We start from the raw sequence: 72,089 nt of genomic DNA on the forward strand, positions 1-72,089 counted from the left end.
TGACAGCATTCGGAATCAATGGTTGTGAAGAGGAAAGTTGCTCTTTAGATGGTTGTGAAGAGGAAATTTGCTCTATAGAAGAAGATTCATCATCACACAAGAATGGAAAAGCTTGAAGCAAAGATTTAGTATCATCAGAATCATCCATGGACCATGTACCGCCCATAAGCTTTTCATTGAAAATAGCATCACGATTCACAAGCACTTTCTTGGAGGACGGGTCATAGAATTTGTAGCCTTTGGAAGTGTCAGAATACCCAATAAAAATAACTTTAAGGCCAGGAGCATCAAGCTTTGCTCGTGTTTCTTTAGGAACATGAATGTAAGCAATACATCCAAAGGTTCGAAAATGAGATACAAAAGGAATTTCACCTGTCCATGCTGTGATGGGTATCTTACCAGAAGGAGCAGTAGTAGGAATATGATTCTGAACAAAGACTACTGTCAAGAGAGCTTCACTCCAGAAGACACGAGATAACCCAGAATGAATCAGCATACATCGTATAGCATTGATAATAGTGCGATTCTTACGTTCAGCAACACCGTTCTGTTGAGGTGAATATGGAATTGTATGTTCATGATGAATACCATGGTCCGTACAATAACTCTCAAACTCACGAGACACATATTCTCCACCATTATCGCTGTGAAGTTTCTTGAGGCGACGTCCAGTTTGAAGTTCGGCAGCCTTGTGAAATTGCTTAAAAACAGATAACGCCTCAGATTTTTGTTGAAGCAAGAAAACAACTGTATACCGTGAGTAATCATCAATAAACGTAATGAAATAACGATGTTGTGTTCTCGATGGAGGCAAAGGTCCACAAATGTCGGTATGAACAAGATCCAACAAATCATGAGAATGAACTGAATTCGAGAGAGGAAAGGGTTTACGATTGTGTTTGCCAAGAGCACAAAACTCACAGATTCCCATATGAGGATGAGCTTTAAGATCCATTCCGCGTACAAGACCTTGACGATGAAGATTAAGAAGCTTTGAGAAATCAGCATGAATAAACCGATGATGCCATATCTTGCAATCATGATCCCCTGGAGCAGTGACAACATTTGCTACAGCATCATTAAGAGAGAGCTCAAACAAATTGCCATTACGAGAAGCAATTGCAATAATCTGTCCATCTTTCTCAATGCGGCATTTGGTGTGGTCGAATCCAACAAACAAACCAAGATCAATAAGTCTTGCAACTGAAAGAAGATTACATTGAAGTTCTGGGACATGTAAAACCCCTCGTAAAACTCGAGTTGAAGAAGATAAGGTGCCAAGATATAAATCTCCAATTCCCTTGACTTGGCAAGTTGTATCATCAGCAAGATAAACAACACGCTTAACAGGTAAAGAATGATAGTTATGTAGCCACTTAGATTCATATGTCATATTTCCTGTAGCACCAGAATCAATAATGAAAAGTGAACCATCACGTACATGAAGTATTTTGTCTGGGGGAACTGAACATAAAACACAACTTGTTTCAGGCATAACATTATCATGATGCTCGGCTGCATATGCTCGATTTCGATCTACATCAAATCGACGCTTAAAGCACATGGAAGAGGGATGATCAGATTTTCCACAATAATCACAAGAAGAAGAATCTCTAGATAAACGTGGTTGTTTTGTGGTAATGTTGTGTTCTTCATCATATTGACGTGCCCAACAGTCATCTTCAGTATGACCATTCCTATTGCAGTAAGAACAATGCTTGTTAGGAAATTTGAGACGAGAGAAACTACCACCACGACGACCACCTCTACGGTTGCCTCGTTGAAAAGAACGCCTTCGCACATTAAAGGCCCGTTCCACAACTGTTGTGACTCAGGCTCCTCTTGTTGTGAAAACATAACTGCATCATGACCAACGCTACGTCGTTGTTGATGTTGAGAATACTCAATCAAAGATATGCAAGTTTGGTCAAAATCAAGACCGTCCTTGTTAGAAAGAATGGTAACAATGTTGTCATAAGACGGATCCTTTATTGTATCAAGAAGAATTGTAATAAGCTGCTTTCGTGGAACAGGATCACCCGCAGCAGCAAGTTGATTAATAATAGATTTGAAAGAATCAATATGTCCCGTCATAGCAGTACCAACTTCATACTGCAACTTTGAAAGCAAACCTCTAAAATAAAGTGTTTCTGTAACAGACTTTTTCTGAAAATTTGCTATAAGATACTCCCATACGTCATGGGAAGTAGGAAAGTCATACACATCAAGCATGAGAGAATCACTAAGAGTAGAAAGAATATACCGACGAGCTGCTTTATCACGCCTCTGCCAATCCATATAAGCAAGACGCCATGCATCAAAAACAGGGCCTTCCGTGATAAGAACGTTGTCAGAATTCGGAATAATAGGCTGAGAGACGGACATAGAGAATTGCCAATAATCTGAGAGCTCATCGCCTTCAAGAATTAACAGCATCTTTGCTTTCCAACCGGGAAACCCTTGACCTTGAAAAGAAGGAATAGAATGTTGGCCAGAAGGAAAACCATTGACGAGAACAGTCATAGCCATATCTATCTGTGAGAAGACGTATAAGATAAAATCACAAAATCTGCACACCATAGACAAGGACGACTGCAAGAGGTAAGAGACGTCAATAAGAAAAGAGTCCTCAAAATAGCGAGACGTGGGACGCAAGATTCATTGGTAGACGCTGGATGAAAAAGCTAGATTGGTCGCTTTGCTAAAAATAGCAAAATCTGAGACGTGGGACGCAAGATTCATTGGTAGACGCTTGACGAAAAAGCTAGATTTGGCGGTTTGCTAAAAACGCTTCACGAAGAAGCTAGATTTGGGCGGGTTGCTAAAAACGCTTGACGAAGACGAAACCTGTGTGCTCACAAAGACACTTGATGAAGACGAAACCTGTGTGCTCACACAAAGAACCTGTTTTGCTGTTTTACAGATGCAGTTTGCCTGAACTGTCATAACTTTTGACTCACAACTCCGTTTGACAAACTTTTTTGATAGGATTCACCAGCACAATACAATCTATGGTTTTGGTTTTAAGGACGCGATTAAGAAACAACTCTAATTACAACAAGTTAAGCTATAAAATCATGTAGACAACACATAATCAAAGAACAATCTTGTAAGACATGAAATTATAATCATGAATTTAACAAGAAGACATAGATGCTTCCCTCATAGATGCTCTGATACCATGTTGAAATGTAGAGAGAAAGAGACGAGACAAGAGACACATCATGTACACTCCCAAAGACTGATTCATATTGAGGACAAGATACATATATATAGGTGAGACCAAGTTAGGTAGAGTGAGCCATATATAGAGCTCCAACAAATAGATGATTACAACTTATCAGCATAAAATCACCAGAAATTACATTAAATCAAGGGTAACCAATTTGTACGGGATGGTTGGAGCATCAAACCAACTCCGAATTCCAATCTGAAGTTATAAGGATCTGTATCAGATACCTAATGGTTAATTTGAACCCTCAATTGTACCAAAATATAGTGATTAGCATTGATTAATCATTGATTAGCAAATTAATCCACTATTTTGTGTGCAAAAAACAGAGTATGTGCGGGGAGTCCAGATCTAGTGCCTTAGACTTTAAATGAGCTCAAATGCTTTTAAAGCCATCAATAGCAATGAGTCTAGTAGAGGATTAAGCCAAGAAACACAAGATTTGACCAAATATTGAAAGCTTAGTCTCTGTTTTATCAAAGTCACCTGTAGATTTGATGAAGAGCTTGGATCTCACTGTAGACTTGATGAAATTGAATTTTGTCTTCACCAGCTTGTAGAGCATGCTTGAAAACACCTTGGGCTAAGAGGAATTAGAGAACTTTGATTTGTGGAAGCTGCAATGTCCATTTTCCAAAAAACAAAATGCGCTTGCAATTCGGGCTACCGCGTCGGCGATTTACGTTGAGAATCTTCAATTGCTTTGAGTTACTTGTAGCCCCTTGAGTGTAGTTTAAGTACCTAAAAGGGCTTGGCCTAATTTGAAGTGTGAAAGGAGAATGAACTCCTGCACTTGCTGGGGGTAAAGAGGCTAGTTGAAAAAAGAGGAAAATTTATAATTTTCTACTAATCCTAATTAGCAAAATCATTAGCAAGATAATGAGCTCATAAAATGATGGATTCTAGGCATGGCTCTGATACCATATTGAAATTTGAGCATTGTGATGAGCTATGGTGGATCAAACACTAGAATCAACATCATTAACAAAGTGATTTGCAAATAATTAAGATGTAATTAGTGGATACTTAACAAATAGATTAATGTAGGCATGGATACTCAAAAACTAGCAAATTCTCATTAGGGAAATGCCTCAATTTATAGAGTTTCATCAAGCATCTAAACCCACTGATTTCTCCTTGATTCACTCCACCTCTTTTCCCTCATTCTCTCCACCTCTTCAATTTTTCCCAGAATATCTCCACTGTTCGCAGAATATCTTCACACTTCCTAAATCTTCTCATGCTGCCCTTTATTCTCTCCCAGTAGATTCTTCTCACCTTTTCACAGGTTCTTTCACATTTACACATCCTCTTTTATAGCCTCTAACCAAGGGCTTGTTCCCGCACACACCCTATTTACCTGTATTTTCAACAGATTAGTCCCTCCCTGCCGGCGATTCGACCGAGAGAAACTAAGACTGTCTTGAGAGCGGGAGAAAGCCTCATGCTACCATGCATCAGTGATCCTCAGTGTCAGGAAAAATCGCTCCCAAGCTGCAAGCTCTATGCCGTGCACAGTAACATGACTGCCTCCCACCCTATCGGCTGGGTCCTCAAGCATGTTGAAGTCTCCCCTGACACACCAATGTGCGACCTTTGGCAATGCATCCGTAACCTCTAGAACTCTGCTCTGGCATTAGCATGGTGACGTTGAGCATGCCAAAGAGCTCATCATGCATCCTCAGAATGACATACTTTGCTCCACCAGGCACAATGATCCCGCGATCCACAATGGCCTGCCGCCTTACATCCGCAATGACCATACATACTCCTCCCTGCCCACCCAAGGGGCCAAAACCTACTGACCAAAAGGTTTCCCATCTACTAGGCATCACCGAACCGTATCTCCGGATCATGCTCTCACCCAAATGGTGCTCCTGCATCATCAAAATATCAATACTGTCCCCAACCAGGCATCTCTGAAGCTCTTGCCTCAAGCAACCATGATAAGGCCCTGTACATTCCATGAGATGATCCTCATGGATGGCCTGCTCAGGTGGAGGCTATCTCAGACGTACGGTGGGCCTTCGCTAGTGGCTTGGATGGAGAATAGTCCCCATCCGAGCGGTTGCGAATCTTCCCACTCGGTGTGCTGCAAGAATCTCGGACCACGCGCCAGTGGGCTGTGTCCCATGGCGATTGCCTCCCACTCCGACAAAGCAACCTCGTGTATGCAAACCACCAAATGGCGAATCTCGGAGGCATCCACACTCTCGAGATCAAAGAAAAATGAGCCAATTCCCATAGTCGGCCTATCACGTCTGTCACCCTCCAAATCGCTCACATGGTGAGAAAACTCAACCGCCTGAGTCTTCAAAGTGCTAAGAGCAAGATCCATAGTCCAGTCCTGGTCGCTAGGGCCATAGAGAGGGAATGAGAAGGCCACCGCTGAATCAAGTGCCTCCTCCCCTCGGGCCGGAGGTATCACTACATGAACTCTGATGGGTGCTGGCTCATGGGGGCCCTCCGCTCCAAAAATTCGTGTGAAGGAATATTCAAAAGCCTCTGAGCGCTATCTAGTGTCGAGACAACTCAGCCGACTGCAGATAGAGGATATCCATGAAGCCCGAATTGGCATGGTAAGTCTCCTCTGCGGTGCTTGAGCAAGGTCGATGCTCAGTGTCTGCCGGCGGACTACAGGTGAGTGCTAGGGAACTGCCAGGGCCTCCCGGGCGGGGAGCTGAGGCGAGCGGGGAGGAGGAGGGGGGGAGAAGGGGTTGGAGAAGGAGCCGCTGCCAAAACGAGAGCGGGGATGGGAGGGAGGCAAAGGTGGAAGCAAGGCAGGAGGGGGGGATGGGGGTATTACACTTCTGCTAGCTCAGGGGGGGCTTGGGCATTATAGATCTAGTTGATCAAAGTAGAGCCTTATTGGGGAAGCTTATTGTTTGGGGGCTGCTTCCAGGCGCTCAACCTTGGAAACAGCTTCTTTTGCAGAGCGGCTGTAGACTCGGGCGCCCCCAGCAGGGGGCACTTGGGCACCAGAGATACGATGGATCTTCATAGAGATGAGGAGGACAGGCCTCAGTAGAGGATGGGAGGACAGATTTGCCTTGAGCATCCTGCGAGCTTGGGAGTTGCTCAGACCGGGACTCTCTCAGAGACCTCCTTCTTGTCATGAGGAGCGGGCCAGATAGCCGCTCATCTGGAGCCTAGCGGTTTGCACAGAGCAGGGTCATATGCTGGGTTCTTCGTCTCATCTAGCCTCGGGACCATCATTGGGTGACAGACCCAGCACGTAGTTTTGGAGACTCACAGGCCTTCTGCAGCCTGCCAGAGGAGATCCAAGTGGAGAGGCTGAGTCACTTCAGAGGGGGGCTGATTATGAGGGACGACATTCAGGAGGCACTCACAGAGGAGTGGTTCACGCCTCTCGAGCTAGTGGCCCCACGGTGGATGGGAGCCTTTACGCAGTTGGAGAGCCTGATTGCTGTCCGAGCTTGCATTGAGGATGGTAGATGCCTCTACTATGAGGTCTAGGATGAGGGTAGACTTGAGAGAGTGGAGGTGGAGTCGCCTTTGGTTTTGCAGAGTGCATTTTTCAGAGGATATGGGTAGTGGCCGCCGCTTCTCGGAAGTGGCATATTGACCCAGACCCTACAGATGTGGACTGTGATGGTGCATATGGGCATATGTAGCAGTGCGCCCCTTGGCCCGCCGGCTCCAATGGGATCCTGGCAAGTACGAGTGGCATGATCCTTATGCATCCCCCGAGGCCACAGAGATCACCTTTTTCAAGTATACTGTTCAGTTGGGGCGACATATTTTGACGGGACGAGGAGGATGGTCTCTCCAGCTGCATCGGAGCATTGGCAGCTCTACAGGGACTCTCATAGGAGTTCCTGGAGGATTTTTGGACCAAGCTCTGGGCTAGTCGACAGGCATGCAGGATCTCGACTTTCCAGTGGTGGCTGGTCACCCACAGGGGCTCTGCAGTTTGGCACCTGGCTTGTCTACAACGGTTTTCCAGCGGCCTACATCCCCGATGCGGCCACCCTATGGAGACATAGAGACATTGCCTATGGGACTGTTCTTAGGCGCAACAGATTTGGCTGCGCGGCGGATGCTGTGCATTCTAGCCTCCCTCTCTCTAGAGGGTATGTATACGTGGGGTGCCGCTGCTTGGTCAACTTCGTCAGGGCCTGCTATGGGCTATGAGAGGGAGCAGGATAGCCAGGCCATCAGATTCATTAGGGGCCAGCCTCGCCTGGTTCCTTCATCGAATTTCTCATCCGTTGCCTGGACACACGAGAGAGATCTACGATGGGAGCTCCTCAGCAGCCTCACCATTAGCACTATAGGCCACGTGTTTGGATTTCCCCCCCTCCTATTGTATGATATAGCCCCTCAGTTCTTTGTAGTATTGATATTTGTACTTTTCTACACCTAGGGAGAGTCTCCCTAGCTGCCTTGCTTGGATCTCTTCTCTGTTTTCTATTTCTTAGTGGTGCAACCTCGAGGTTGTAGGTTGCATTATTATGGTTGAGCACTTATTATTGTTGGTTCCCCCTATGATTTATGGTCTTCTTATTCATGACACCTTTGACAATAATCTCTGATCTATGGTATTTTTGTTGAAAGCTGAATCTCTTGTTGATAGCAACCTCTGCTCTTTAGTATAGTATTGTTTTTAAGGTCTTCTGCTTTTGTAGAATAATTTCTAGTTGATGGCACCTTTGACATGACACTTACTCTGATGATTTATTATCCTCTTATTAAAATATTCTCATCGTTGATGGTGTCCTTCATAGCATCTCCAATATGATGATTTTATGATTTGTATTAATCTAGGGTTTTGGTGTCCTTATGGTAGTCTAATGCTACATAGGATCCTCATCACGTATATCTAGGGTTTATTTTATCTCTGTTGCCAATTATTTCTTCTCTTTGGACGATATTTTTACTCTATCCTACATGCTCGTATCTCTACATAAAAACATCCAATTTATCTTTTCTTGCATAAGATGAGATTGTAAATTAATAATATAGTTTTATTTTGATCTACCTAGGCTTTGGGATGCAATGAGTAAATTTGTCAAATTTCCATAAACAAGCATCCATGTGTGCTTGTTGGTGCTTGTTGTATCCCTTATTCCACTCTCTTTCCACTGGAGTTATATATACCTAGGCTTTGGGATGAAATGTGTGCATTTGTCAATTTTCCATAAACAGACATCCATGTGTGTTTCTTGGCACTTCTTATATCCCTTATCTCACTCTCCTCCCACTAGAATTATATCTATTCTATGCTCCTTATCTTTAGAGAATTCTATGCTTGTGTTGATGCTTGTTGCATCTCTTCTATCCTCCCACTAAAATTTTATTTATTCTATGCTCCTTATCTTTACAAGATTCACTCTTCATTGTATACACTAATTTGAAATAATCTTGTAACTTTATAGCTTTAAATATTTCATGTTGTAAGGACATCGCAAGTTAATAAAAGAAATGTGCCATTTACAAATCTCCCACACACACTTGGTTTGCATCCTTACAAGAATCTTAAATTCTTTCAACCAAAGAGACAAGTGTAAGTCCATATACTCTTATTATAATAATTAATGAATAGATGATGAGAAATAAGATCATGTGTGTGCGTGTGTGAGTTTTCATGCTTTATTGATATAGCAAGCAAATAATACATGGGCGCATACCATCCCACATGGTTTGTGCATATCACACAAGAAGCTTAAATTTTTTCACCTAAAGAAATAAGCATGGCATGCACTTAAAAGCTAAAAGGGATCCCGTGTGCACTTAGTACTTCATGATTAAATTGATGAGTTGATAAAAAATTTATTCATAATTTTTTTCTCAATAAACAAGGAAAACTCTGAGGTTACTTTTTGAAATATTCTCTTATGACACTCTTTTCAGTATCAAGTTTATGTTAACAAGTTCACATGAATAAGCTTTACTATTTTATTAAAATAATTTGTCTCAAATATTTCTAGAGGATCTAGTTTACAAAGAGTTTGAAAATCGAAACACGAGCATTTTGACATCAATGCATAGAACAACTCTTTTCTCGATATAAAATATTTTTCATTATCAAAATTCTGTGTACAATTTCTTATAGGAAGGTCAAGTGACAAAGTATGCTCATATGAATGCTACCTTCTAGTCTTTTTCTCACCTTTCAACTTGAGGCTGGCTTGATTATAAAATGTTGCTTTCTTGTATCTTCCTCGCTTTTTGATGAAATATAGCCTAAAAATATTGAATTATTCTTAATATCTAGAACTACCGAAAACACCTTAGCCATTGTCATGCAAAAGTGATCTCCATTTAATTAATGTGCAAAGTGACATTTGAACCTCATTACCCGAATGCTTACTACTTCCTCACTTGTATATAAATAAATAAGATCTAACATAAGTGCAAAGAACCATGACTATTAAATCTTTTTAAATATCGATGGGGGGAAGGGTATGGTGCATACACACTTTGACATACTTTGGCATGGAACAAGCGATCATGTTCAAGAAGAGACAAGGGCCAAATTTTAATGTGCTACATGTTTAGATGATTGGATTTATGGCCTTCAGTGTACCTGTGTTCCTTATGTTTGGATTATGTTCTTGGATTAAGGGGGGTGCACATATATTTTGTGTGTACTAAGCTCTACCTTAAGTAGAAGCAAGGTGGACTGAATGAAGGCCCCTGAGTTAAAATAAGGTGTAGAGAAGAAATCTTATAAGGCTAGAGAGTATATCGATTTTTAGGAGCAACTGACTTAAAAAAACAAGGTGGACGAAATGAAAAGACATGAGTTAAAACAAGGTGCAGTAGAGAAGCAAAGCTTATTTGGTGATAGATTTTGTCTCTTTTGAGCCACCTATGGATGGATTTGTGATTAGGATGTGGTGTAAGAGCATAAAAAAACCAAGTTAGGATGACAAGATGAAGAATGAACACTTTAATCATGTAGATGTCCACTCAATCAATGATCCTATTGATATTTGTTGTGGGGTCAGGGTACTCCATTTATTTTAGCATTCTAATGGCTCTATCAATGGCTGTTGTCTAGTGGATCTTGCTAGTTGAATGGGCAATTAAAACATTTATTTTGCTACTCTCTAATGGGGGATACTGAGATTTCATCTTCTTCTAAGACTCCTTGAGATCAGGTTAATTCGTGTGGGGTTAATGGGGGGTGGTCATGTTGTGAAGTTAAGGCCTTAGTGAGTCCATTTAGGACATCCCCTAAAGATGTAATTCGTGGGGGTTCTTTGGGAGAAAAAAGAAAGATGAAGGCATTGGAGAGGTAGGAGCTCTAATCTTGGGTAGATTGGTAGCTAAGTGGCAACGTTGGAAGCCCTGGCACCGTAGAAAGAACACATGGAACAACAACCCAATCTTACACACTAACACATGAACTCAATAAGAAAAAGGAAAGTAAGTTATAGTATAGGAGAGAAGAGAAGAAGAGCACTCTATTATCTTGTTTATAAAAATCTTGAGTGGTGAGAGTTAACATACCGCCCTTGTTGATGTAGATTCCATCATGAGAATATGTAAATGACAATGCATCAAGTTTGGATGCTAGATGCATGTCAGCATTAGCAATGTCAGAGGTGTTGTTAGCTCTACAAGGCAACATGGTATAACCAATAAGGTGTTCTTGTGGAAAATAATTGAAACTTAAGTATAATGAAAACACTCAATCAAGCAGTGAGAAAATTTTATTGTGATAGATAGTTAAATTGTTCTATTTAAGACAAGGATAATATTAAGTTTGGTCTTAATTTGATCTAAAACAAGATAGAGCAAAGAACATGCCTTGGGTTATGATCCTAGTCTCTATACACTGTCACTTTTGTGAAACCATCTCTAGCTAGTATCTAGCCTCAAAAATGAAACTTCTAAGTGAAATATTTCAAGATTATGCATTTGTATTTATTTTAGTTTTTTAAAAATAAGAAATTATAACTCTTAATTCTAAGATAAAAATGTAAGAGTAGTGCATCTTCATAATTCTTCATCTTCTCTTGAGACTTCTTGATATTTTCTTTTCATGTTTGCGAAAGAGATTACATGCTTTCCACTTCATTCCTTGCATTGGGATTCACATTATCATTTTTGTATGCTACGATTGGCACATGTACCATGTACCCATACATAGCCTCAAAGGGCGACATTCCAATGCTCACATGGTAAGTGCTATTGTAGGTAAACTCAACCAATCATGCGAAGACTTTTGTGTCTCATAAGAATAATGCCTCAAGTAAGTCTCAAGCCATTTATTAACCCTCTCGGTTTGATCACCATCGGTCTCCCGGTGATAGGCCGTACCTACAACAGATTGAGTACCCATGCTCTCAAACAATGTACGTAAAAATGTGGCCATGAATTTAACATCCCAGTCACTCACTATTTGTTGCGGCATACCATGCATCCAAAACACATATTCCATGAATTGATGTGCAACCATAGATGGCAAGTATCTCAGTCTTGTAGGCACAAAATTGGCAATTTTAGTCAACCAATCAACCATAACATAAATGTTGTTCCACCCTTTCTTGGTGGTAGGAAGACCAATGAAAACATTCATTGCAATGTGAGTCCATTTACCCTCCAGAATGGTAAAAGCTGAAGTAAACCACCGAGATGTTTTGTGGGATCCTTATTAAGTTGACATGGCATACATTTGGGAACATACTCCTTCTTCACATCACTCCAAAGGCCTTTCCAATGGAATCTCTTCTTAATGGCATCATAATTTTTGAACAATCCCAAGTATTCCACCATGGGAAAAGCATGAATCTCATCCAATACCTTCTTCTTGAAAGCTGAACAAGGCACAAGATACACCTTCTCCTTGAACTAAAGGAGTCCATTTTGCAATCAACAAATGAATTAAGTCTTCACAAGTACTAAGATATAATTTATGCATCGTTTTTAAAGTCTCCTCATGCAACAAGTACTCCTCTTGGATGTATTCAATGCAATCTTTAGTCACTTCCATGATGGAAAACAATGTATGCCTCCACATCGTTGAGAGTGAATTAGCCACCACACTATCCTTCCCCTTCGTAGTATAAGTAATTTTAAAATCATAATTTTGAAGGGTTGCTAACCACCACCTTTGCTTGAGTGAGAGATTTGGTTGAGAAAGAAAGTACTTGAGAACACTATGGTCACTTCACACATAAAACTTGCTTCCATGGAGATAGTGATGTCATTTCTCGATCGCATGTAATAGCACTCATTTCTTGATCATAAACATGCATCTTGTTCTCTTTATCATTAAGTTTGTGGCTTTCAAAATAGATCACCCCATGGTCTTGATACAACACGACACCAATACCTCTTCCACAAGCATCCGCTCTAATAGCAAAAGGCTTGGTGAAATCTAGGCATAACAAAATTGGGGTGGAAGTAAGCATTCTCTTCAACTCCTCAAAACATTTATTGGTTGTTGCATCCCAAATGAATACCCCGTTCTTCAACTTATCGGTCAATGGAGTAGTTTAAATACTCAAAAAACAATGGACATCTTGGGCTTGATGTTGGTAAGGGGTATCTTGATGTTATGGACATGATTCTCATTGGGATAGTCATGGGTGTGTGATATTGAAGAGTTGGAGTTATTGTGGTTGTGTTTATTATAATCAAAACTTTGTAAAGCCATACTCTATTCTAAGGTGTGAGTGTTATGTGTGGGGTGTGGGTGAATGAACTCTTTCAAGATAGTACCCATTGGCATCACATTAAGGGGGTTTCACGTTATTAAGTCTAAGTTCAATTTCAAGGATAGGAGGTTGAAAATAAGTTAGATTTATATCTCAGTGAACACAATCAAATTGTAATAATCCCAGGGTTATATGATATATTAAGTGTGGAGGGGTAGAAAAAGATTAACACCAAGATTCTCTCACTTGTTCTAGAATCCTAGCTACAAGACATATCCACTGAAGGCTTCCCACTCAATATTGTAGGTTCTTTCCGCCCGCGCAGCAGCAGTGAGTATGAGTGGTTTATTTTACTCCAACTTCCAGCAAGGTTGACTAATGTTCGTATTGCTTGAGATCTTCCACGCTAGGTCATAGATGCAAAGATTGTGGAGGAGGAGAAGGTTGATATGAATTAACTTTGATTGGATATCTTGTATTTCTTTGTAAAGAAAAAATATTTATCTTCATTGTGGTTGTACCCAACAATGGTTCATTGTAGAAAGACAAGTTTCCTTTCCATATATTAATAGGGTTTATCTTCTTTGGGATGAATATGGTGATACATTGGTTGTCTATCATTCTCGTGAGGTTTTTTTTGTGAGAATAAAAGTAGTGGTTTTCCTATTCCTTTTAAGTTTGTCAGTGTGGCTGCTTGTCAGTTAGGTGTGCACCTACCCAAAATCCAACATTTTACCATATCCACTTTTTTGGGATACCTAAACATTGTGAAACATTCTTAGGAAAGTTATGTTGGGTTATCTTGTGTTGGTCATGCTTGTTTTGGGGTTTAGCAAAGAGTCTTGGGGTGTTCCTTTTATATCTTCTAAGGGTGCTTGTGTTAGTCATGCTTGTTTTGGGGTTTAGTAAAGAGTCTTAGGGTGTTCTTTTTATATCTTCTAAGGGTTGAGAGTTGATAGAGAGGAGCTATAGAGGCAAGACTTGATTGATGCTCGTTGTTGAGAGGCTGGGAAAAGAAGAAATGCCTCTATAGCTACCTACCCAACAGCCTTGGAAGACACAACAAACACAAGGGGCACCACCACAGCACGATGTTGGAAACAAAAATCTCTCAAAACACCACATAGAGATACCTCAAAAACCCTGTATTCCACAAGATAATGAAAACTTGCACACTTATCCACAAATAATGCAAAAAAGAAGATCCCTCTTTTACAAATCAGCTGGCTCCACTCGGTTTCCTTCACTCCCTTCGGCCATGGCTCTCCTTTTACAGCACCTTCACAATCCAAAGCTTCTAAAAAGAAAAACTTTCAAACTCTCCTCTTCGCTGCCAGCTTGCTGTCCTGTATGTTCAGCAGCCGTCGCCTCTGCTCTCCTTGCTTCCTAACCCGAGGCTCTCTCTCTCTCTCTTCACCTTTACTCTGCTCAACGACCCAAGAAACTTTTCTCTCTGTTCACAAGGCGGCTATATCCCTTCACACTTGCTGCTGTACTCCCGCCAGGCACAAACCAAAAGCCTCCTGGTACATCACACGACGACTACTACAATGCTCTCTTCAGCAGCTGCTCTGGCCAACTCATATAAATCACCTGTGCATGAGAGGCGGCTCTCTCACCGACTCGTCGCTCGTCTACCCTTGCTCTTCTCTTATTGCATGGTGACTATATCACCCACTCACTGCAGCTGCCGTACAATCACCTTGACGATCCTTACTTACTCGGCCAGCCTTCTCACCAGGCGGCCAACTTCTGTGCATTCTCCCAGTTGATATCAAATCTGCTGCATGGTACCAGCTACTCCTCTGGCTTTTTCTTTGCTGCTCCCCCAAGCGACTCCTTTGTCTTGTCGATGCCAACAACAGCACATCCCCTTTTTCCAGCCGGTCTCGCCCGCCAAGCCACTCTGTAGACGCTGCGCTCCAGGCTCTACTTCTCCCTTCTTCGTCTGCCTTCTCACACTGTCAAGAGAAGCCTCCCCCTCTTCTACACTTCAGCCCGTTAGCCCGACCACCTATCCTCACCTTTCGCCAGTCAGCTGCGCTCCCAGCTTTTCCTTACCAGCCCGTCGCCTCACGACGTTGCCAAGGCCACCTTCCTTCTGTTTGTAGCTCCCAGCTCTTTCCCACAGGCGGCGCCTTCCCTTTAGCTCTTCGCTTCAGCAGGGGGGCGACCCCCTCCTGGACAAGGCGACAACTTCCTTTTTGCCTGCACGCTCTCCAGCACCTCTTCAAAGGCTGCACCCCTGTGTGTGTGCGGCTGCACCTCTTCAAAGGCTGCACCCCTATGTGTGTGCGGCTGCGCCAACCTGTCAGCGCCCGAGAAGCCCCCATCCTCAACACGACGGCCACCTAACAAAAGCACCTCACCCGTGCCTCCTCTCGCTGCAGCTGTCTGTCTTTTTTACGGGCCACTTCTCGCCCCCTCCAGAAACTCCAAAGGCGGCTTTTAGTTGACGTATCCTGGCTGCAGCTCCTTGCCAGCTCACCTCTTTCCAGAAGAACCCGCTAGCTACCCTATTTGGTATTTTCTCCATCAAAAATTCTAGTGCCACCTCCTTCCTACTTTTCATACAAGTGGCCACCCCTCAAGTCTTCCTTTTCACACTAATTTAAAGGCAACATTGGCCCCTTCAATATTCAATTGCCCTCCAGGTTTTTCACACCATCAAATACAACTTTTCGAGTGCCCACTTATACTTGGGATGTCCACACATTCAGAGCTGCCAAACAAACAGCGTATACCACCTACAGCTGACCACACTCCGAAAAAACTTGTACAAAGCTTACAGCCAATCCGTCCACCCTGTACATCTGCCAAGACATTCAAAAGCCAAGTCTTCACACATGCCATACATCCCATATGTACACAAGCCCAAAACGCCTTTCAAAAAAACACCTAACATACTTTGCCAACCCCCCGTCTACTAGAGCATTCATGCTCAGCAGCAAAAAGATAAATTCCAATAACTATCCAGGATCAAAAAGAAATCTTGGTTCATCTACCTTCCAATCCGTCAAGCATTTTCCTTTGTCAAATAACCATTGATATATTCTGTTATGGTCTTCCACTTTCAGCAACCCCCTGGGCTCTTCATATATGGCTTCATCAATATATACTGCATTTCCTTCTCCATACCAGCTCACATAGTCTTGTGATGGAAACAACCACTCCTCACCTCTACTCCCTTCTGACACATTTGATTATCACTCATAATCATATACTGATTTAACAAACACTTGATCTTTAACTCCCACCTCATGGTCATCCAATTTGCAACCTGTAGTATCATTGGCTTCCAACCCTTCCTCTGGACAAACTGCCAGATCAAGACTATAGCCAAACCACTCATCCATATGCTGAGCATCAACATGTGGTGTGTCCACCATAAACCCATTTCCCTTCAGCCCATCAACATCAAACACAGCAACTTCATGCATTGTAGACTCATCATTGTCACTTCCCTGTAGTTTCTCCAGCTTCAAGACCATTGGTGATCCTTCAAGATTCTCCACATCTTGCACAGGCATCCCTTCCAAGTCTAAGCTCCCTAAACTCCCAGGCAAAGCATCTTGGTTCCCTCTACCAACAACAATAGCCTCACATGCATTCTCACTACTGACAACCGACTCATTCTCTTGGGCATGACAAGGAACACACACCTTATGATCAGCATCCGCACATGCAAAATCCATCACGTCATCATCCAGAATAGCATCTAACTCATCATCAGTCACACCACCACTCCCTTCTTGCACAATTGGTATGCAAGCATTTGTTACCTTCTCTAAGGAAACCAATTCCAACAGATCATCCAGTGCATTATCAAGAACACAGTCCAGCTCATCATCCAAAGAGCATTCCAAATCACTTTCCACAACAGCATCGGCATATGATTGCAATGACTCGTAGCACCTCTCTTGTGAAATGAGTAACTATCACGAGGTTCTGTAGAGTAAACTTACACTGAGGAGGAGCTACATGCAATGCTTCAAACCATGGAATTCTAGGACTACATGAGAGGCTTATTACAAGGAGGGAGCATCTGTAATGCTCCTTGCATACCAATGTAATTCTCCTTGCATTATAGGCTTGAGGACATGTAAGACTAGAACTTTGATTCTCCAACCAACCATATACCAAATGGACCCTAAACTCATTGCTATTTAGGCCTAAGTGATGCATGACCTTCCAACTTCATCCCCTTGACCTTTCAAGTGGCTAGGCATGGCCTTTTCAAACTTTATATAGCGAGTACTCGTTATTGATGGAAAAAAAAATTCAATGATTTTTTGCACCTATTGACCATTCTTTAAGTGATTCCTTTGAACCACTATCTTTTTTAAGTGACATCTTTTTACCACTAGTAGCAATTACATTTTTGTCACTCTCTATTTGAGACTTATGTTTTTTAATCAAGTTATTCTAAACTACTGAAGCTAGGGTCATTAGCACATTTTCCTTTTAAGTGAGCCAGAAACTCACTTTCTAATTGAGTAAAACTCAACTCATTTATTATGGGTACTCGACTTAGAGCGTCTGCCCACAATATTAAATTTTCCTTTTCTATATCTGATTTGAAAATCAAACTCTTGTAGGATTTCAGTCCATCTACTTTTCCTACCTCTTTTGACTCCCTTTGAGTACTTAAACATTTAAGGCTTTCATGGTAAAAAAATACTTCAAATTTGGCACCATAGAAATAATGATGCCACTTTTTAGGACCATGTACTACTGTAAATACTTCTTTTTCATAAGATAACTAGTTACTTTGAGCTTTGCTCAACTTTTTACTTTCAAATAATTTAGATTTTTTTAAGAAGATCATTTATTTTTCCTAAATAATCAAAATACTTTTCTAAGGTGCTCACTATGTTCTTGTTCATTTTCACTAAATACTAATACATCATGAGTAAAAACCACCACAAATTTTTCTAAATAAGTCTGAAGTATCGTGTTCATCATGGTCATAGAAGTAGCGGGAGCATTATCTAGACTAAAAGGCATAACAAAAAACTTAAAGCACCAAAAATATATCCTAAATGCTATACATATTCAATTCTAATTCTTACTTGATGATATCCAAACCTTAAATCTATCTTACTAAAATTTTAGCATCTTTGAGTTGATCAAACAACTCATCTATCATAGGAATAGGATTTTTATTGTGATTGCATTTAATCCACAATATTTATTATGATTGCATTTATTTTTTATTATGATTGCATCTAATCCATAATATTTTATTGTGATTGCATTTATTATTTATTGTGATTGCATTTATTTTTTATTACGATTGCATCTAATCCATAATAATCTATGAAAATATTTTATATTCTGATTGCATCTAATCCACAATGATCCATGCATTTATTTTTTATCGTGATTTCATTTAATCCACAATAATCTATGCATAAGAACATATATCCATCTTTTTTCTTCACCTATAATATTGATGAAGTTTAGAGAGACTTACTTGGCCTAATAAAGCCGTGTTCTAAATATTCAGCCAATTGTTTTTTCAACTTCTTGTCTTTCTATCTAACTTACTCTATAAGGTTGCTTACTAATTGGCTTTGAATCCTTTAAAACTTCTATGGGATAATTTATCCCTCTATCCGGAGGTAAACATTTTGGCAATGTTTCTGAAAAAACATCTTTAAATTCTTATAATAAATTGTTCAAATAAGAATTGTCTACTTCAAAAGTACTTGAATCAATCTTTCCACAATGGTTTTTAAATTGAGGCATTGCATAACATAAAAATAATTGTTCTACTTCATTATCTTGATGATGAAGGTTTTGGAGCTCAATATTACATATCAAAGGAGAAGATGGTACATTGTGCTCTCCTTGTAATATAATAAAATTTCTTTTATGCTTAAATGTAAGTGTATTATGCAAATAGCTTCTCAAAAGTGTTTTTCCCAATGAAAATAATTCAAGTGTGCAATGTTTTTACTTTAGGCTTATCATTACCATTCCCAATAAGTTCTTGTCCTTGTGTTGGGACTTAGGGCAATTTCTTCTATCATGCTCTCTCAAGATATTACTTTTTTATAAACTTACTATAGGATTAGATTTTTGTTTTTTTGCAAGTTCTTCCTTAAAAAAAACCTTTCTTTTTTAACAGCCAAAAACTTCTTTATGAGGTTTATATGAAAAGTTTTTATCATTTTCTTTACGTTTACTATTACCCATGGTATTCTCAATTTGTTTTTCCAAATTTTAAAACCTTATCGAAGTTTTTGAACTCTTTGGAGGAGCGAACATCCTTCTTGAACTCCCTTTTTAGGCGTGTAATGAATCCCCTTATTTTTTTGAAAATTGTCTATTCCCTTACGCTAGAAGAAAATTTCTCTATAGCAAGCTCTATATATAGGGAGATTTCAATTCTTATTTACTATAGAACAGCTATCCCACTCCTTCCAATTTTGGTCTTCTTCCTTTTTAGGAAGATATTCCTTTAAGAATAATTCTTTGAATTAATCCCATGAATCCGGTACTTTTCTTTAGCTTCTGCTAAACTCACTCACCACTTATAAGATCTTTGTTTTAAGGATAGGCTAGCTTCAATGGGGTAGTTATGATCAGACACATTTCTTAATAGATTCAAATCTTGCCATTTTTATAGAAAAATATGGACCGTATCTTTATTTATCTCCTTTTCTCTAGTAAACATGGGTGTCTTTAAGTCTTTGAATATTATATCTCCTTTTCTCCAGTAAACGTGGGTGTCTTTAAATCTTTGAGTATTATATCTTAGTCTTTACTTTTGGGACCCTCTTCAACTATGGTTTCATTCAATCTTTTTTCTAGAGTTTTTTCCTTTCCCTCATCAATTTTAATTTTAGATATTTCTTTTACTTCCAATCCTTCCCCTCCAATCAAGGAGCTAAGAAGACACATCATTTTCTCAAGTTTATTTTCTATATTAGAGTTTTCTTCTTTTATTTCCTTCATTTCTACAAAACTTCTTACAAAACAAAAAAATGTAGCACAAAGACCTTACTTAATTGGGTAATTATGAATTATCCCAAATTATGTGAAGAACAATTCCGTTGATTTCTCCTTGTTGATATTTGCTTCAAAGATCTTTCAAGGTTGTCTTGTACTCTACTTTATCCTTGTAGAACTCCAAAGTATGCCCAATTTACTAGGCAAGAGGTATGCCCAATTTATTAAGCAAGAGGTATGCCCAATTTATTACGCTGGAGGTATTCTATATGTAGAAGATTTGAGAAGTATAGGGATTAGCTTATGAAAATTAATAGAAAAGAGAATAAGGAGTAGAGATTAGAGGTAGCAATGAGTAGCTCAATGGAAACATGAAAGAGAAATAACTTAGCTCTGAGACTAATGTAATGCTATACCAATGTAATTCTCCTTACATGATAAGCTTGAGGACTTGTAAGATTAGAAACTTGATTCTTCACCCAACCATATCCCACATGAGCCCTAAAGTCATGGTTATATAGTCCTAATAAGCGATGTGCACATGACCTTCCAACTTCAGCCCCTCGACCTTTTAGTGGTGGATATGCATGACCTTTTCATTAACTGATGCCCCTTAAACTACCCCTAGAAGGGGGAACCTACTTCTATGGCCCTTGGGACTCCATTGTGCACCATTTACCTCCCTTTTACTCTAACTTTAATTCCTATTACCATTGATTTAGGTATTTCCCAATTGAAATCCCCTGAACCTTATTTATAAAACTTTTACATATAAATAATCTTTCCTAGTCCTACTTTTTAAGTGTTTTATATGATTCTCATGATAGCCTCCGAGGGGCAATATTAGATGCTGGTGTAAACAAAAACATGGAAAATGTCCCAATGCCACTTGACCCAAGGGTATATTTGAATTGATGTACTGGAGCCGCAAGAGGCTGATGCAGGAGGAGGATAGACAGGATGGCATACAAAGAACCACCAAGGGGGAGAGTAACCCCTCCTATGGTTGTCAAAATGCCCATAGATCTATTAAGGATGGTTAAAGAAATAGGAAAGGGGGTTTCTAGGGAGCTGGGTACTTCATTGGCACCACAAAGAGCAACACCAATTAGGCCCAACCATGTGGCAAGATTAATGTCAAAGTTTTGAAGTGATGTGGCAATTCCTTACAACATCTCAAAATGTTTGAATCGGTGTGCACATGTGGACCGATGAGTGGCCAGTAAAAAATATTTTCTGTTTTTCCCTATATTAGAAGGAAAAGCATATCAATGGTATCAAGATAATTGCGTAAGCCAGAAGATATGATTAACTTGCATGACTTAAGAGTGTTTGTACCCAGTTTTGCACAAAAGAGGCAAAGACAAGTGGAGCCCTATTCCTCAATTATATATCAAGTAAGAGGAGCATATGATTAACTTGCATGACTTAAGAGTGTTTGTACCCAGTTTTGCACAAAGGAGGCAAAGACAAGTGGAGCCCTATTCCTCAATTATATATCAAGTAAGAGGAGCATGAGTTGATGCTTGACTACATCTGTCATCTAAAGAACTTAAACTCTAGGTGTAAACCTAGGGAAAGGTTGATAGATGAGCAATTGCTACCATGCACAAAGAGGAGTTAGGGGTAATACTAAAATGCATAATTACTTGCTATTGGCCAAACCAACATTGCTTGATGATTGTTGCAAGCTAGACATCAATGTTTGAGGATAACATGCTTGAGTAACTACAACTCAATGATACCAAATTTGTTACTACAGTAACTCTGTCACATGCATGCAGGACTCAATAAGAATGACCACCTCATAGAGACATAGAAGGGATATGACTCTAGATGAGTTAAACACTACACTCCTAGATAAGACAAAGTTAAAGAAGGTAAAGTCGACTCCCACAAACAAACATTTATACCCTTGATAAAAGGGCTGGTGTGGTGTGTCATATGTCAGCAAAATCATATGACCCCTTAGTGTTCTAAGACCTCTCTCATTGATATATTGCATGCATTATATGCAAATTGGGAACTATGATGCAAGTATGAGTTGGTACTAGTACCCACGTTTTAATGCAATAGATGAAAGTACCTTAAGTGCCTCAGTTTCCTTCCACATGGCAATAGTTAGTTTTACTTGCATGTCTTTAGTGAAGGGCTTGCACACCAGGGGTAAACCTTTCAAACCTACACAACCTAACAAGGGGAATGTATGAGTACTTAAATTACCTATACCACTTCCTATTCTATCACCACAACCACCACTATCACCTTGCATACTGCTTGAGTCAATAGAATAATTATTGAGGAGGTTCCAAAGTAAGGAGAATATGTACAAGAGCCTTGTAGGGGGGTGGGGTGGGGGGGGCTTAAGTGGTGAGTAATTGGGACCCAATGTAGTGTCATATCTCATCTTCTTTCTCTCTATAGTTCTCTCTTAAAATAAGTTTATTACATGAACTCATGGGTTTAAAGAAGGTTTTGGTGCATGTTACAATAATTGACTAATTGCATTCTACACAAAAAGTATAGCGAGATGAAAACAAAACTACTTGGATTGATATTTTAGCTCATGCCATTTATTTATTTACCCAGATTAATCAATATTTTCTTTGTGCATGCATTTCTAGTTAAGTAGGAACATGACAATTGATAATCTAGGGCATCTAAGTAGTTCCTTAGTCTAGTGGGTCTAATTTCATAGCTATATGTGCCTAACTATCACTCACAAGTCTTCTAGTCTTCCTTATGATTTTTGTAGCCATAATAATTATACCCCATAGGGATACATTGATAGTGATTAAGATTTATGCTGAGAAGTAGATTTTAAATTATATAGGTGAAAATTTCCTAATGCATGTGCAAATCACCACATGTAAGCTAAATCCTGTGCATGCACATGCAAACACACACACACAAACACAAGAAAACACTTTATAGATGATTGCATATTTTAAAAAGAGAAAAGAAATTACCTCTAAATTTGGTTGGGAGATTGGCATTAAACTACCATCTTCATTAAATGTCAAAGTTCCCTGCATGTTTGAAACATTAATATACTTAATATATATGTAATATAAAAATTTAAATAAATTTTAACACCTTTTTATATATGTTTTTGGTCATTGAATCAACGAATAACAAAATCACTTATGATGAATATTTTTTATAATAAAAAAAAATCTATTAGGCACTTACAAATTGAAATGTCTCATGTGGAATTGCAATACTATTATTTGTCAAGGTTATTGGTTCATCCTAAGACCTTTGAGAGATGAACACATGTGAGAACGATCATAAAAAAACCTTAAATTAAAGTTAAAAAAAGCCTAGCAAAGATTAACTTCACAATAGGTTTCATCTTACTTTTATTTTTTGTTTAAGTTATTGAGCACCCACTATATGGTATGTGACATGGGACAAGGTTGTTTGTAATAGCCAAGATAGCCATGAAAAGTTGACAAAGGTATAATTTACAAGAAGACTAACAAGTGTTGATATACATGGCTTAGTGAAGGTACAAAGATATGCTTAGTCCATGTAGTAATAAGTAATAAAAATGGCCTTCAAATTTCATATAAGTGATTGTTGAGAAGCTCGTAGGTGAGCTAGCTAGCATGTCAGTAAGGTGAGAAGCTTGCTGGCATGTCAATAAGTTGTTTACACATGCTTAATATTATGAGATGCAAAACTAAGGAAGCTAAAATATGCAGTTTCATGAAGACCAAAGTATAGCCAGAAACATAAAAGCTAGGATAAGAAATCTAAAAAGTGTTGGATTTTTCTCTTGGAGAGGTGAACCTTAATCCAACTAAGCTAGGGTTACCGTGCATACCCGCAGCACCAAGGTCCATACCCACTCTGCAAGTATGCACGATATTTTAGTAGGAGCACCACAGTCGTCGCAAGGTATGTACAACATTTTAGTAGGGCCACGTGTATAAAATGCAGTAGTGTCTTTAGCTAGCTAAGCGTGCAAAAATACATGTTTATAAGATAAAGTGTGATTTATGGTCTTTTTCTTAATCTCTAAATGTTTCTCACTTCTCAACCCCTCTCAATCTTGAGAATTATTCAATTGAATTGCTTGTTAATGCAATTGAAGCTCTCTAATGGATTTTAGTGATTAAACACATAAAGTTTTCATTTATGTTTAAGTTAAAATGTTTTTTTTAAAGCATATCTCTCTCCCCCAAAGAATGGTCATTCCTATGACCTATTCTATATTCGATTAATTCTTCTCATGGAGAAAATATCTATTCACAAATCAAACTCTAGGCTTGTGAAGCTAGAGATTTAAGAAAATGGTTTTTATACTTATATGCTTAAAAAATATGGTAATATTATGGGATAAATCCGTAAAGTGGATTTAATGCTAAAAGATAGTTATACTATCATATTTATTTTACTATGTCTTATTCTTTCATAAAAAATAAAAATTACCAGTAATAGCAATGGAGCTATGGTAAATTTTTTAAGAAATTGATGCATCTTCATTAAATGTCAAAGTTCCCTGCATGTTTGAAACATTAATATACTTAATATATATGTAATATAAAAATTTAAATAAATTTTAACACCTTTTTATATATGTTTTTGGTCATTGAATCAACGAATAACAAAATCACTTATGATGAATATTTTTTATAATAAAAAAAAATCTGTTAGGCACTTACAAATTGAAATGTCTCATGTGGAATTGCAATATTGTTATTTGTCAAGGTTATTGGTTCATCCTAAGACCTTTGAGAGATGAACACATGTGAGAACGATCATAAAAAAACCTTAAATTAAAGTTAAAAAAAGCCTAGCAAAGATTAACTTCACAATAGGTTTCATCTTACTTTTATTTTTTGTTTAAGTTATTGAGCACCCACTATATGGTATGTGACATGGGACTAGGTTGTTTGTAATAGCCAAGATAGCCATGAAAAGTTGACAAAGGTATAATTTACAAGAAGACTAACAAGTGTTGATATACATGGCTTAGTGAAGGTACAAAGATATGCTTAGTCCATGTAGTAATAAGTAATAAAAATGGCCTTCAAATTTCATATAAGTGATTGTTGAGAAGCTCGTAGGTGAGCTAGCTAGCATGTCAGTAAGGTGAGAAGCTTGCTGGCATGTCAATAAGTTGTTTACACATGCTTAATATTATGAGATGCAAAACTAAGGAAGCTAAAATATGCAGTTTCATGAAGACCAAAGTATAGCCAGAAACATAAAAGCTAGGATAAGAAATCTAAAAAGTGTTGGATTTTTCTCTTGGAGAGGTGAACCTTAATCCAACTAAGCTAGGGTTACCGTGCATACCCGCAGCACCAAGGTCCATACCCACTCTGCAAGTATGCACGATATTTTAGTAGGAGCACCACAGTCGTCGCAAGGTATGTACAACATTTTAGTAGGGCCACGTGTATAAAATGCAGTAGTGTCTTTAGCTAGCTAAGCGTGCAAAAATACATGTTTATAAGATAGTGTGATTTATGGTCTTTTTCTTAATCTCTAAATGTTTCTCACTTCTCAACCCCTCTCAATCTTGAGAATTATTCAATTGAATTGCTTGTTAATGCAATTGAAGCTCTCTAATGGATTTTAGTGATTAAACACATAAAGTTTTCATTTATGTTTAAGTTAAAATGTTTTTTTTAAAGCATATCTCTCTCCCCCAAAGAATGGTCATTCCTATGACCTATTCTATATTCGATTAATTCTTCTCATGGAGAAAATATCTATTCACAAATCAAACTCTAGGCTTGTGAAGCTAGAGATTTAAGAAAATGGTTTTTATACTTATATGCTTAAAAAATATGGTAATATTATGGGATAAATCCGTAAAGTGGATTTAATGCTAAAAGATAGTTATACTATCATATTTATTTTACTATGTCTTATTCTTTCATAAAAAATAAAAATTACCAGTAATAGCAATGGAGCTATGGTAAATTTTTTAAGAAATTGATGCATCTTCATTAAATGTCAAAGTTCCCTGCATGTTTGAAACATTAATATACTTAATATATATGTAATATAAAAATTTAAATAAATTTTAACACCTTTTTATATATGTTTTTGGTCATTGAATCAACGAATAACAAAATCACTTATGATGAATATTTTTTATAATAAAAAAAAATCTGTTAGGCACTTACAAATTGAAATGTCTCATGTGGAATTGCAATATTGTTATTTGTCAAGGTTATTGGTTCATCCTAAGACCTTTGAGAGATGAACACATGTGAGAACGATCATAAAAAAACCTTAAATTAAAGTTAAAAAAAGCCTAGCAAAGATTAACTTCACAATAGGTTTCATCTTACTTTTATTTTTTGTTTAAGTTATTGAGCACCCACTATATGGTATGTGACATGGGACTAGGTTGTTTGTAATAGCCAAGATAGCCATGAAAAGTTGACAAAGGTATAATTTACAAGAAGACTAACAAGTGTTGATATACATGGCTTAGTGAAGGTACAAAGATATGCTTAGTCCATGTAGTAATAAGTAATAAAAATGGCCTTCAAATTTCATATAAGTGATTGTTGAGAAGCTCTTAGGTGAGCTAGCTAGCATGTCAGTAAGGTGAGAAGCTTGCTGGCATGTCAATAAGTTGTTTACACATGCTTAATATTATGAGATGCAAAACTAAGGAAGCTAAAATATGCAGTTTCATGAAGACCAAAGTATAGCCAGAAACATAAAAGCTAGGATAAGAAATCTAAAAAGTGTTGGATTTTTCTCTTGGAGAGGTGAACCTTAATCCAACTAAGCTAGGGTTACCGTGCATACCTGCAGCACCAAGGTCCATACCCACTCTGCAAGTATGCACGATATTTTAGTAGGAGCACCACAGTCGTCGCAAGGTATGTACAACATTTTAGTAGGGCCACGTGTATAAAATGCAGCAGTGTCTTTAGCTAGCTAAGCGTGCAAAAATACATGTTTATAAGATAAAGTGTGATTTATGGTCTTTTTCTTAATCTCTAAATGTTTCTCACTTATCAACCCCTCTCAATCTTGAGAATTATTCAATTGAATTGCTTGTTAATGCAATTGAAGCTCTCTAATGGATTTTAGTGATTAAACACATAAAGTTTTCATTTATGTTTAAGTTAGAATGTTTTTTTTAAAGCATATCTCTCTCCCCCAAAGAATGGTCATTCCTATGACCTATTCTATATTCGATTAATTCTTCTCATGGAGAAAATATCTATTCACAAATCAAACTCTAGGCTTGTGAAGCTAGAGATTTAAGAAAATGGTTTTTATACTTATATGCTTAAAAAATATGGTAATATTATGGGATAAATCCGTAAAGTGGATTTAATGCTAAAAGATAGTTATACTATCATATTTATTTTACTATGTCTTATTCTTTCATAAAAAATAAAAATTACCAGTAATAGCAATGGAGCTATGGTAAAATTTTTAAGAAATTGATGTCTAGTCAATGAAAGGTCAAGGGGATAAAGTTGGAAGGTAATGCACTACTCAGGCCTACATAACCATGAGGTAAGAGACTCTTTTGGATATGGTTGGGTGGAGAATCAAGGTTCTAGTCCTACAAGTCCTCAAGCTTATAACATAAGGAGAATCACACTTTAGGTTCAAAATAGTATTCACACCCCTCTCTCCAATTCCCGATTCCTTATTGCCCTCCTACTTCCACCATGACACCCTAACTAATAACATCTTTTTATAAAAACACAACATTCAAAACTTCCAAATCAATCTAGTAATAACACAGAAGTCATAAAACTTCCTTATGTCCAATGATGGATTTACAATCCTAAGGACTCTATCCAATTGTGGTTCATCCATGTATAATCCCTCCTTAACTTTAGACAGAATAGCTTCCAATATTACTTCTATGATGGATTTACAATCCTAAGGACTCTATCCAATTGTGGTTCATCCATGTATAATCCCTCCTTAACTTTAGACAGAATAGCTTCCAATATTACTTCCTCAAACACCTTTTATTTAAAAACTTTTGATGTAGTTACCGGCATGCCTAGGTAGCTATCGGCATGCCTAGGTAGCTACCGGCATGCATTGGAAACTATCGGCATAAAGCTTATGCATATGGCCTTAGGTATATGGCCATCTCTTGAGAGAAGTATAGCTCTCTAAAGGGTATCCATAGAGCATGGAGAAAACAAAAAACCCTAATCTAAAAACCTAAACTTATAAACCCTATAACATGTAAAAGCATAAGAGAAGAAACATACAAGAAAGACATCTCTTACCTTGTGAGGCTTGTGAGGTCATCTCTTCAGAGAAGTATAGCTCTCTAAAGGGTATCCATAGAGCATGGAAAAAACAAAAAACCCTAATCTAAAAACCTAAACTTATAAACCCTATAACATGTAAAAGCATAAGAGAAGAAACATACAAGAAAGACATCTCTTACCTTGTGAGGCTTGTATGCATTGAAAACCTAGAAAATCAAACCAAAACAAGGAAAAATAAGTATTAATAAAAAACCTAATCTTAAAAGCCCTAAAACTCTAAAACCCTATAAACATGTAAAAGCATGAAAGAAGAAACACACAAGAAAGAGATCTCTTGTGAGAGGCTTGTATGAGTTGAAAACCTACAAAATTAAACAAAGTCAAAGAAAAAACAATATGAAGAAAATTCAAGATTTCTTACCATATGAAGATTTAATGGAAAGTTGTTAATAAGGGAAAAAGAAGAAGGGAAAGTACTCATAAGGTTAAGCTTAAAATAAGAAGGGAAAAAGAAGAAAATAAAAACTTAAAAGAAGTAGCAGCAACAAAAGAAGTGATAAAAAGCGGGATATTTTTATAGTATAGTAGTGTTCTTTTGTTGCTATACACGCTATTGGGCAGCAAAATTCCATTTACTGAGTAGCGATACTTCGCTACTAGGAAGCAACATTTCATTGCAAAAAGCGTTGCTCAACATCGTGAAAATCCTTGATATTTTTCTTCCGAAAATGCTACTAAAAAATGTTGGTGTGCTCTCGATGTATTATAGTGCCAGATGTAGTAAAGCCTTCAAATCGACAAAAAAGGTGAACATAGCAACCACATGGAAATGTATGTGCAAAACCTCACAACGTTAATTAATTAACATGTGAAGGAAATCGTTGAAGTTTGTATCAAAACTTACCCGAGCACTCTCTGTGGCCTAGCTAATCATGCATAGTCCACATTCGCATAGTTGTAACTCTTTTCCCATGTCATGAACCTGAATGCCATCCCAAATGGTTTGAATCTCCTTTGCCAATGGGGCCAAGTATACATCCATGTTCTTTAATTTGTGCTTCCCAGGTACTATCAATGATAGTACTTGGGAAGCACAAATCAATGATAGTATACATCCATGTTCTTTAATTTGTGCTTCCCAGGTACTATCAATGATAGTAAGAGTTGTCCCTTCTTTATTGCCAGCCATGGTGGAAGGTTATAGTTTAGAAGGTGAATAGCCCATGTGCTCCATGATGAACTTCGTAGAACAAATGGATTAACACCATCCATTTCTAGCCCTAGACGAATATTATAAGGCTTTTGCTTAAAAATAGGCCACTTCTCCTCAATGTGTCTCCATGCGAGCGAATCAGGGACACACATGACATTATTCATGGATCTAGTAGACAGATGCCATGCCAGTGTTTGGAGGCTCCATGTTGTAAGTGTATTAGGGTGCCACGTTGTCATTGTTTGGCATCTCCACTGCATTGGGATGTTTTTAATTTGTGCTAATGGGGGTCTCTTATCTAGGGAAGACCAAAATTTTTGATCCATGTAATCTTAAATGTCGAGCGCGGCAAACCAAAAGGCAAAGAATCAAATTAAAAGTTTGTGAAAAATTATAAGAACCAATAATTGCGCCAGTATTAGTTGTGGTATACTCGTCGGTATAGTCATCAGAAATTATTTGAATTATTACCAATGTTTATATGATACCTATAATGACGTAAATGCCGACGCTCGAAAAAATTATAGAACGCTACTACATTCTTCTTCCTTGAAGTTTTGGATTAGATTTAGAGGTGAAGACTCCCTACTCCCTTCTTTTTTTTAATGTTTCCCCCTTGTTGCCATGGATTTACCAATTTGTGTGTGTGTGTGTGTGCGCGCGCGTTTGTATGTGTTTGTTTTTTTTTGTAGGTTTTTTTTCTTATTCTCCTTCTCTCACTACTTAAGATAATGGTGTCAAAAGCAAGGGCATTTTTTCTTTTGCCTTCCCCAGCTCTATTATGGTCTAATTCACGCTTCTGGTTTGCTTGTGTTGTGTGTATTTGTAGGTCAAGTTCTTTACACAATCTCTTCACTTCGAGATATGGACCGTAAACCCTTGTTGCTTATGTTTTTTTTTTCTCCTTTTTTTACTTGTATATAAGAGGTCCCGAGATGGGGAGTTGGGTAGATAAAGCTTGTGTAGAGGCTTTTTTCTTTATATAGAGTTTATGCATAAATCTCATGCATAGAGCTTATGAATAAAGCTCATGAATAGAGCATATGCATAGAGCTTGCATAGGCTTCTTGCAAGATCTATGCATTAGCTCCATGCAAGCTTATAAGAAGCCTATGCATAGAGCTTTCATATGCTTCTTTCAAAACTCTATGCATAAGCTTCAAGCTTGCATGAAGCATATGCATAGAGCTTGCATAGGCTTCTTACAATGACTATACATAGGCTTCTTGCAAGCTTGGATGAAGCTTATGCATAGACCTTGCATAGGCTTCTTGCGATCTCTATGCATAGTCTTCTTACAAGCTTGCATGGACCTTATGCATAGATCTTGCATAGGATTCTCAAGCTCTATTCATGGCCTTTCAAGCTCTTGCTTGGGTTCACCTCTATGCATAGCCTTGCAAGCTCTTGCTTAAGTTTACCTCTATGCAAGCCTCCTATATGCAAGCACTATGAAATCTTAGGCTTACCTCTATAAAATCTCTATGAATGCTTCTTGCATTATGCTAGATGTATAGGGATTAATGCATTCATGCTTCTTGCATTAAGCTCTATGCATAGAACATAACGAATGCATAGAGCTTGATGCATACATGCTTCTTGCATCTATATCTATGCACGCTTCTTGCTTCTAGATCTATGAATGCTTCTTGTATATATCTTAATGCATGCATGCTTCTTGCATCTAGCTCTTGTTGAACCAACGTGAGAGAGAGAGAGAGAGACACGTCATATGCATCCCCAAAGGTGTGTGGAATACACACAATAGATGAGTATATATAGAGGAGATCTTGGGACTATATATAGAGACATTCTATATATAGCCAACACCCCCGCTCAAAGAAGGGTCTCTAACTATGGATGAAAAAACCCTTGGGGGCTCAAGGGAAAAACCCACAGCTCTATATACACCTACCGCTATATTAAATTAATTTATAGTTACAAAGTATTATTCAAAGGAGCTACATCACTCCCATATATACAATATCCATGAAGGAGCTACATCACTCCCATATATACAATAGCCATGAAGGAGCTACATCACTCCCATATATACTTCATCACTCTTATGTGTACAATAGCCATGAAGGCTTTGAAGGTCATCCATCTTCATGTTGTCTTGATCCATTCATGTAGGTTGGGTGCGAGTCTATCTTCGTGACGATGCCAAATAATATTTTTGTAGTCTCTTCTCTAAATTGAAGCTCAACAATATCCAAATACAATCCTGATCCATAAACCTTGTAATATGGAAGAAGTCTCCATAACAAATGGAAAACCATAATTTTGTTATAGAAATATGAGATGTACATGAAAAGATGTACATAAAGAAATAGACATAAAGGTATCTATTATATGGTTGCTTACGAATATAGTCCATCCGCAAGGACATGCATGGCAATGTCAACTTGTGGAAGATCATCCAATCAATGGCAAATGAACTAGATTTGGTAAGAGAATTTGGTTACTTGGAGAAGTTGTCTTGGAAGATTGACCTGTCAATAAACACTAAAATAGAAAATGACACTAGTTAGTAAGGATATCATGGAAAGCTATAATCATATCTTTGCCATGGGAAAAATCTATGACATAAGATCAAACCTCCAATATTATGAGTAAAGATAATGAGACAACTATAACTTGGATCAAACCTCCAAGATGACATGATATGAAAGTAAACCTCATAAGATGACAGGACGAGAAATCAAACCTCTGACATGAAACAACAATTAGGATGTAGACACCTCTAACAGAACGAAAAAGCAAACCTCTGACATGACGTACTTGAAAGTAAACCTCATAAGATGATAGGACGAGAAATCAAACGTGTGACATTCACAATCAAGATAGTAAACCTCATAAGATGACGGAACGAGAAATCAAACCTTTGACATCCGTAGGCAGTATATAGCCACGATGACATGATGTGAACATAAACCTCATAAGCTGATAGGACGAGAAATCAAACCTCTCGGGAAATATGCTCGACAGAATTTCTTATTAGTTGCCATAGATTGAATTCCAAGACTTGACCACCATTATAGCCATTTAGACCTGCATGGTTGTATTGTCAACCACAAAAGACATTGATAGACTTAAATAAAACTAGTCAATCTGATGAGCCAAAGCCAAGGAACGGTGCATCCAATGACCATGGCATCATGGTAACAATCCATGGAAACGTAGTCAACCATCATTCACGAAACATGTAACCATCATCATGGAACAACACCATGGCATAATGGATAAAATCCATGGAAACACAATCAACCAATATAGATTAGCCAAATGAGCCAACATCAACGAAACATGTAGCTTGGAATGACCAACATCAACAAAACATGTAGCTTGGAATGACCAACATCAACAAAACATATAGCTTGGAATGACCAACATCAACGAAACATATAACCATCATCATGGAACAACGATCCATGGAAACATAGTCAGCCATCATCGATGAAACATGTAACCATCATCACGGAACAACACCATGGCATCATGGATTGTAGTGAGTGAATTACATCAATGCAATGAACACATATACATATATCGATAAAAAGTGTAACCATCACCACCATGGCATCATACCAAGACACCAAAATTACAAACTCAATAGTCAACAGCTCTATCCATGCTTCTTGTATCTAGCTCTATGTATAGAGATTAATGCACACATAGAGCTCTATGCATCTAGCTCTATGCATAGATGTTAAAGATTTCATTAAGCTCTATGCATCTAGCTCTATGCATAGAGATTACTACATGCATTAAGCTATATGCATAAAGCTTAATGAATGCATTCAAGCTCTATGCATAAAGCTTAATGAATGCATTCAAGCTCTATGCATCTATCTCTATGCAAGCATGATAGATACATTTTAAAAAACTGTAACTTTATGTATGTGTGTAGGATCATGGCTGATACTCTGGGAGGTTACAACCCCTTTTGGACATGTTATAGCACACATCTGCCATGCCTACACCACAGGCTCTTAGCCTACAATAGTTCTTTGAGTTCATCTCATAGTCTTCCCTCCTCTAGTAGAGAACCATGGCATTGTAAAATTTACAGCAATGTCATGAGCTATGGTGGATCAAATGCTAGAATCAAAATGATTAGAAAAGAGATTAGATGATAATTAAGATATGATTAGTGAGCACTTATTTGATAGCTTAATGTAGGCATGGATAATCAAAAACCGACAAATTCTCATTAGGCCAATGCCTCAATTTATAGAGTTTACATCCAAGCATATAATCCCACTTAGCTCTCCTTGATTCACTCCACCTCTTTTGCTTGATTCTCTCCACCTCTTCCCAGAATATCTCCACACCTCCTAAATCTCATCATGCTACCCTTTATTCTCTCCCAGTAGATACTTCTCACCTTTTCACAGCTTCTCTCACATTTACAGATTCTCTTTTACAGCCTCTTGCTTAGGGCTTGTTCCCACACACACCCTTTTCACTTGTATATTTCAATACCTCCCCTCAAGTGAATACTCTTAGCACACCTAGACACTATACCAAGTTTATCTCTTACTTCATAGTCGGTGACCAGTGCCTCAAGTCCCTAAACTCATAGTCCTTAACACTCTCTCTCTCTCTATGTGTCCAAGGCTACTACAAGTGCCCCCGTGACCTTGACTAAAGTGCTCACACATACATCTACCACATGGCCTACATCATCGGTGGCTCAGAGGTGGTTTTACTTTGTTGGGGCAGGTTACATTGGGTTGTAGGGTTTCTCTCTCTCTCTCTCTCTGAGGAAAGATGATCTGACTCCACTTCCTTTAGGAGCCTCCACGAAGTTTGCCGATGTCATTCCTTCTCCACTGCGTTTGCTGTAGCAGTCTCTTACCATGTGTCTTGGCTTTCCACAGTTATGGCAAGTGAAGGTCCTTCCTCCTATTCTGCCTCTTCCTTGTCCTCATCTTTGAGAGAATCCTCCTCGGGTGAAGAATGCTTTTTCTTCTCTTGTTGTTGAGTCTAGCCATTTCTTCTCTTTGACTCTAATCTCTTGCTCTAATAGAGCTCCTTCTATCTCGTGCAGCTTCAATTTAGGTACATTCTTTAATGTTGCTACAATGTTTTCATATTCACTTTTTTCCACACTCTTCAGAAGCACTGCTACTGCCTCATCATCTTCTACCTTTTTGCCAATAGCTGACAGTTTTTTACTTAATGCTTTTATATTTGTTCAAGTGTGTGATTAAAGGTTCACTTTCCTTCATATCGAGTTTGTAGAATCACATTAGCAAATTTATCTTTGAATTTTTTGCTTGAGTGGCAAATAAATTATTAAGTTTATCCCATGCATCTTTTGCCCATTGTATCCCTGTGATGTGATGAATGATTTCATCATTTAAACTGAGTGCGATAAGTCATAATGCTTTCTCATTCCTGCTCTTCCACTCATTTTTCCCTCTCACCTCTAGGCATTCATCTCTTCCCTCGACTAGCCCCCATAGATTTTTTCTCATGAGCAGATACATGGTTTTTGTTTGCCATGTGTAAAACTGCTCCCCATTAAATTTGCCCCCAATTAGTCTAGCTGCATTGGTGGTGGTTTGGTGAGGACGAGTGGCGAATGACCTATGTCGAGTATAGAGACACGCGTGATAGGTACAACCAATAGGGGGCAACCGCACGGGCTTGAATGGAGAGTGTTGGCTCTTCATACCTTGGTAGTGGAGGATACGAGTCCTTTCACAAGTGTTTGTAGGTTGTTTTTTAAATCTCTTTTATTCATTGTCTATAATGTGCATTGATTGCATGCCCTAAACCTTGTGTTGGTTGGTTGATGTAGAGGAGCATGGTAGGTTATCCTCCATTTTTGCAGGAGGAGAGATATGGCTACAAGTTTGGCACACAAATGCTTCTTGAGCACTTGGAGTCCAAGGGTACGCATATCAATTGGGAAGTGGCAGTATTTGGCAAGCATCCTACTATTGCTTGAATGCACCTGCTCACTTGTACTGACATGTTTGCATTGAATACTAATTTCTTCTTATGTATGCATTGATATAGGATATGCCTCAACCCTCACCTCGCACAGCAAGATGAGTAGTGTGGTGCTAGCCTTGAGTCTACATAAGATTTGTACACATGATTTTTGGCATGTTATTAGCCATGATTTGGATCAACACATTTATATAAATGATATTACTTTTTTACACATATTTTAGGTTGCTATTTTGGCACGTACATATGATGGTCTAGCATATACAAAGTGTTGTTATCCATGCCTTGGATTAACACTGGCATGTAATTATAAATAATTTAATCATCTTTTCGAATTAATACAAAATGTAGGTTTTCTCTCAGTTCTGAGTACAATTGGACAAGTACTCTTACCAACAGGCAGAATGGTGTAGCCAGTCTGCAATCTGCAAGAAGCAGCAACTGCACCATTCTACCCAAAACAAATTCCTACATAGGACACCAATATTTGCATTGGTATGCCTGCCAGTATCAACGATGAAACTATACTTTTATCCACACGTATATGAATGCTGATACTGATGCTAATAACAATTCTTATGTACTGGGAGGGGGTATACCAGCACACATACCGGCATTCATGCTATTTACCATGCCTTCTTCAGGCACCGAGAAATCATCATTCCCTTGTAGTGTTTGTGTAATTCTTGGGTGCAGTTTAACCACACTCATCAGCTCATACATTTGCATACAATGGCATTTCATATTTATGATCCGAGGTACTTGCATACACTTTGTCTATCCTTTATTAAATAGCATCATCTTACCTATTTAAAGTTGATTATAATTGTTGTGTGTTGGAGCTTATGACAATAGCCACATGGGAAATAAAAGATGAATATGTAGAGATAAAAAATTGTTTTGACAAATATTCAATGCTACTATGCAGCAATGTGGTTACCCACAAGTCTACAGATTTCCATGGTTTTATCATAGATGAGGCAAGAGCTAATTGGAATGTAGTTAAAACTATTTTTAATGGGGGCCCAAAGAATATAATGGATAATCGAGAGTGATCTTGTTTGTTCCATTGGAAATAAAGCTTACACCAACACATAAAGAAGTATGTTAAGATTGAATATAGAAATAAACACCTTGCTATTTGTGAAAGGTGGTGGAGATTGTGTATGACTAAGGAAGAGGTGGGCAAAAAAGTCAACAAATATGAGCATGGTGGCGAGAAGACCATGTACATGAAAACAATATCCCATGAATGGATATAAGGCTGAGTTGGTGGGATGGTGCAGCAACAAATATAAATCAAGTGGAGGATGCGAATGATGTGATACAAAATTGAACTCAAGCTGCTCTATAAGAAGAGCTCATTTGTGACAAAAGAGATAGCATGTTCTCTACATAGTGCGCATTTGATATGTCCTACATTACAAAGAAGATTGGAATAGTCCACTTAGACCACCGATGATATGACCACCTTGGTTACAATTTAGGTCTCATTCATGCGGATCAAGATTTTCATGTGCATTAACACCTCTATGTGTGTTGCTGTAGTGTTGGGCATATGTGCTAGCTGTAGTTGTTCAACAGAATGAGCCAATAAGCAATGCATCAGAGATAGCTCAGCAACTCAAGCAAGAGACAACAAGCAATAGACTAAAGGATCTAGTCCCAATAGATTGTTGTTTCCATGGATATTGTCCATACTCTCAAGCACTAAGACTAATGTGGCTAAGCCTTAGCATTGTATTCACTCAACCCTGTGACTTCTACATGCAAAACAGGAGGAAGTTTGAATGCCATCATCGAGCTTCAGCACAGCCAGGCCATCATAAACCTCTTAACCTTCTTGTGTGAGCACTTGATCCACTGTGGAGAGTAACTGCTTTGTCCAACTTAGTGCATTTTTCATACTCAAAATCGACCTCTCATACAACTGCGGTTGGTGTAAATGTTGTGTTTCTAGCTATTCTGACATTCGTGTAAATGATGGCAACGAGGTAAACACGTGGTAAGCTTTAGATAGACCAACATATCAAATTGTGAGAGGTCATATCCACAAATTCTAAGGGGAGGATGCTGACAAGAGGTGATATGCTTAACTCCAAAGGACAAGTATATTTTGCACGGGGAAGTGACAAGAGGGCGCCCATTGAAATAGACCACGGATGGCGATTCAAAATATGTTACCTTGACTCGGACTCCATGCTCTCAGTAGCCTATCACTGCAACAACCTCGAGAGCTAGTATAGCAGCCGCTATGCATGGCAGATGTTTAAGCAAAGAAGACATTCATTACAGGCATTTCAATGGTATTCGCAGCGTAAGCTGGCAGTACAAAAGCATGGCAGCAGAGACGTTTAAGCAAAGCCGACGTTCATTACAGGCATTTCAATGGTATTCGCAGCGTAAGTTGGTAGTACAAAAGCAAAGTAGACCGTTTGCAGCCAAAAAGAATTTAAAAAAAAACTGCAGCTTTACCAAAGACAATGCATCGTTCATCTCTCGCCTTGCCGCTAACACTCATTAAAAACACTACAGAGTGCGTGCTTGATTACATTATCGACCGCATCGTCTCAGCAGAAACACTGCAGAGCGCGTCCTTGACTTCATTCTTTGTTTTTCTTCAGCTTTATGTCATTGACAGCAGCGTCTCAGCAAAACTACTGCAACGCTTCTCAGTCGAGCCTAACACAACACACAACGTTCATCAGCGTGGCATCACAGTCGACCTCCGTTTTTTTACATGCATAGCGCATCGTCGGATCCATTACAACATCACGGAACACATCGTTTAATAAAAGAAGAAAAAATTAATAGCCATCATCGCTTCTGAAAGCTCAGGCGTTCTCTTGTGAGATCGCTCACCCCAGCACACGTCCGTCACAAGCACGCAGGCTGGTAGCCGCAATACATGATTCATAGATAAAGAGAAAAAAAACAACAACAAAATACAAGTACTATTTGTGAGTGCCTTGGGTATGCCATAGATGATGATTTGGGAAATGACACCATTTATCTTTCATGTGAGGATACCTCTTCATTTTTTAGTGATGGCTATGATGATGTTGATGATTATGTTGATATCTTGGATGCTCATACACACATAGAGGGTCTTGAACATGAGCATATAGTTCATGGGTTGGATCATACTCATGCACATATAGATGCAGTGGATCATGCCTTTGACTTTTCGAGTAGATCTATAGGGGTGGGAGATTGCATGGGTTTCCATTTGATTCTACATGAGGACAACCTCGAGAGATGAGTTCATTTGGTTCCCAAGGGTGTCTACATCATCCTATGATCTTTGGAGTTGGTATATTCATCTTTGGATGCATTCTATGACACTTGATGTGTATGGTGGATGATTATGTTGCATGACCACCTACGACACAATTTTGTCTTGGCTTAAACGATGACTCTTTTGCATCAGGACCATTCTTCATTCCAACCATGTGTGATGGTTATATTAGGTGGACTCCATGGATGTCATATTTACATTATGGTCATGTGGATAGACTAAGGAGTTCTCCTTGTGACCGAGGAACTACTACATCAACATCGGAGGTCCATGATGTACACCATATCTATCCATTTGACCTAGGAGGTTTGATTAGCCCCGCATCATCGACATTGGATCTTTACATTTTCCATTCAATCCACGTGGTTTGAGGGACATTTCTTTGGAGTCTATATGGTTTGGGTTTCTCTTTTATTCATGTGGATGCGGTTGTATGGATTACTTCATCTTCAAAGAGACATTCATATCTTTTCCATTCAGCCCTAGAGGACACCCAACTAGCGTCATCATTGATAGGAGTCCTTTATCTTTTTCATTTGACCTTCGGGTTCATGATATTCATGTATTTGTATTTGTGCTCTATGATAGTGCACTTGGTCATGTATTTGGATAACGAAGCAAACTAGCTATCTGCTGTTGGCCAGAGTTCATCACCACCACAAAGGTGTTCAAAGAATCTTAATCTTCAAATCATCCACAAGACCTATGGGATTTTTGGTGGCTCCATCAACTAGTTTCACAATCAATGCAATGTCATCCATAGGAGGTTTTCCCATTTTTCTTAGGACTGCTTGTTGGTAACAATGCTAACTCACTACTACATGGTAGCCTAATACCGGCGCTTATACCGATGTCATTGAACAGGGTCTAAAAAAGCCCCGTCATCGGTATAAATGCCGGTATATGTGCCGGAACGACGACGTCGGTATAAGCGTCGGGGAACAATACTGGCGCCTATATCGGTGTGTATACCGACGGGTCACCGGCGCCAATACCGACGACTATACCGGCGTTTATACCGGATACTATACCAGCACTTATACCGAGGTGTATACCTGTCCCTATACCGACGTTTCACCGGCATCTATACCGACGACAATACCGGCTGTGTACCGGCATGTATACCAGCACATATACCAGTGACTATACCAGCGTCTTTACAGGGGATTATACCGACGCTGTAGCAGAAATTTTTTTTAAGACAGAATAGTGTTGCCTAGCTGTTGCTTGGTTGCCTGCAAATGAACAGGATCAACAACAGCAAACAGACAACACCATTCTGTCTAAAATAGAGCACAAAAACAATCGTGCTCGTTTTTTTATTTTTCAGATCGATAAACAAATAATTAAATTAAACATTAATACTCAAGAATCTTTTGATCATATACCATTAGTTTGAAGGTCATCTAACATCATGGTAATGCCTCCCAATTGACGGTCTCTCCTTCTTCTTCAAGCATCTCAAATAAGGCCACAAGGCCATGTTTGTGAGCGTACTTCTCCTCTTGCGGGCGATTCATGGCCAACTCCTACACAAACGATTAACAATTATAACTTTTAGAAATCAACATTTAGCCCACATACATACATTTACATAAATAAAATTGCTACAAATACTTACGAATTCATGGCACATGGTTTCGTAACCACCACTCCCAAGATGAGAAGCCCCTACTGTTTGGAGTCTTGCCCTTGCCACCTCTCTTTGTTGTTGAAACCTCTCTGGTGTCTCTGTGAGCTCCTGAGCAATGGCTTCCCACTCCCTGTCATCTAGCCAAACACGTTTCTCTTTCCCCTCTCTAAATGCATCCCTCGCCTCTGACCTACGATGCCCCATCAAAATGCGAGCTGTATACTGTATCCACTCATTAGAGACGACATTCATAGGGTCAGATGGCTGAAACTCTTGCTTTATCTTTATATTTATATAATTTTTCTTCCCCTTATCTTGCTGATCCCATTTAGTCATGACAGAGTCGTGAAACTGTATAGTGCACAATTGTCGAATGCGTGTCTTCATTGCCTTCCCTGCACTATTCATTATTGGTGCCCCATCCCTAATTGTGTATATCTTGCTGTTGTCATGGTCATGTGCACCCCAAGGAGTGGAAGGTGACCCTATGGGTGTGCTATCAACAGATGAGAGCGAATGATGATGCTCACGTGGTGGTGTCACAACATCTGTGGCACTACCACCACAACAACCTCCCCCTGAAGACCTACTACGTGAGTGACGTCTATGTGACTCGAAAATGACGTCCATGTGACCAAAACGCCCCATATTTGTGATACTACAAATAGCACATAAAGATTGTTGATGGAGAAACAAACACTGAGACATGTAGAGAAAAAAAAGAGAGACATGTAGAACTTAAACACTTACATGCCAATCGCATCCTTTTGTAAGCTCCTGCTCCTCCTCTGTTATAGTTAAACCAGCACGTTTGGCTTCTAAAATTGTAGCTTCTAGCCATCTACCTATGGGAAAGTCTGGAAGAGCTTGCATACCTTCTGGATATGGGAGATTTCTTGTAGTGCGTTTCCTTCTGAAACTTAAACAATCTTGAACTCGCTGTTGCTTGAGAGCTTCATATGTCTCAATCCACTTCTCCATTACATGAGAGTTCAAGATACAAAATTTATTGATTTTTTTCCTCAAATTGTTATCCATCTTTCTCTTAATGCCTTGGCCTTGAGGCTCCTCACCAATGACTCGCCAATTAGACTCTTGAGACCATAGTCGAGGTATCTCTGGATCTGAAGAACTTAAATATTCAGTGATGTAAACAAGGGACTCTTGTATCAGCCACCCTTCTGACATACTACCCTCTGGGCGAGCCATTTGGCGAACAAATCCCTTTAATGTCTTCATAAACCTCTCCAAAAAGAACATCCATCTTGAATGGACTGTTCTAGCAACTGCAACCTCATCTACAACATGAACTAGCAGATGCATCTGGATTGTTAATAAACTTGTAGGGAAAAACTTCTCTACCATGTAGACTGCCTCTATGGAGTTTAAACGCGCTGTCTCCAAAGTGTCTCTCTTTATCTCTTTTGAAGAAATCCAGCACACCAATGTGCCAATCTTATAGATAGTAGCTCTAATGTCTTCAGTGAGGCAATCTTTTATTACTATGGGTAGCAAAAATTATAGAAACTTGTGCCAATCATGACTCTTGAGGCCACTAAGATCATCATCCTTTGTAAATGCACTTTTCAAGCAATGCATACAACCTGTAGGAGTCCGAAACTTTGAAATTGTCCTCTTGACTTGTTGTTCCTCCATCTTACTAAAAACCCATGGGGCTCTTGGAAGTAGCACCTTTCCATTGGGTCTAGTGCGAGCCCACAACTCTTGCATGCAACCAATCTCTTCCAAGTCGTCCCTTTGGCCTTTAGTCTCCTTTTTTCCTTTCATGGTCTTCCACAGAATGTCAACTATATTCTTGAAAATATGCATCGGGTCCAGCAAATGGTTTATAAGGAGATCACCCCAATAGGGGAGTTGGTGAAAGATAGAGAGCCTCTTCATCCCAGGACATGCCAAGTTGCCACATTCCTCCCATTTCATCTTCCAATCGCTTGCCTTCAGTGCACTTGGAGGAGGTCTTCCTAGATTACCATCCCGCAATTTATGATTTTCTGGAAGATACCTAACATGTCCTTGGTAGAAATTCTTTCATAATGCTTTTGAGTATCTTGAATCAAGTCGAGGACCACATACAGGACATGCATTGTAACCCGATATAGACAAACCTGAGCATTCTCCATAGCCAGGCCAATCATGCATTGTCCACATGAGAATACCTTGCACAGTTGCAAGTCTTTGGCCACTGTGCTGCTTTGACATGTCCTTCACTTCAATTCCGTTCCACAAGGTGCGTAACTCATCAATAAGTGGTGCCAAATATACATCCATGTTCTTCACCTTGTACTTTCCTGGAACTATTAATGAGAGCAACAAACGACCTTTCTTTATTGCTAACCATGGCGGAAGATTATAATTCACAAGGCAAACAGGCCATCTGCTCCATGAAGAGCTCCTTAAACCAAAAGGGTTTACACCATCCATTGCTAGGCCAAGACGGAGGTTACGAGGATCCTCCCTAAAAGCCGGCCATTTCTCTTCAATGTGTCTCCATGCAGGTGAATCAGGCACACGCATCACTTCATCTGTGGATTGAGTTGTGGCATGCCATGTCATCAAGCTTGCTATAGATTTGTACTTGAACATGCTTTTTATTCTTGGGATGATTGGAAAGTACCTAAGAACCTTTACCGGGACAGCTTCCCCCTGAACATCTTCTCTATATCTGTTAGAGCCACAATGGGGACATTCTTGTAAATGCTCATATTCATGGCGGAAGAGGCAACAATCATTGCGACAAGCATGAATATTATTGTAATCCATGCCTATGGATTTCAATAACTTCTTGGCATCTGCACGAGATGGAGGCATCTCGTTGCCGGGGGGCAATATCTGGTCTTTCCAAAGCCTGCAAGTATGGCAATATCTGATCGTTACTATTAAGATTTAGTCAAATACAAGTTGAAAATTTATCATTTCAACATTAGGTGTAATCTCCAAAAAAATCCTTACTTGAAGAGTTCAGTGACACTTGTATTAGACCATCCAAAAATTGACTGCAAATTTAGCATCGTAAGAGATGCACGCAATACAAATATGTTGGCACCATTGTATAATGGAAGGCGTGCAAGTTTATGCATGGCCTCTTCCTCTGGTTCATAATTTGACCGTTGAGAATGTCGTGGTTAATGATCTTCATGTTCATGCTCCTCGAAGAGAGCTTCTTGTTGCTCGATGAAGGGATCCAACATTTCTTCCATTGGACCTTCTTCCATTGGACCTTCTTCCATTTCGTGACCTTCTTCTATTCCCTCGGGTGCTATTAATTGAGCTCCATCTGTCACTCCCTCCTTCGATATCCTCATCCTTTGTTGGGGACGAGAATTCACAGGTGCAATGTTTTCAAGATGCGGCTGCACACTTGCTTGGTTGTACGATTGAAACCGTAAATTTTGCAAGCGCTCCATTGGAAATATGCCAGCATCATGAACATGCTAGTTGCAAATCCTTCGTTTTCAAAAGATTTGGTACTTACATCGCATGCATGGACACGCTATTCTCTCTTCAAGATTGAGAGGCTCCATCTAGCAAGATAACATGTATATGTAGCTCATTAAATACAAATCATTATGCATTACACAAAGCATTATGTAAACCATAAAACAGGGCTTCTTTTCCCCAGTCGTGAGGGAGATTTTAAAAATAACATTTAAAGCGTCAAACGGGCTTCTTTTCCCCAGCCATTGAGGGAGACTTTAAAAATATTAAAAAAAGCGTCAAACGGGCTTCTTTTCCTCAACCGTTGAGGGAGATTTTAAAAATAACTTATACATTAGCTTATATTCTCTCCATACAAAATTAAGAAGGTAATTAGAACAAGGATGGAGAGAGAGAATATCTCTATTCATAAATAGCTATTTATAAAGGCCTTATGCAAAAATCTATATGCATAGATTCTGTAAATAGAGCCTACACATTGAGCTCTATGCATAGAAGCCTACACCTAAAGCTGAACGCATATAGCCTTATGCATAAAGCCTATGCATAATGATCTATACATAAGCTTATGTGTAATGCTCTATACGTAAGTCTTATGCAAGCTTTATGAATAAGGTTTATGCAATCGTATGCATAGTAAGGCTTGCAAGCCTTAAGTATAAGCTTGCATAATAAGGCTGCAAGACTTATGCATAAGCTCTATGCATAAGCCATATGCATAAGTCTTATGCATAAGCTCTATGCTATAAGCCTTATGCACTATGCTAACCCTTAATCCCATCACCCAATGGTGTAATAAACATGATCTTGTCTTACATGGATAAGAGATCTTACCTTGATAACATATAAAAACTCTATGACTAAAGAGAATACCTTGTGCATAGAAAAACAGAGCATAAGAAATACCTTGTTATATGTTATGCTCTCCATCCATGCAAGGCACTCTACATCAAAAAAAGCTTTATGCATAAAAACATAACGCATGTGAAGCCTTATGCATAAAGCTCATCCATAAGATTTATACATAAAACATTATGTATTAAGCTTTATGCATAGATCATAATTCATGCATTCAGCTAGATTCATATAGCTCTATGCATAAACTCTATGTATAGATCTTGCATAAGCTTACAAGCCCTATGTATAGAGCTTTCATAATCTTACAACCTCTATGTATAAAGCCTATACGTAGAGATTATGCATTAAGCTTACAAGAAGACTATGCATAGAGCTTTCAACAAGAAGGCTATGCAAGCTCTATGTACAATGTCCATGCAAGCTTTCAAGAAACCTATGCATAGAGATTTTATAAGCTTGTAATCTCTATGCATAGCCTTCTTGCAAGCTTTATGAATAAGTCTATTCATGGAGCTTGCAAGCTTGTAAAATCTCTCTGTATAAGCTCTATGCATAGGCTTATGCATAAAGCTTGCAAGAAGGCTATGCATAGAGATTGCAAGCTCATGATAGGTTTTATGCATAGATCTTGCAATAATCCTATGTATAAGCTTGCAAGAACCCTAAACTAACCCTAAACTAACCCTAAACTAACCCTAAGCTTATGATAGGTTTTATGCATAGATCTTGCAATAATCCTATGTATAAGCTTGCAAGAACCCTAAACTAACCCTAAACCATAAAACAGGGATGCAATAATACGTTAAAAAAAAGCATAAACAAAGAAAATCGAAAGAGGGACTACCTCTTTTTTGCGAAGCTGAAGGAGAGGATCGGTGAAAGATTGGTGAAAGAGCTGCAAAACAAAATATTAAACAAAGTAATTAGTAAATTAAACATAAGAATAAGAACTAATACAAAGTAATACAAAACCCTAAAATCTCTATGCATGCATTAGGAGATCTATGCATACATAGAGAGCTCTCAACATGCATAGAGAGCTCTCAACATGCATAGAGAGCCAAAAAAACACAAAACCCTAAACTAACCCTAAACCATAAAATAGGGGTGCAATAATACGTAGAAAAAAGCATAGACAAAGAAAATCGAAAGAGGGACTACCTTTTTTTTGCGAAGCTGAAGGAGAGGATTGGTGAAAGATTGGTGAAAGAGCTGCAAAACAAAATATTAAACAAAGTAATTAGTAAATTAAATATAAGAATAAAAACTAATACAAAACCCTAAAATCTCTATGCATGTATTAGAAGATCTATGCATACATAGAGAGCTCTCAACATGCATAGAGAACCAAAAAAAACACAAAACCCTAAACATCCTATATCCTAAAAAACAAAAGCAAGAGCATATTAGTAAAAGCAAGAGCATATAAGTTAAAGTGGAGAAGGAGAAGAGGAGAAAAGAGGAAAGCTTGAGAGTATTGAAACGCATACCTTCTCTGGAACGCCGCGAAAAATAGAGAATAATAGTTTCTCGGCTGTAAAGAACTTACGAGCATCGGGATGTGCGTCGATATATGCATCGGTATATACCTCGGTATTTGCATCGGTATACGTAACGGTAAAAGCGTCGGTATACCTGTCGGTATAAGCGTCGGTATACAAAATTTTGAAAATAGCCCGCCCGACTTGTCTCCTCCAAGATTACGACGGGCATACCGACGTTCGACATTTGCATCGGTATTTTAATGTCGGTATGCCCTAAACCTCTAGTAGTGACTCTTGCACCACCATCTAAGATGGTGATAACGTAAAGCGCATTGAATGCTACATTGAGTTCATCTCATTTAAAATACTATCTTAAATTTATTCACTCGTACTATAGGTATGCCTACAATTCCATCTAGTTCTATAGATCCTTCTTCGTCGGACTCATCGAGACTCCCTAGTTCCACGTGTTCCTCTATCACAATAAAATCTTATTAGCTTCTAAAGTTGAATCTAATAATAAAAATCTTTAAATATAGAAAATTATAGTCTACATGGCACTTTAAAACATTTCCTAATGCAAGAACAATACTTTTCTTTTGATTAGAGCATTATACCTATGGGAAAATGAAAACTCTCCATACTTTAACTAAATAACTTATTGTTTCTTCATCGAATTATGTCATTCTTCTAGTACAGTGCACAAAGAATTACTATCCCTCTAACCTATACAATGCTTAATGTAATATTATATGCATGAGAAATCCTAGCATCATAGGAGTTGGAGGTTTCTTAAAATGATTCATATGGTCTAACTCTTAAATTCATTGGACCTTAATATTATTTATTTTATTATCTAAAAGCATATTAGTGGTTTTAATATTGCATTAAAGAAATTATAACCTAGTATGGGACATATCAACTATTAAACTTCACTTAGGCTAAAAGGGTCAAGGTCACAAGTTTACCTTTCTTTCATAGAGCCTTCCCAATATAGCATAAAGAATTATCATGATTTTGTTCAGTAGTTGTTGCATGCGTTTCCATAGTTGGATATGAATCTATGATATTGGTTGTGCATCCATTGTTGGATATGAATATATGGTATTTTTTTAATCTCATTAAAAAACATTTGAAGATGGTTTACATTATCTAAATATCATGGTTTATAGTATTAACTCAAAGGTTTCATAGTAACTACTATAATAAATGATCTTCTACCATGTTCATACACTTCATATTTACCATTAAACAAAGTCCAAATGTTGCAATAATTCCTCTCAATATTGTTGGTCATGTGGATACATGTCTTATATATGCTTAATAAACAATTTTTTCACTATACATGCCTACTAAAATAATTTTTCACTATACATGCTTGGTAAAAGATTTTTCCACTATACATGCCTGGTAAAAGTTTCTTCCACTACAAGTCCTAGTGTAGTGGGGGTCAAAATAATTAAATATGTGTGAGAAATTATTACCCCAAATCTAGTCGTAGGTTTAGAGATGACATATGACAAACCCAAACATTATATACGATTATGATGTCGAAAGTATATCACTTAACATAATAATTTTACTTGTAGAAATACTACTAATTCTAGAATCTTTGCTTTACGTTATTTAAGAAGAGAGTTGTGATTCTTCTTCATGGGTATTAGCTTGTTTCTTTTCTTGTCTAAGATATAATTTATATACATACATAAATACACACACACATATGTATGTATACACATAAATACACACACCATATATACATACACACATATATATATGTATGTAATGCGTGTATGTATGTATGTATGTATGTATGTATGTATGTATACACATACACACACACATACATGCATATATGTGTGTTTGTATGGATATGTTTATATGGATATGTATGTATGCATGTATGTATGTATGTATGTGTGTGTGTATATATATATATGTACATGTATGTATGTATATATATATGCATGTATGTATTTATATGTGTGTATATACACACTCACTCACTCACTCACACACACATACACACACACACATATATATCTGTATATTATGTTCATGCCTTAGACTAGAATAAAATCAAGCTAATACCTAGGAAGAAGAATCGCCATTATCTTTCTAAATAATTTAAATAAAATATCTTGTGGAGAGATATATATATATATATATATATAACCAATATTGATGATGGTATATGCACCTAGAAAGGTTTACCTAAACTAGCCTCTGTGTTTATAACAACATTAAAAACAAACCAACGATAGAATTTTTAGTATAGGCATGGATTATTGTCAAGCTTTATATTGATAATGCTTGATTTTATCAACGTTTATACCAAATCTAATTAGATGTATGAATGCATATAACAAGACGATAATATTGAGTCTTGTTATATTATCAGCTATACCAACACTAATGGAAAATAAACTAGGCAAAATGAGACAAGTTGGAGTTCTCCCCAACATGTCCGAGTATACCACACCCCAACATGTCCTAGTATGCCACAATCACTATTCAATTACTCAAAAGACATATACATTACCTTAAAAGTAAAAGACAATGAATACACAAAACATTACTAAATTAATTAACAATATATGCACAAAGTATTTACATTGTTGTCTTACAAAAAGATATGAGTGAATCTCTTTAAAAAATATGAGTAAGATCTCTTATAAAAATATGAGTAAGATCTCTTACAAAAATTATAAGAAAAGGTAAAGATAAGCCTATGTACTAGCTACACCCTCTCCATGGCCTCCTCCCTCTTCTACATCATTGCATGGCTCTTCTAGAGTTCCCTGCATAAATAGAATCATAAGTTTTATGTTGGCAAATCATAAGTTTTATGTTAGCAAATCATAAGTTTTATGTTAGCAAATCATAAGTTATATGTCTATAAAATCCAAAATACCAGCTACATACGTAGTTGATGACATGGCTCCAACTAAGCTTATGCCCTTGTAAAACAAAAAAAAAATATGGAGTCATGGTTCATGTTCCTACTTAAAGAAGCCGACATTTTCATATTATTATAATCTCTTCATCTCTCAAGATCCTTTTAACATTTCCCTTAATCTCTCCTCGTAAAATTTTACTTGATCTCTCATATAAAGTCTCTTGATCTCTCCTAATCCCCATAAAGTTTCTCTTAATCTCTTTTGATTTTCTCAATGGAGACTTCAACAATTCCTTGCCTTCAAAGGAAAAACCTAGACAAGCATCATAGCATGGTTTGGAGCAAATCATCAAATATTTTTATACACATTGGAATTTCTCTATTAGAAGGGATGAAATCAAATCTCCATGTAACCTGTCAAACGATACCAAGAGTTTGGTGAGTTATTACTTGAATTAGCATAAAATTTTAATAAGGCTAGTTGATTAGGGACTCTCTCTATCTCATCCTCATCCTCATCCTTGCCTTCTCTCTCTCCCTCTCTATTTCTCCTCTTTTTTTCTCTCTAGATGCCCCCCATATTAGATGATCAATATTATGAGAGATGATAATGTAGGGTATATGTAAGTATACACAAGTTTTACCCAAAAAGATCATATAATAAAAAAATGGAGGTGATCCACAAGGCATGCGATTCCATTAAAACCCGGACGAGAATAACAAAGACAACAAATAAGAATGGATGATATGGAGGCACACATGCAATGAGATATGGAGGCACATGTACAAGAATGTTTTCTAAACGATCTTATCAAAGAAATGTTGGAAGGAAATACATAAGATGAATAAGACATGGTCTCCAAGGAAGCACATCTTCAAACTCTTGGTTCAACATAGTTGTAACATTGTTGTATGATGGAGAAAAAATAGTTGTTTACAAGATTTCCTATCTCAAAATTATTCAAGTAATATATGTATCCTTGCCCTCTTCAAAATTAAACTACTAGCTAACATCAGAATGTGTGCGGATTGTGTAAGGTTGTTGAAATATACAATATGAGCCAAAAAGAAACTCCATGTATGAGTCACAAAAGGATGTGAAAAAACGATCCTAAATTTAATTGGAATGGACTAGAATTTTATGTATCCATGATCCAATGAAATATAAAATATGAGCCAGAGAGAAACTCTATGTATGAGTCACAATAGGATGTGAAAAGGTTGTTGAAATATACAATATTAGACAGAGAGAAACTCCATGTATGAGTCACAAGATGATGTGAAAAGACGATCCTAAATTCAATTGGCATGGACTACAATTCTATATATGCATCCCCCAATGATTTTGTTCTATTCCCTAAGGATCTTGGTGAACTCTATGCATGTCCAAAAAGTGGTCCTCTCATCAGCGGTATATAGAAATATTTACAAGGTGGAAGCATTCCTGTGCAAGTACATAATAGAGCTAATGACTCTGCATCCATCCTGCAATGGTTGGAATCATGGGGAGAGCTAGTTGTAATTAAAAACCTCTAGATGGAATGAACAAGCTCTCCCTTTTTCATCAACTCGCTTATTATTGTAATGATTTATTAATTAAACATCTGTGGGATCCTATGTATATATCTGAGAGAAAATTTTGGAAATATTTAACTGGACAGATAAATGTAGTAATGGTTATTGGGATAACTTAAAGGAAGTTACGAAGATGGCATCTTTTTGAACACAAGTAGATGAATCACGTAGCACCTTGGAGTCTATCCAAGATAGAGGGGAAAATATTGAATTAGAATATCATTTCATCCTTTCTTTCAAAAATGTGGCACGCTCAGTGTTATTATCTTAAGGGCACATGCATTATCGTTATATTTTATTGAAGATAGAGGAGAAAAGTTTAAAGAAGACCATTTCATTCTTTGGTTCACAAATGGGACACAATCATTGCATAATACATTCCTCATCCGGATATATTCATTTTTTAAAAAGACTCAAATCTAGAATCGAAACATATAGTAAGCATCCTTCAATGTAGAGGCCTGATTCTATGCATAATTTATACACATGGCATACATCTTCTCACATCTCAATGAAGCATCCATATATAACCAAAATGAAATGATCATATAAAATGGCCCCATGCCCTTGCCACTTAGTATCTTGTATTTTTTGGGATCTTGTGTATATAGAGTAGAGTTACACACCTCTCTCTCTCATTCTCTTGTGTTGTTTATTTTCTGCATTGTTCTTGCTTTAGTGTTCCTAAATTTGGTCATCATCTCCACTGTGTATTGTGACATGGTATCAGAGCCCTAGGCTCTTGACAGTTCTTGGGATTTGTTTGAGCATGAGGGGGACTATTGTGTTGCTTATTGATGGACTGTTAGGGACTGTTTGGGAAGAGGAGAAGCAAGAGGACGGTGGGCTTATTTGGTGGACACCCACTTGCAGGTTAAGTTCTTCTTTGTTCCCACCCACAACCCTTTTTTAGAGTACATCCCCACAATGGCAGATTTGTTTGAGATGGGTGAGAGGCATGTGAAGATTCCTACACTCCCCACATTCCCGGTGGACCATCAATTGGACGGGAACAACTATGACATATGGAAGGTTATGATGGAATCTATTATGGAGTCATATGACCTTGCTGATTTCATCGTTGTTGGGGTTACACGGCCGGAAGTAGAGGAAGGGGAGTTATCATCGACCTGTAAGGACCAGGAGGCACGCGCACAATTGCGGGATCGTGTCAACGCCAAGGTCCGTTTGTTTATCTTCCTCAATTGAACATCGTAGTAGGTAATCAATCATGTAAATCATATGATGCTGGCCAGGGGTATATGGCAGCATTTGGCTCCTCTTTACAATAGGGTATCACCCATGAAGAGGATTTCCTTGGAAGTACAGATTCAGGTTATGAGCCCTACAAAGTCGTCGACAATGTGGGAGCATATTAACAAGCTGCAGCTCTTCAGCAGGAAGTTTTCCAAGCTCGGAAGGAGATATCATCAGAGGAAATGGCCATAACATTGTTGTCGCATTTGCCCTCTCAGTACTTAGCATTTTACTCGTCTTTGATTACCAGTGGGGCAGGCTCAGCACCATCACGTGGGAGGAGCTTGTGTGCATGGTCTTGGAACAAGAGGAATGATTCACAAACCTTCCTGAAGGTGGAGGTTTAGAGGCCTTAACTGGCCAACTGTCGTAAGGCCATAACGTAGGAAAAGGGAAGGATTCATCGAAAAAGTCTTCTGAGAAGAAATCCAACGCTGACTGTGAGAAACTAAAGGCAGAGAAGACCTGTCGCAAGGCCGTAACGCAAGAAAAGGGAAGGATTCATCGAAAAAGTCTTTTGATAAGAAATCCAGCGCCGCTAACTGCGAGAAACTAAAGGCAGAGAAAAGCCACTATTGGAGGTAGTGTCCCAAGCTAAAGATCGATAAGGGTAAAGATTCCTGAGCAGAGCAATCATGGAGACACCGGCTTTTATGCACTTGGAGGTGATGGACACCGATGTTTCATTTTCTTGAGGCACATGGAGGAGGCTGGAGGACTCTCCGAAATGGATTCTCGAGAGTGGATTCTAGAAAGTGGTTCTTCCAGGCACATTACTCCTTCCGGATAAGATTTACAAGATCTCTGCAGGTATTGTGGTCACATTCTTACTGGGGATACATCCACTATCCCAATTCATAGTTAGGGTAGGTTGGAGATAGTTTGATGTGGCAGAGGGGGGAAGCATTCCTCCTAGGTGTTGTATGTTTCATCACTTGGTTTTCATGTGTTGTCAGTGCATCAAGTTTGTTTTGCAAGACTAGCGTATAGGTGGATTTTGATGAGCATTTTGTTGTTCTCCGGGACAAGGTAGCAGGCCAAATGGTGTGGGAAGGCGGAGTGGAGAATGGAGTTTACAAGCTTTCAGCACTCTCTCTCCCATGTCCTCTGGTTTGTGATGAGTGGCAGTCTAGCACCATATTGGGGAATATGGGAATTTCCCACAAGTTTGGGACACGTGGTCAAAAGTTTGGATTAACCATAACTTGAACACCACTAATCCAAAATGAGCGCTTTATAGCTCTTTAGATTCCATTTTTCAAGCGCTTTCCAACGATAGGTCATATGATAGGGTTTTGAGAAACTTACAAACATGTTATCCATGTCCCGTTTTTTAAGTATTCAAAAATGGGAATTGGGAAATTCCCAAATTCACTAATATGGTGTTGTCTAGTAATGGCCACTTAAGTGTGGACACGTTGTAGGTGCAGGCTCTTCAAGACCAGATGGAGGATAGCTTGCTAGTTGATGGCAGTAGATGGAAAGAGCTTTCTAGTACTAATGTTGGTGGTTCTTGTCTTCGTCAATCAGAGGAAACTGAACATGTTGTTAGGTATTTTTTGGTAATATTTTCTTGGCATATGTACACACTCATGCATGGCATTTACAAATAAAGGATGTCCATCTCTAAGGGCCAAGGGGGGTATAAGGCCACATGTGAACCGATCTAACAAAAATATGCAATGTGTACAGTTAATTATTGGTTTACCTGGATAAATAATAAATGGAAGAAGTGAGAGATGAGAATCAGTTTCACAAGACAGGTTTTAGCACTATCATGTATGGACAAAATTGTTGACAAATAATGTGAGCATGCAAAGCATTATTTTTTAAAGGCTGGATAGGGACCCGTTAGAGGAGGTCAGCTACAGTAGCGGTCCTTGGCATTTCATGGGAAACAAAGGTGTGTGTGGTGCAAAGTCTTCCTTGAATGAAAGAGTCACCTTGGAATTTAATACAAGGCTTGCTAAAAATAGAAGGTGGCCTTGGATTGCCTTAAAAAATTCTTCAATTTGCCTCATTTTCAAAAGGGCGCCGTGTGGAGGTGGGGGAGCTCTCTGACAGGCCTTGGAGTATTATGAATACTATAATGGTCTTGGGTTGAACGGGCAGCGCACGCTGGTGTATAAGAAGTGGAGGGGAGCAGCCCATGGAGTGAAGAAGTAGTACTCGCAGCTCTAATGCAAAAGAGCGCAGCCCATGAGCGTGAAAGCTACGTGTTCTGTAGCGCTCAGAGAGAAGCTAGTCAGGTCCATAAGTGTGTGTGGAAGAGCTCAGCTCTAAGGTTCTCAAGGAGCTGCGCTGCTCTCTCCATTGGTGTGTAGGAGGGCTCTCAGAATCTCCAGTGGGGGGGACAGTGAGGGCTTGCCATTTTAATGTTCACGTAGAGCTCATCGCCCATGTGCGGGAGAGCTGTGTGTTGTGTAGCGCTCAGAGAGAAGCTAGTCAGGTCCATAAGTGTGTGTGGGAGGGGCTCAGCTCTAAGATTCTCAAAGTGCTACGCCATACCCAGAGGACGAGTTCATCGCTTTAATGAATTCAGAGAACTGCGCAATACATGTGCGCAGCCCATGTATGTAGAGAGGAGGGAATGAGCCTTGTGTAATTTTTAGAGTGGTAAATGAGAGCTCGCCTCTTTAAGATTCTCAGAAAGGAGCGCAGCTATTTGTGTAGAAAGCTGCGTAGGTGTAATGTTTGTATTTGCAGAGTGTGTGTGGGGAGAGTTCATTACTCTAAAGCATTAGAGAACCTACACAGCTGATTCTTTGAGAGTGCAGCCCATGTGAGTAAGGGGAGAAGTGTAGCTTTTGTGGGAGAAGGCGCCGACTTCAAGGTGTGAAGGCCGTGTGTTTTTTTTTCTCTATGAGTAAGAAGCTGCTCTCTGTGTTTGAGAGAGAAAGGGGACGAGCTCGTTTTCTTTAAAGAGAAGTATCCTCAGAACAGCCCACGGCACTCCATTTTGGGAGGGGAGGAGAAGCTGCAACGCTACTCGTATGAATAAAGAGAAGGTGCCACGCCTTGAGAGTGCGGATCTCTGTCATGATGACAGCCCATGCAATGTAAGTGACGGCCGGCCAGCTTTTTTGTTCTCTTTTTTGTGAATTCACTCATATACATAGGAGGAATCACCAGTTTGTGGCTTTGGAAAACCCATGTATATGATAACCAACTCTCTGATTTTGTGGAAAGCTCATGTGTATGAGAAAGACAGCCCTCTGGTTTTGCTTTGAGAGAATATGTATGTATGGTGGTATGCTTCTTCAACAGACAGACTGAAGACCATAAAGTGATTGTGCCTCCTAGTCACACATTGCTTGCCAGGTTGGGAGAATTGAAGTTCCTTACTGATGTTGACTTTTCTTGGGAAACTGAAGTCTTGCATAAGCTCATATTTGATGGAATGTAACCTTGTTTATGTCAAGTGGTTCTCTCACCACTTTTTCTGTGGTGATCATTTTGCTTACGGCCGTGAGCCTATTTCATAATAAGGGTGCATCCCTATACGCATACGTATCAATTGAGTAAAGGGTGGCAGATGTTGATGTGCCCATCTCCCCTTGCATGTCTTGATCAAATGTATGTAGGCTTCCCCCTGTTGCTTGAAAAATTGCATGAGGGTAGAGACAAAGTCTCATGCTTAAGAGGTTAAATGTTGTGTCAGCTCATTGAGAAGTTGACTGGTGCCCCTTTTTCTTGATGTTGGTGTGTACTCCGAACTGTGGAAAGGCATTGCTATAGAGGTGTTCCGTGTCTCTCTGCCTCCCTTCACAGTTTTTGGTGGCCCCAGTGAGGAGCATTCCAAGGACCTTTAGTTTACAAGACTGACAACATGTGCATGTGATTAATCTCAGTGAATGATTGCTATGCCAGGACAGTTGTGTGACAGATGCCTTCTAAAATTGTGCTATATTACCTTGATTTGACAGTCAACTGAAGTATGGTTTGCAGGCTGAAATTCTTGGTATTGGTGCCGTTTCACAGTTGATTTGTTGCCTAAAAGTTCTGGTAGAATTGGGTAATTAGCCAGTCGTGCCTCTTGGGAGTTGGATGGCCACTCTCAATGGATAATCACAATGGACCTCAATTTACTCCCTTCCATTTTACCCAAAGAATTCAGATAAATGTTCATGTGGACAGAAAAATTTTCTTTCAACAGCGTATGGCATATATGTTTGGGCCAGAAAGACTGAGGGAAATATTGGAGTCTCCTTTGCCGGTGATAATTCCAATGATTAACTATGCAAATTCGTTTGATGTGCATGTGTTCATCCTCTTCTAAACCTGAAGTGTTTTGAAGTTTTCTTCTGAGGATTGAGTTAGTAGAAGGTTCTGTTTTCGCATCTGTGTCAAAAGGGTTTTTTTTGGGTAACAATGGCTTTCCCTTATCCAGAGTTTCATGGAAAAAGTGATGAGAATGTGGAAGAGTTCTTAGAAAACATGGAAGTTGCATGTATAAGCAACCATATCCAGATACTCGCTCAAATGTTACGCCTTTTGCAAATCTGTTTGAAGGGTGATGCACGGAGCTGGTGGGTGTAAGGGTTATGAGGAGGAGTTGCAGAGGGCTGATCCACCTATGCCATTGACATGGGATAATGTCCGACAGGCTTTAACAGCACAGTTTGTGAAGGTGAAAGATCCAGACAAAGTTTGGCATGAAATACAGGAATTGAGACAAAGAAAAGCGGAGCCCATTGATGATTACATCAAGAAGTTTTCCATATTATGGGAGAGCTTGTGTCAAGCCTTGCAGCCCCACAGGTGCCCCCACCAGATATGATGAAGAAGGATCGGTTCTTGGTTGGCCTCAAGGAAAACCTGCGTTGGAGGGTAGAATTGAAGAAGCCAAGAACATATGAGGATGCATTGGAGGTGGCAAGGAACAAAGAGTGGAAATTGAATAGACTAACTCAATTGGGAGTAAGCTCACTGCCTATGGTGTCAGAGATGAAGCAAATGGATTCCATGCAAAGTCGGGTTCCAGAGGAGGTGCATCCGGCAGATGCGGTTTCAGTAACTACTCAAGTTGTGCCAGCAATGGTCACTACTGCAGCACAAGATGATGAACTGAGGCAGGACTTGAGGCAACAAGTGGTTGATTTGATGAAGAATCTTAGCCTAAATATGTTAAGCAATGTGGGAAATAATCGAGGTCGTGTGAGACTTGCAAATCAGCCAGGAGGTGAAGGACAACCAAAGAATGGTTTTGGTGGACAGAATAACGGCAGGGGTTGGAGGCAGTTGCCCACATGCTATAACTGTGGAGAACTTGGCCACATCAGCCCACAATGTGATAAACCACCGAGAATGGGTGGAGATATGTATCCATTGCCTGCACAGTTGCCGAACCGGTCAAATGATTATGGCATAGAGATTAAGGGTGAGGCAGGACCTAGTGGATTGACCAAGGAGGACAAGGGAAAGACAAAAGTGTTAAGTGTGGTCACCTTGGAGAAGGCAGCAATGTTGGGAGATACATTAGTAATGCCTATTGGGAAGAGAACCACAGAGGATAAAGAAGGAAGAAATGAAGCAAGTCCCAGTAGGAAGAAAGGGAAGAGTCATGAGGGTGAAGATGTGAAAACTAAAAGGAAAAGGAGAGCCTGCCGAAAATTTCACGTCTCAGATTTTCCACTAGGGGAAGGGCAGGATAGCTATGACTTGAAACAGGACCTGAGCAATAGGAAGGCAGACGTGACCTTTGGACAACTAGTGGAAATGATACCGAAGTTGAAGTGCCAATGGAAGAAACTAGTTAGCCCGCTGGGGAAGGAACCCAACAGAGGGTCAGTAAGAGTGTTGGCCATTGATGAGTCTTCAGACATTTGTCCCATAGTGGATGTTTGGCACAAGAGGAAGAATCTTGGGCAGGGATACGTGGATGGTGGTGCACAAATTTGTGTAATCACTCAAACATGTGTAGAAAAGATGGGCCTGACAGTAGAAGGAGTCTCAGGATTCCGCATACGACTGGCAAACCATCAAAAGATCAAGTGTTTAGGGGTAGTGAAGAGCTTGGAAATCGAAGCCTATGCAGTCAAAACGGTAGTGGATTTTCATGTAATGCCAGCAGGATTAGGGGCTTATCCTATCATCCTTGGAAGACCATGGCTACGCGCAGTGCGGGCCGTTCAAGATTGGAGACACGGTACAATCAGCTTATATGGGGAGACAGGGGGCAAAAGATTATTTGACATGAGTAGCAGGAAGCCACTAGATGAAGATTATGAAGAAGGGGAGAGTCCAAGTAGTGAGGAGTCTTCCACTGTGTCAGATGAAGACAGTAGCACCACCACTAGTAGTGAGGGAGAGGTAAATGTGGCATTTCTGATGGTGGACAGGATCTTTGAACAGACCAGCATGGTCGCATCCATGAAGGGAATTGAAGATGAGTCTAAGGGCCCATATGAGGTGATTGAAGAGCTAATGCAACCCCAGGTGAAGCCACACGAGAAACACGAATTGATGGCCAGGATGATTAGCACAGATCTCTCAGTCGTGGAGAAGGAGAAGTATTTAAAAATGTTGTCAACATATCCAGATTTATTCATCACATCGTATGAAGAAGTTCGGGGATTCAAAGGGGAAGATTTGCACATAGAGCTAAAGGAAGGATCCAAGCCAGTACGTCAAAGATTAAGGAGAATGGGTCCAGAACAGATGAAGGCTTTGCGAGAAGAGGTGGACAAACTACTAAAGGCTGGTTTCATATGCCCTGTGGAGACAACAGAGTGGGTGAGCCCAGTCGTGGTCACTCCAAAAAAAAGACGGAAAATGGAGGGTTTGTGTGGATTTCAAACCTTTGAATGCAGCTACAAAGAAGGATCCATACCCACTACCTTTCATTGATCAAATCTTGGATTCAGTGGCGGGTCATGAAAGATACAGTGTGTGTGATGGGTTTTCAGGATATTTCCAGTTGAAGATTGCTCCAGAGGATCAGAAGAAAACTACTTTCATTACGCCATGGGGCTGCTTTTGCTATACAGTACTACCATTTGGGCTAACAAATGGTCCAGCTCACTATCAAAAGAGAGCAAATTGGGCGCTTCTGCCATTCATTGGAAAATGTGTACAGGATTTCATTGATGATTTTTGTGTCTACAGCACACGCATGGATCACTGTGAGAAGTTGGAGATGGTGCTGGAACGATATAATGATTGTGGTGGCCAACTCAATCCCAAGAAGTGTTTCTTTGCAAAACCAAGGGTAAAATTGTTGGGTCATATGGTGTCAGAAAATGGCATTGAGGCTGATCCAGACAAGGTCAAGGCAATCATGCTTCTTCCTTCTCCAGAGTCTACAAAACAGTTGGCAACATTCATTCAGAAGGTAAAGTACATGTCAAGATTCATTTCATTGTCCTCACAGCTTTTATATCCATTACAACAGGTGGCAAAGCACGATCCTTTGCAATGGGATGACAAGTGTGAAGAGGAGTTTCGGAGAGTCAAAGAAGTCTTAGGGGAGATGACCGCGGTGCAGGCTCCAAATTGGGAACAGGTTTTTTATGTGAATCCTTCAGTAGGAGAGGATGCTATTGGTGCTATGTTACTGCAAAAAGGGAAGGGGAGCCAATATATGCACCCTGTCTATTGTGCTAGTAGGGTAAAGTCAGTAGTAGAGAGGGGACTGTCAGAAATAGAGTTGGTAATGGTAAGTGTGGTGTTTGCTTGCCGACGGTTTCGCCAATATCTTTTGACAAAGCCATTTGTATTCCTAACTAGCTACACATTCTTGCCTCAGCTAATCAATGGTGTAAACATGTCTAAGGCAGTGAAAAAGTGGGTGATTGAATTGCAGGAGTTTGAGTTCTCTTTCTTGGTGGAAGAAAGTAACAGAGCTACTTTGGCAGACTTGTTAACTTATAAGGAAAACCCTCTGCTTGTCAAAGAAGAAAGTATTAGAAAGGTAGAAAATGTGGCAGAAGTAAGCAATGCTCATGTTTTGTTCTTTGATGGTTCATACAGGAAGAGCCATGATGCAGCTTCTGGTGGTATAGCTCTTTATGACCAGCAAGGTAAGCTGATTTGTAAAAAGGGATTCAAAGTTGATGCTCATACTAACAATGAAGCAGAGTATTCTACATTGGAAGCAGGGCTAAACTTTTGCATTAAGCATGGTGTAAAGAGACTATGCATAAGAGGTGATTCTCTACTGGTGGTAAAGCAAATACTAGGAGTATGGAAGAGCAAAAACCCTGCATTGAGGAACAAATGTTTCAAGATCAAGAGCTTGTTGAAGGAGTTTGAAGCATGGGGCATTCGGCATGTGGAGCGTTCTCTTAATACAGAAGCACATGAAGCAGCACATGGAATGATTGGCGAGCTATATGTGTTAAAAGCAGATCTTCCACTTTATCGGGGTCGTGAAAGTCTGACACTGGAAGAAGAGTTTTTGTTGACAGGAGTCATTCCCAAGGACATTGAGAAGGCAAAGAAATATGGGTTTGTACGCAGAGCTTGCAAATACAAGCTCATTGGTGACACCTTATACATGCAAGGGGCTGACTTGGTGTTAAGGCATGTACCATGGAAGGAAGAACTGTATAAAGTGCTTGAGGAGAATCATGAAGGAGCATGTGGTGGCCACTTTGCATTTAAAATCACATTGCACAAAATCTTACAGGAGGGTTACATATGGCCAAGTATACAAAAAGATGTGCATCACTGGTGTAGCTCATGCAAAAGGTGCCAGGCATTTGGAAAATGAGTTTTAAAACCAGAGTTGCGCAAGACAATCTTGGCCTTTGACATTTTTGAGAAGTGGGGAATTGATGCAGTAGGACCCTACCCATTACCAGCAGGGGGAAGAGCTATATTTTGACAGCTGTGGATTATCTTTCCAGGTGGGCAGAAGCTAGAGCAGTGAAGCAAATTACGGCAAGAGATGTTGCAAAGTTTGTTTATGAAGACATCTGCTGTAAATTTGGGGTGCCCTTGGATCTTCTTTCTGATCAAGGGCCTGGTTTTAGAGCTGACTTGCTAGAATACTTGTGTGCCAAAATGCGGATTAAGCATAATTTTACTACTCCTTATTACCCGCAGTGCAACAGTTTGAATGAAAGATTCAATGGTGAACTTGTACACATTCTTGCAAAGGTGACAGAACATCAGGGCAAGAATTGGGATCTAGAGCTGTTCAGTGCTTTGTGGGCTTATCGTACATCGGTGAAGACAAGCACAGGTTTTACACCTTTTCACTTAGTGTATGGCAAAGAAGCTTTATTACCGGTGGAAATTGAGTTGCCTGCAATTAAAATGTTAGAAAAGCTGCTAGGGCCATCTAGCAACACATTTAAAGAGAGACTCTTACAGTTACAAGAGGTTCAGCTGGAGAGGATGAGTGCCTTGGAACATTATGAGAAGATGCAAAATAGGGCATTGACAAAGATAAATGAGAAGATTAAGAAGAAGGGTATTGAGGAAGGTGATTTGGTGCTACGCTATAACAGTAAGCTGGATAAAACCTTTCAAAAGAAGTTCCAAGTGAAATGGGAGGGGCCCTTCAGAGTAATGAATTGCTTTGCTAATGGCACATATCAATTGGCTGACCTTGATGGGACCCCACATGTATCAAGGGTGAATGGTTTACGTCTCAAGTTATATCATGCACGACTGATGATGGTAGACAAGGATGAAAGAATTGAAGAAGTGAAAAACAGTGTCTTTGAGAACATGGCAATATCAGATACATTGAGTCTCACGACACTGTTTTCTGCTGACCATGAATGATCTAGCAGGCTAGGGGATGGGCAAACTATGTTAGGTATTTTTTGGTAATATTTTCTTGGCATATGTACACACTCATGCATGGCATTTACAAATAAAGGATGTCCATCTCTAAGGGCCAAGGGGGGTATAAGGCCACATGTGAACGGATCTAACAAAAATATGCAATGTGTACAGTTAAATATTGGTTTACCTGGATAAATAATAAATGGAAGAAGTGAGAGATGAGAATCAGTTTCACAAGACAGGTTTTAGCACTATCATGTATGGACAAAATTGTTGACAAATAATGTGAGCATGCAAAGCATTATTTTTTTAAAGGCTGGATAGGGACCCGTTAGAGGAGGTCAGCTACAGTAGCGGTCCTTGGCATTTCATGGGAAACAAAGGTGTGTGTGGTGCAAAGTCTTCCTTGAATGAAAGAGTCACCTTGGAATTTAATACAAGGCTTGCTAAAAATAGAAGGTGGCCTTGGATTGCCTTAAAAAATTCTTCAATTTGCCTCATTTTCAAAAGGGCGCCGTGTGGAGGTGGGGGAGCTCTCTGACAGGCCTTGGAGTATTATGAATACTATAATGGTCATGGGTTGAACGGGCAGCGCACGCTGGTGTATAAGAAGTGGAGGGGAGCAGCCCATGGAGTGAAGAAGTAGTACTCGCAGCTCTAATGCAAAAGAGCGCAGCCCATGAGCGTGAAAGCTACGTGTTCTGTAGCGCTCAGAGAGAAGCTAGTCAGGTCCATAAGTGTGTGTGGAAGAGCTCAGCTCTAAGGTTCTCAAGGAGCTGCGTTGCTCTCTCCATTGGTGTGTAGGAGGGCTCTCAAAATCTCCAGTGGGGGGGACAGTGAGGGCTTGCCATTTTAATGTTCACGTAGAGCTCATCGCCCATGTGCGGGAGAGCTATGTGTTCTGTAGCGCTCAGAGAGAAGCTAGTCAGGTCCATAAGTGTGTGTGGGAGGGGCTCAGCTCTAAGATTCTCAAAGTGCTACGCCATACCCAGAGGACGAGTTCATCGCTTTAATTAATTCAGAGAACTGCGCAATACATGTGCGCAGCCCATGTATGTAGAGAGGAGGGAATGAGCCTTGTGTAATTTTTAGAGTGGTAAATGAGAGCTCGCCTCTTTAAGATTCTCAGAAAGGAGCACAGCTATTTGTGTAGAAAGCTGCGTAGGTGTAATGTTTGTATTTGCAGAGTGTGTGTGGGGAGAGTTCATTACTCTAAAGCATTAGAGAACCTACGCAGCTGATGTGTATAGGGGATCTATAATTTTAATGTTCTTTGAGAGTGCAGCCCATGTGAGTAAGGGGAGAAGTGTAGCTTTTGTGTGAGAAGGCGCCGACTTCAAGGTGTGAAGGCCGTGTGTTTTTTTTCTCTATGAGTAAGAAGCTGCTCTCTATGTTTGAGAGAGAAAGGGGACGAGCTCATTTTCTTTAAAGAGAAGTATCCTCAGAACAGCCCACGGCACTCCATTTTGGGAGGGGAGGAGAAGCTGCAACGCTACTCGTATGAATAAAGAGAAGGTGCCACGCCTTGAGAGTGCGGATCTCTGTCATGATGACAGCCCATGCAATGTAAGTGACGGCCGGCCAGCTTTTTTGTTCTCTTTTTTGTGAATTAACTCATATACATAGGAGGAATCACCAGTTTGTGGCTTTGGAAAACCCATGTATATGATAACCAACTCTCTGATTTTGTGGAAAGCTCATGTGTATGAGAAAGACAGCCCTCTGGTTTTGCTTTGAGAGAATATGTATGTATGGTGGTATGCTTCTTCAACAGACAGACTGAAGACCATAAAGTGATTGTGCCTCCTAGTCACACACTGCTTGCCAGGTTGGGAGAATTGAAGTTCCTTACTGATGTTGACTTTTCTTGGGAAACTGAAGTCTTGCATAAGCTCATATTTGATGGAATGTAACCTTGTTTATGTCAAGTGGTTCTCTCACCACTTTTTCTGTGGTGATCATTTTGCTTACGGCCGTGAGCCTATTTCATAATAAGGGTGCATCCCTATACGCATATGTATCAATTGAGTAAAGGGTGGCAGATATTGATGTGCCCATCTCCCCTTGCATGTCTTGATCAAATGTATGTAGGCTTCCCCCTGTTGCTTGAAAAATTGCATGAGGGTAGAGACAAAGTCTCATGCTTAAGAGGTTAAATGTTGTGTCAGCTCATTGAGAAGTTGACTGGTGCCCCTTTTTCTTGATGTTGGTGTGTACTCCGAACTGTGGAAAGGCATTGCTATAGAGGTGTTCCGTGTCTCTCTGCCTCCCTTCACAACGTCACTTATGCTCTAATGTCTCGTAGTATTCGGGACAAAGAAACTCCTCTAGATGAGGATGTTCTTTCCATAGGCAGGTAGCAGTTGATTACTTGGAGATGGAGGTGGCAGTTGATTACTTGGAGATGGAGGTGGATGTTGCACATTCTCCAGGCTTTGTGGTTCTGGACTTAGAGGGGGTGGTTGACAGGTTTTAGAAGGCCTTTCGTGGTGTTCAAGAGGTTTCCAAGTCTTGGCTTTCTACCGTAACAGGTGTTGATCCTTGTGAGCAGTGTGATAGAAGCAGAATGGTTCATTGATTTGGTAGATGGATACCAGATTGGACGGTAGCTACCTGATGAGGCAGTTGAGCTCATGGTTGCAGATGACTCTTTGGGAGGCACGATTGTGTATCTTGTGGTTTCTGCGGCATGTGAAGGATCATGGACTTTTTTGCACAGGAGGGGGATTGATGGATGGAGTCCAACTCCACGGTTGGAGTGACTCAGATTGGGGAGGAGGATATCTAGACACGAGGAGATCCACTTTAGGCCCAGGAGCAGTTTTATGGAGTAGTAAAGAGGCAGTCATCTTTTGCCTTGTCACATCGACAGAGGTAGAGTATCGGGCTTCTTGTGATGTTGTTTGTGAGGTGGTGAGGTTGGAGAGTTTTCATGGCAGGATTGGGCTTCCAACTGGAGGAACCCACGGTCATCTAGAGGCACTTTGTTCGTGAACAGATCGTTTGCTGATGACATCTTGCTAGAGTTCTGTTCGATAGAGGACAGTACGATGGACCTCTTCACAAAGTCGCTATCTCAGGATTAAATGCTCAGGTGGCACCCCAGTTCCCTCTGGTTGGCTTCACAGCCAAGAGCTAAGAGGGGGTGTTAGAAGTCATCTGCTGTCTTTATGTAGACACTAGGGCCTTTGTTGTGGGTGTGCTTGCCCTTGTAGGTGTTTTCTCATTTTTCATCACTCCCCTTATTTCTCCCCCATTTTTCTATGGCTTGGGAGGCAGCCCTCTTGTGGTAGGAGGACATTTGTCTTGGCCCACTACATCTGAGTTGATTGGTGTGCTGGCCGATTGTACTTGCAGAAGTCGTGGACCTTTTCCATGCTGGCCGACTCAGCACACCTAGTCGACTGGGTGATTTTGCTAGTCGTGGTGAACATGGTCCTGTCGGCTGTCCTAGAGTAGGCCGACTGATTGGGGGACCATATAAAATGGCCCCATAGCCCTTGCCACTTAGTATCTTTTATTTTTCAGGATCTTGTGTATATAGAACAGAGTTACACGCCTCTCTCTCTCATTCTCTCGTTCTGCTTATTTTCTTCACTATTCTTGCTCTAGTGTTCCCGAATTTGGTCATCACCTCCGCTACGTATTTTGACATTACCATGCCTCCCATTTTTTGATCTTGCAAAATGGGAATTGGGATTTTTCCAAGCTCCCTAATATGGTCTTTTTATGTTTGTGTTATGTTATGTTATGTTGAGTTCACATCAAAAAAGGTGGTTTGTGAATTTATATATTCCTTGGGAAATTTATGGTCAAGGATCTTTCACAATGTTATGTGGCATATGCTTAGTACGAACATATTTCAATGAAGTCTTACCTTTTGAAGAAGTTTGTTACTTAAGGGGAAATTACTTTGATCATTGATTTTTCATTCAGTTCAGAAGGTTATCTAAGATAAATGTTGAAGTTTAAGTATTGCACATACAAGCACTTTAAGATTGAATTCTTTTAGTGTTTACATTGTGTAGAAGCACTTAAAGGCTAGTAATAACTATAGTGTTAGATCTTGATTTATGTAAGTTAGCTCATAATGGAGTACGATTCACATCTATTATTAGGTAACTTCATTTACAAAGTTTAACCTTAATGGTCACAGTGCCTCAAATGTAATCTTTTTAGATTCGTTTAAAAGTATGTCTTAGCAAAAAGTACCACTTTCGATCATGAACAAAACATGTTTTTGCCAATGTTAATTTGGGATAGGAAAGATAGTTAATGCTTGGTAAAAGTTTCTTGTCTATCTATAAATAAGAGCATAAATCCTTGGCAAAGAGGAAAGACTATAAATTCTCATAGTGGTGACATAATAAAGTGATGTCTACTTCAGACACATCCTAAAGGTATGAGTACGTGCTTGTAAAAGAAAATAATGCGACATACTCATTTGTGAAAATAAAAGTTGACCATATTCAAGAGCGGCACAAATATGAGTGGTTATGCTCGTGGATTCCATAATGGTAAACATGGTACAGGGAACCTTATAATTGTTTCTATATATGCATAAAAGTTATCAAGCAAATGAGTTGCTTGAAAAAGGTCTACCAATAAAAACAAATGTCTATCTGGACTTAATTCACTTGTTAAAATGTGAAAAAAAAAGTTATTTCCTAGATCCAAATTCAAGGACATCCAAACTTTTAAAAGGCAGGGTCTAGTGCTAATGTCTGGTTACTCAAGGCACTTGGGAGCAACTAGGTGGGATGGGACATGTAGTGATGTGTGCTATGCCAACGTACGAGTAATCAAAAAGAGTTGACCGAGTAAGGTTGAGGTTGTCTCATCCAAAAGAATTTCTTGATTGAGTCGACAGTCAAGAAGTAAAAGGAATTGCCTGAGGGAGTACATGGTTACTTTACTCTTTATTACTTATGGTATGCAAGGTCGGTCAACTAGTATGTAAGGTACTAAAAGGTAATACAACAATCTTATTTGGGGATTCTGTCTCATGGAAAGGAGGTTATCTATAAGATTGGTTCTAGTTAATATATACAAGTGTGCACTAGAAAAATGTTGATGGTAACTAGGTAAAGATTTTGAGTGATCAAGGCACTCGAGAAGTAAAACAGCTTAATGAAAAGTCATTAACTGCATACAAGCCTCTGATCAAGGACATATTCAAAGTTGGTGGACATAATCATATTGATTTTTCTTCGTGTTTAGCATCAACCAGAAGAAATTTCAACATCGTGTCAGATCTTTATGGTGTAATGACACTAATATGGATAGTAGGTGTTCTTAGAAGAAAATATACTTTCTTGTAAAAAAGGGAGTTTAAGGGCACAAGAACAAGGAAGTAATATTTCTCTACTAAAGGAAGTGTTTCTCTAACTAAAATACTTATAAAAGAAAACTTATTCCAAGTTAAAGACTTGTTTTAAGTTTGGTTTAAAAGGAAAAGTTAGAAATCCTTAAACAAGATTTCTATTGTGATTATATAAGCATGCTCCAGTATAAGAGAGTAAACGTACTCTCTTTAAAGAGGTGAATTATGAGACCTTAAAAAAGAGAAGGTTATCTTATGAAATAGCACTAAGGTGAATAAAAAAGTTTAGGAGAACTTTATTTCTTTTAAAAGGGGGAAATGTTCTAATCTTTCTCCAAAGTATTGTGCTTAAAGGTTTCAAGATATTTGACTATACTTAAAAGTTTGAGTGTGAGAAAACTTTAAGAGAAGGTTGGCATAATCAAAAAGAAGTTACCGAGTTTTATTTTTTAGGACAAAAAATTTTCTTTCAAGGGGGAGGAAATGTTATGAGACTGACGCGTAACACTAAAAGGTAAGACTAGGAAATATTATTTATATGTAAAAGGTTACATATAAATAAGGTTCATGGAATTTCAAATAGAAGAGACCTAAGCAATGGTTAATAGGCATTAAAGTTAAACTAAAAAGAAAAATAGATGGTGCCTAATGGAAGCCCAAGGGACACATGGGTAGTTAAAGACACATTGGACAAAGAAAAGGCAAAAGGGAGTCTCTTGAGAAGAGTTTGTCATTTATATGGATGCTCATTTGAGATGTTTTTTCTTGGCACATGGTTTTTTCGTGGAGTAGGGTGCATGAATGAGGGGCTTGTCTGAAGGCGGCTTTGCACTCTAGTCGATCATGCTTGGTAGTGGAGGTGGATATAGAAATTTGTGATGTGCAGGTAAAGGGAGTGGTGGAGGAGAGTTCTTAGCTAGGTGTAACTCTACTCAACATGCACTTCTTGATCTCGATTATGAAGAAGGGGTTATTAACACATAAATCTAATTGGTTATGCACAAGGGATGTCTTAATTTATGAAGAGGCCCATGACTTCTTCGACAATTCTATTGTCTTCTCTTATCTAGAAACATAACATAAAGATAACAATACACATTATAAGGAAAAGTATTCTCCTACTATAACATACAAATGGTTGGACTCAATCGACTACATGAGTTGTCCCCACTATAAATATGCCATATATAACTCTATTAGACCAAGTGGCTATCAAACAACATGTAACCTAGTGACATCATACCACCCATAATCTCACAAATGATGCTACTGACATAAGTAGATCTAGTACACCAAAGTGGCTATCAAGAAAACCTATGTGAACTCAATCGACTACATGAGTTGTCCCCACTATAAATATGCCATATATAACTCTAGTAGACCAAGTGGCTATCAAACAACATGTAACCCAGTGACATCATATCACCCATAATTTCACAAATGATGCTACTGACATAAGTAGATCTAGTACACCAAAGTGGCTTTCAAGAAAACCTATGTGACATGTCACCCATAATCTCACCAGTGGCTGCCAGACAACCTATAAAATATTGGTGACCTATGACCCATAATCTCATCAACCATGGTAATGGCAGGTTCATACCTATCATCCTAGCATGTCACCCATATCCACAGTAGTTGAGCTCAACCTCGAGGGGTAAACTACTAAGAAACACTATGTATCACGTGCATTCAAGGGGCATTTAAAAAACCCCTTACCATATTTTTTGATGAATCATAGGTTATCCTAGAAGATACTCATCTAATACTCCTTATGAGGTAGCATTTGGCTAATGTTTCTAGTCATTTCTTATGAGGATGGTGTGACCTTCCTTGGAGGCCAACAAGACCAACAAGACTACAAAAACATTTTAAGATTTCATTGAGTTAGTAAAGGAGCGTGCAACAAGTCTAGAAGAGATATCCAAAAACGAAGGGGATTGGGTGTATCTATGGATCATGAAGTAGAGATTAAAGAAAGTGGGCAAGTGTTGTCCTAAGATCTTGTTCCAAATATTTGGCCCTTTTATCATACAAAAGCTTAGTAATGTATCCATGAAGCTAAATCTACCAGTAGACATGTGGAATATGCATAATGTCTTACATGATTCTATGTTAAACCCTATGTTGGACCAACATTATAGGTGGTCTTGCCAACAAGCAATCACCAAAGATGGTTGATGAAAAAAAGTCATCAAGCCCATATATTCTCCTCCATAGATGGAAGCATGGTTTTGGTCAGAGACAAAATTAATTCTACATGAAGTTCAAGAGTTGAGGCACTCATGATGGCATAAAATGAAGAATTCTTCTTGGAGTATCACTCCTAGATATGGTTAGACTACTTGAAAGTCATGAATCTGTTTCAAAGCTAAGTAGGCGGGAATGTCACATGCATCTACACTATGGTTCTATGTGACACACTAGCTCAACATTATATGTATTAGCATATAATAGTAATACCTTTTTAGGATTATTTAGCATAGTCTTGGCCCCATTGTGATCCCCAGTCTTGGACATGCTAGGCACAAGCTATGTCTTAGAAAGTCTACATATGTGAGTCCTCTAATTACCCACTACGAAAAATCATCATGTAGAAGCATGTAAGAGTACCTAGCACAAGGTGAGTCACATAGAAGCATTTAAAAGAATCAAATGGGAATGTGAACATGGAACAACTTGTGGGCTAGCACATAAGGCAACCCATGATGGGCTACCTGTTATATGGTGCAACACAGTATGCCATCCCTAAAGAGCATGTCGTCCAGCATAGACACTATAATCAGTATGTAGGCCAACATATAGATAGTCTTTTCTAGCTTTAGAATAGGTTGACAATTCTTTTTCTCCATCGACCTAGTAGCAAATAAATCATATATGAATAGCCCATAACCCATTGCATAAATCACTTCATTCATTCAAAATTGTTCAAGAGAACATGTATGCTTGAGATCCCTCCGGTGATTAGATCGTAAAAGTAGCCTCAAGCACTCCGTACTTCATTCCATGATACCATAGAATATCCTCTCATCTTCTACCAATATATGTGTATGATCCTCATTAGTTATATTTGCATAAGTGGTTTCATAGAGTCTTCTATAGTGTTATTATTTTAGCATATGGTTCAACTTGCATTTAGCATTCCTTGTCCTTGAATTGGTCCTTAGTCATCATTCTATATCCTTGTATAAGTTCTCCAAAGCAATGTAAGCAAATACTCCTACTTGTAGGGGGTGGGGTGGGGGGGGGGGGCTTAAGTGGTGAGTAATTGGGACCCAATGTAGTGTCATATCTCATCTTCTTTCTCTCTGCAGTTCTCTCTTAAAATAAGTTTATTACATGAACTCATGGGTTTAAAGAAGGTTTTGGTGCATGTTACAATAATTGACTAATTGCATGCTACACAAAAAGTATAGCGAGATGAAAAAAAAACTACTTGGATTGATATTTTTGCTCATGCCATTTATTTATTTACCCATATTAATCAACATTTTCTTTGTGCATGCATTTCTAGGTAAGTAGGAACATGACAATTGATAATCTAGGGCATCTAACTAGTTCCTTAGTCTACTCGGTCTAATTTTATAGCTCTATTGCCTAACTATCACTCACAAGTCTTCTAGTCTTCCTTATGATTATTGTAGCCATATTAATTATACCCCGTATGCATACATTGATAGTGATTAAGATTTATGCTGAGAATTAGATTTTAAATTATATAGGTGAAAATTTCCTAATGCATGTGCAAATCACCACATGTAAGCTAAATCGTGTGCATGCACATGCAAACACACACACACAAACACGAAAACACTTTATAGATGATTGCGTATTTTAAAAAGAGAAAAGAAATTACCTCTAAATTTGGTTGGGAGATTGGCATTAAACTACCATCTTCATTAAATGTCAAAGTTCCCTACATGTTTGAAACATTAATATACTTAATATATATGTAATATAAAAATTTAAATGAATTTTAACACCTTTTTATATATGTTTTTGGTCATTGAATCAACAAATAACAAAATCACTTATGATGAATATTTTGTATAATAAAAAAAATCTGTTAGGCACTTACAAATTGAAATGTGTCATGTGGAATTGCAATACTGTTATTTGTCAAGGTTATTGGTTCAACCTGAGGTAGACAAGCTTGTTACTTATTGGGTCATTGAATAAGACCTTTGAGAGATGAACACATGTGAGAACGATCATAAATAAACCTTAAATTAAAGTTAAAAAAAACCTAGCAAAAATTAACTTCACAATAGGTTTCATCTTGCTTTTATTTTTTGTTTAAGTTATTGAGCACCCACTATATGGTATGTGACATGGGACATGGTTGTTTGTAATAACAAAGATAGCCATGGAAAGTTGACAAAGGTATAATTTACAAGAAGACTAACAAGTGTTGATATACATGGCTTAGTGAAGGTACAAAGATATGCTTAGTCCATGTAGTAATAAGTAATAAAAATGGCCTTCAAATTTCATATAAGTGATTGATGAGAAGCTTTTAGGTGAGCTAGCTAGCATGTCAGTGAAGTGAGAAGCTTGGCACGGCATGTCAATAAGTTGTTTACACATGCTTAATATTATGAGATGCAAAACTAAGGAAGCTAAAATATGTAGCCTCATGAAGACCAAAGTATAGCCAGAAACATAAAAGCTAGGATAAGAAATCTAAAAAGTGTTGGATTTTTCTCTTGGAGAGGTGAGCCTTAATCCAATTAAGCCAAGGTTACCATGCATACCCACAGCACCAAGGTCCATACCCACCGCAAGTATGCACGATATTTTAGTAGGAGCACCACAGTCGCAGGGTATGTACAACATTTTAGTAGGGCCACGTGTATAAAATGCAGTAGTGTCTTTAGCTAGCTAAGCATGCAAAAATACATGTTTATAAGGTAAAGTGTGATTTATGGTGATTTTCTTAATCTCTAAATGTTTCTTACTTCTCAACCCCTCTCAAGCTTGAGAATTGTTCAATTGAATTGCTCTTTAATGCAATTGAAGCTCTCTAATGGATTTTAGTGATTAAACACAAAGTTTTCATTTATATTTAAGTTAAAATGTTTTTTTTAAAGCATATCTCTCTCTCCCCCCCAAAGAATGCTCATTCCTATGACCTATTCTATATTCGATTAATTCTTCTCATCATGGAGAAAATCTCTATTCACAAATCAAACTCCAGGCTTGTGAAGCTAGAGGTTTAAGAAAATGGTTTTTATACTTATATGCTTAAAAAATATGGTAATATTATGGGATAAATCCCTAAACTGGATTGAATGCTAAAAGATAGTTATACTATCATAATTATTTTACTGTCTTATTCA

The sequence above is a fragment of the Cibotium barometz genome, chromosome 42 (genome assembly GCF_041138505.1).
Source record: "Cibotium barometz isolate CiBa-2024 chromosome 42, ASM4113850v1, whole genome shotgun sequence".
In the NCBI taxonomy this organism is placed as follows: Eukaryota; Viridiplantae; Streptophyta; class Polypodiopsida; order Cyatheales; family Cibotiaceae; genus Cibotium; species Cibotium barometz.